Source organism: Spea bombifrons, chromosome 1 (assembly GCF_027358695.1).
Source record: "Spea bombifrons isolate aSpeBom1 chromosome 1, aSpeBom1.2.pri, whole genome shotgun sequence".
Lineage (NCBI taxonomy): Eukaryota > Metazoa > Chordata > Amphibia > Anura > Pelobatidae > Spea > Spea bombifrons.
The window spans coordinates 57886189-57947136 of record NC_071087.1 but is presented as its reverse complement, the minus strand read 5'-3'; the positions used below and the strand labels follow the sequence as shown (position 1 = coordinate 57947136).

At 39.3% G+C, this 60948-nt stretch overlaps 1 protein-coding gene and 1 long non-coding RNA gene across 2 annotated transcripts; one reads left to right on the top strand and one right to left on the bottom strand.

The window, feature by feature from the left end:
* Positions 1–5493: 5493 nt before the first annotated feature.
* On the bottom strand, positions 5494–35255 carry CDS1 (CDP-diacylglycerol synthase 1). The gene is made up of 13 exons (XM_053461735.1): positions 34870–35255; positions 23110–23237; positions 22868–22964; positions 16228–16325; positions 15069–15208; positions 14145–14203; positions 12814–12896; positions 8100–8187; positions 7287–7355; positions 6969–7121; positions 6397–6513; positions 5757–5860; positions 5494–5644 (listed from the first exon to the last, which is right to left on the bottom strand). Exons 1-13 carry the CDS (start codon positions 34924–34926, stop codon positions 5512–5514), a joined length of 1326 nt encoding a protein of 441 aa, XP_053317710.1. The 5' UTR covers positions 34927–35255; the 3' UTR covers positions 5494–5511.
* Positions 16818–19903, top strand: LOC128489354 (uncharacterized). The gene is made up of 2 exons (XR_008353907.1): positions 16818–17480; positions 19654–19903. It is a non-coding gene; the product is annotated as an uncharacterized LOC128489354 (long non-coding RNA).
* Positions 35256–60948: the final 25693 nt, after the last annotated feature.

Sequence of the window (60948 nt, the reverse complement as noted above, 5' to 3'; positions counted from 1 at the left end):
TGTATTATTTCAAGGCTCATTTGATTTAATTATAAAATATATATATAGAAGAATTGAAAAAAAAATGTATAAAAATATTTATGCAGTCGGAAGAAGCAAAAAAAAAAAAAAACATTTTTAGGAGGTATTTTTAATTTCAGCAAGTTTTGTTACTTGTTGCATGACTATTAACACAGCTGACTTTTTGTGTCAGTGCAATGTATATTTTTTGTGTCCTGTTATTAACTTGTACACCCTTATACACACAGCCTTTTATTTGTACAGCAGCAGAAATTGTTTGAGAATAATGGTTTAGCTTGGAGCGTGGACTTTTGTACTGTATTGCAGAATCATGTATCTGTTTTTTTGGTGGTTAAATGTACAAGGTCTGAGAGAATTACTATCTAGCGTGCAATCTGTAATATCTGAATGTTCATTGTATATCTGTTTCAAATGCAAAAATAGTAGAGTAACACAATTTAAAATACATTACTAAAATGCAATAGGTCAGGTACTTAAGTTATTTTTTTTCCATTACAAATAAATACCTGCTATTTACCACCAAAACAATTTGTCATGTCTTTTTTTGGTGTAAAATTGTTGCCTTTTTGTAACATATATGGTGTATCTGTATTTTTTATTTCTATGTATAATTTTTTTTATTTGGAATTGGTAAATTACACAAATGTCCAGTACTCAAAGGTGTGCATTTTCTCTAACAAATCTGGGAACTCCCTTGGGTGAGCTTCCCTGACCTCTTCCCTATCTTCTAGAGGTTTGGCTGCGATAAGATTCCTTCTTGGCCTTTAAAGCTGCATGCAGTAGAATAGACAGAAGAAATCTGTACAGAGTGTGAAGAGAGCACCCAGAGATTCTGGTTAAATCTCGACACGTTCTTAGGTATGGTGATGTGCCTGGACAGGGCCAGATTATACATTAGACATACTAAGCAAGCCCTGGGGACTCTCCTTGCTTTAGAAACTCGAGTATCTCTAAAAACTGCAGGGAACTGCGACACCATCTCCCTTTGCATTCTCACTCACCCTGATCCTCACTGTGACGACATACTTGTTTTTACTTTTCTCCTTTTCACCCCCTCCACCCCTTCACAGTCTGCATTTCACCTTCTCTTCTCTCATCCCCCGCTCAACTCATGCCGTTCTGTCCTTTCTTCAACCTTTTCCCATTGCTAACCAATCTGGAGGGAAGGCAAACCCATCCCTACAAACCTAGATGCGGTAGCTTCTGTGACCATGTGATACCCCAATGGCGTCCACCTCAGCCATGCCATTCCACACAGAGCGTTTGTGGATGTAATCAAGCTTACCTGAAGCCTTTACTCATTACAAACTCATACTCCATTATTTCCTATACCTCTGTTGTCCATCCCCCCCAAACGTATTTTGTTTAATTATTCTCCTCCCTCTCCCATAATTAACAAAAGATAGACGAGACGAGCACGTTTGCAATTCACTTAATTTTTATCAGCAATCCAACGTCAAATAGTGCAACGGTCCGTACAGGATCAAGATAATGGTTGGCAAACAAGTCCAGGCGATGCATGTTTTGTGCCTTAATCTGGCGCTTACTCATAAACCAATCATCAAATAATCTATTAGTTTGTGAGTAAGCACCAGATTAAGGCACAAAACATGCAATGCCTGGACAAAACACAAAGCTTGCACTTGTTTTCCACCAATTATCATGTCCCTGTATGGACTGTTGTGCTATTTGGTGTTGCCACTGTTGGATTGCAAATAAAAAAAATAAGTAGATTGCCACTATGTTCGTCTAATCTATCTTTTGTCAAATATATCTGAAGCGCTTCGGAAGGATGCACCAAGAGCTTTTCACCAATCCCGCTGGGTGAGCCAGAATGAACTTGCTAATATTTCTTTCAGCCTGTAGGGGCAGCACAGGATACTTTTGTTATCCCTCTCCCATCAGTCCTGTCATCTTTAGTGAGGTTTCTGATGTCCTCTTACCTCATCACTTGCCCACTTGACCCTGTTGCCTCACATATCCTACAGTCTCTGGTGTCCTTATACCAACTCTTACCAATCTCTTTAACCTCTCACGTACCACCAGTGTATTCAGATCCCTCTTCAAACATGCTATCAGTTCTCTCATTTTAAAGAAACCTTACCTTGAGCCTACATCCCTCTGAAACCCTTCTCCTCCCTGGCCTCCAAATTGCTGGTATGCTTAAAATATAATAGATTATGTAATTTTCTTTCATTCCCTCTGCTTGAACATCTACAATCTAGATTTCATCCACAGCGCTCCACCGAGAGCCCTCGCCAAAATTACTAATGATCTCTTTGCTATAAAAGAAGAGATCAATTGTCCCTGCTTATACACTTAAGACTTCCCTGCAGCCTTTGATACCGTTGACCACTCACTTCTTCTGCAAATCCTTCATTCTTCAAGTCTCTAGGGCCTTTACTCTTCTCCATTTACACTTCTTCCCTTAAATTTCATTGGTTTACAATACCACCTTTATGTGGACAATACCCTAATCTGCATTTCCTCTCCTGACCTTTCGCTATCTCTTCTAACTCGCCTCACCAGATGTCTTTCTGCAATTGCATCATGGACATCATGACATCCCATTACCTGAAGCTCACCATCATCAAGACTGAGCTCATGGTTATTCCACCACACTCTCTGTCCACAATTACTGACATCTCTGTCATTGCTCACAACTCCATCCAACAGATTTGTTTGCTGCCTTTGGTGTCACACTGAACTCTTCATCCCTCACGCCCAGTCACTCACCAAATCACTTCAAGTGAGCAACAAATCTTGAATTTGTCCTTTAACCAACATGGTAATCCGCTCCCTTGTGATATCCCATCTGAATTATTATAACGCCTTACAAAATGGACTCTCTCCACCACCTTTCCCCACTCCAATCCATCCTGAACACTGCTGCCAGACTTAATTTTCCATTCCTTCCACTCTTCGTCTGCTGCTCACAGTGCCAGTCACTCCATTGGCCCCCAATACCTCCCAGACACTCAGCATCCCCCTATTTCTCACAAGTTGCACTGCTTCTTTGGAATTCTCTACCCAGTTCTATCAGACTTTCTCCCTCTTAATCTCTAAAAACCCATCTTTTAAGGTAAGCATACAACATTCCTTCCTAATGCCCTCCAACCAGCATGCCAAAGAAACCATCTACCACGGCCACCTGCAAGATCAACAAATCTCCATATCTCTCTCTCACTGAAGCAGTACTCTCCAACTGTTCCACTTCCCTCTCAGCTACCAAGTAAGAGGTGGCTGTTCCACTTGCTCTTCTTTTTCTGTACTAGTATGCTTTAATGTCTGTAAACATAGATAAATGTAATAAAATGGTAATGCAGATGTGACATCTCCGATCCTGCCCCAGGTGCCAAGAACCCTTATTATGGCTATGAACAACTTAAAACTTATTAGTGTAATTTAATATTTTTTTTTGATGAGTAAATGATGTAATATTTTACGTGTGTTATATTTTTGCTGTGTTATCCACTATTATAAAAAAAATCAATTGTAAACAATGTCTCTTCGTTTACACAGACATCACAGCGTATTGACGTCAATAAAATTTATTTCAATATAAACTCAAATTATAATTAAAAAAAATAATAATCACTTAGCATGACATGCTAATCCGACATGGGGGTGAACAAAATAAAATAAACGTACTTCAAAATGGTTGGCATGTTTCAGTTTAAAAATATCTATTTAGATCACATTAAATACATTACTACAACAAACCGATGTGCTTTAATGTTTATTGAGCTCAAACTGAACTTGAATTCTGTTCATTTTGTCCTAGATAACATATCACTAGACATTTTTTTTTAAATTGTAAACTCAAAAATAACAACATTTCAGTATTACTTGTAGTGCTGTTTTAATTCATGGCCTTTGCCCAACATTGAACATTGCAGTTTGTTTTCTTCCAGCAGAGCTATGTTGGATATCCAAGTACTGCTAATAGGTAATAAAAAGGGATGAGGTTACTTGAGGTCAAGCTATTATTTTTAATGGCTGGCATCTGGCTAGTTAATCAATCTTTTAGTTAATGTGTACGTGACAAAAACAAGTTTGATACATTCTTCTAGCAGACATGAAAGCAAATGTGTGATATCAACTACTACCATAGTGAATATGTAATAAGCATATTGTGCCACAGGGTCAAAACATGAATGAATGAAGGACAGAGTTAAATATTCAATTTTCAATTCCATTTATAAAATGCACATATTATACTCTATACAGTCACAGTATGAGGACTAATTTATGGATGTAGGGGGTAATTTGGTGATGTTCTGCATTTAAACTTTTTCTTGTCTTGGTGAATATACCGTACTTTATTGCAATTATGTTAGTACACATTTTCTTTTATATGCATTTAATCCAATAGTTTCAACAGGTTCCTTATAAAAGTTCCAATCTATTCGCACATTACTCAAAAGCTCAAAAATGTAACTGCAAACTGATCAATAAACACACAATGCTAAAGATAATATATGTATGTATATATATATATATATATATATATATATATATATATATATATATATATATATTATTGACATACACACAATTTAATGAAGGGGAGGAATATAATGAAAAGTGCATTTGAATACAAATATCCATCCCTCAAAGGATTTTTTTTTTAACCCCCGAACAGTGATTAACTCTTAACAGGTTAATTTGTACCACTCAGAGTTCTGCCTTCGATAGTTTTGTATTTTTAATTTTACAAATTATAAATAAACTCTATCTGCATATTTGTTGCATGTTCTGTAGCTGCCTACTATTCTTCAAAAACTCCCTTTACAATTAAAATACAGATGGTGCTGTAGAAATCTATAATACAAAAGAAATTATATATATATTTATTTGCAGGTTGTGAGTGATAGCATCCAATTTCAGTTTCTGCAAACCAAACTATTCAGCAAAGTTAAAAACCACTTGGTATAGGTTGTAAGATCAGTAGCCACAAATCTATAAAAATCTTTAGGTATAAAAGAAAAAAATTACCCAAAGCCTTTTGTAAAAGAGTCCTTCTGAGTGCCAGGATCCTATTCTTTGATGGACTTACATATTACTGCATGTTTATCTATATATATTTATATATATATATTTAAAACTAATTAAAGATAATGCCTTTTCTTGGGTGTTTCTGTACAGGTGCTGTTGTAGCTCTATATTTTATATACAGCTCATTAACAAAATATTCTCTAGACATTACCCTTAGAATGGACTAATTAAAGGTTATCAAACTTCATTGACCACATCAAATAATATGATGCCAATTTAAATTAATAATAATAAAAAAAAAAAAAAAGCAATTCCCTTAAATCCATTGTGTGCGGGAAGACATAGTCAATGTAGTTCCTTCATGTAGTTGATATTCCTGCCATTCTGGAAACACGAGACTAAGGAACAAAGGATTCAAGCCTTTGGTTGCATGCTTTGGAGTCTATATGCATTATCTTTCATACAGTCTAAATATCAGTCATGTGGGTTTAGTTATAGGTCAGGAACAGCTGCTTGGATGAGCCCTTTCTCAATCAAATAAGCCTTCAAGGTCTTGTAGATGTTGATCTGTTGTTCAGGTTGTAAAACAAGTAGCTGCTGCAGAACTTTGCTTGGGTTAGGACCCCTGTGGATGGTTAAGCAAGGGAAAATAAATAAGCAGGCAACGTGGCAATTTCCATAAGTTAAACACTAATATGCATAGGTCTTACAAATGAACTCAATGTGGATTTCCTTACCTTATAAAACTTGTGATGTACACATGGACAAAGGTAGCCATTAAGTACTGACAGTCAAAACGATCCATGATACCTCCGTGCCCAGGAATAGTATCAGCAAAGTCCTAATAAATGTCATAGGGTCAATAAGTGGAATAATTTTGGGCAATGCATTTCTTGGAAAATAAGACAAGAAAAATAAAGCACATTCACAAATTGCTGTTTGCAGGAGATACCAGTTACAGGCCTCTACTACAATGTCCTACTGTAAATCCTAGGATCAAACGGCAACATTTTCCCAATGAAGAGATGTATTACTTACAATTGAGCTTCCACTAGGGTTTCACATTATTAAGCTAGTATGTATGAAACAAAAACAACTAGGGAGAGTAAATAAGTAGTTCTAAAGCTGTAGCAATGCTCAGAAAAATTACAGCGCTGCCAGATGCATCATGAGGCAAAGGGTGGACCGCTACCTGTTACTTCTATATTAGATGGATAACACTGCAAATGCTGAAAGACTGCTGAGACTTTATTAACAATGATTTTTACCTGTTTTTCTAGAAACCTGCTCTTACCAAACATACAGAAGCATACAGGATGAGGCACACAAGGTTATGTGTTTATAAATCTGTCCAAATGACAACTCTCTTAAGCTTACCTTAATTTTGAAGGCTCTCTTAAAGCCACTGGCAAAGAAGCCACCAAATGGTCCAATCAAGGATCCAAAGGTCGACAGTGCAATACTGTGAATCTGGAATGGGTACATCCTTACAGTCTAGCAAAAAAAAAACATTAACAAAGTTATGTTGGGTCCATCTAAAAATGATTCCTGTGTGAAAGAATGGTGTCAATAACTCACAGAGCCCTTCATTCATTAGCCTAAAAATATGTTTGATCAATTAAGGCCTATGTCACATAAAACCTACTGCCATGTACAGTACAGGTGTGTGCCATAACTGCAGTATTTTGAGGCTATAACAGGCACTGCATACTCAAACGGATGTTTCAAGAACTCTAATGTCACTGATCTCACTATTTTGCATTAGAGACCTCTAAACGTGGGCAGACAATGGTCCTGTAGAATGAATTCTACAATTATAAGCAGAATCAGCAAACAATATGTAATGGAATAATTACATACATTACAGAACTGCTCAGGTATGTGAGGGACAGAGGGTTTCGCATGGGTTTTATTGACAATCATTCCACCATCTAATCTAAAACGCTCACCTTTCCAAGGACAACTTGCAGAAATGGAGGAACAGAGTAACTGTGGATTCTGAAGATGTCAGACGGCTCACACTCAGCGGAGAAGCTGTTTGTTTCACCGTTATATTCCAGAGGACACACAAAATACTGAAACTGTGCCAAGATGTAGGCAAACTGCAAACAATGGAACACATTAACCAGTGGGATATATATTTAAATATTTAGTAAACCCTTCTCAATTTCTATTACCCTAGATTTTGAGATCTCATAGGTTCCGTGGACATCGTTACGAGGACTAGAATATAAGATTTCAAACAGGGTCTTAATTTGAGTACTTACAATAAATCCAAATACGACGGTCAGGAAGAAGCCTCCAATAAACCCTTCCCAGGTCTTTTTTGGAGACAACTGTTTGGAGACATAAAACGAAGCACTTTTTCAACTTCCTAAAAAATTGCATTAGATTCCACACTTTTACTTAACATAATTAGGAATTTCACCAATAAATCATTTAACCATTTCATATCCATAAGTGGTGTCGGGCACCTGATAGACTGATGTCAGCACATACAGGCTTTTTAAATAGACACACATATCTTTTTGTTTTCCTTGTCGAGTGGACATGACTGAAATAAAAGATGTCTGGCAGTAATTTGTTAGCAGAGATGATTCTTTTAGAAAGGAAACCTGTATGGTCCATCTAACCCTGATCTCAGTGATACCTAAGCACTTGTTCATTGGCAGTGTTTGTAACTATGACTTAAGCTCTGTTTTCTGCTATGTGAAGGACAGGTAAAAAGTTCAAACCCCACTCACGGTCTACCAATCAAGTAGTACCCGATACGGCAAAAAAAAGTGTTGAAGAGATCTGCTTAGCTTACATGCGACAATGCGATCATCACAACATAACTCCCTGGGCTGTATCTATGGATTCCAAGTTTCTGTACCCAGTGGCTACAAATCACTTAAACCTTATACTCTACAAGGTTCATGAATGAGATTCTTCATTGCCCACACAGTTAAACTGTGCCTTCTTAATTCATGGGACACAAATGTGGATGAGGCCCAGAAACAAAAGACCTTGTACAAGGACCTCCCTGGAACACTTGACAAGTAAGAGGGTCACCTCCTCTCATCATAACCCCTACGTACCTTAATTAATGGAGTCCTGCCAAAAAAGAACCCAAACAGGTAGGCCATTATATCATTGCAGATAACAATGCATGCTGGAACTAAAAACCTAAAAGAAATGAAGATCCATGTCAGACAGATATATATAGATTGCACATGATAGAGCATCAATTACAAGTGCTTATCTCATAGAAGATTGACAGTAGATAAAAATCCAGCCCATGTAGGCCGTCACCTTAAGACAACATTAAGAAGAAACTCTCCTAAACGCCGCACATTAGGCATTTAAATGCACTCAAGTGAAGATTGATGTACATAAATGTATTTATCTGTGCCCTTCAAACTATTCTCAATATAAATCCAACCTCTTCACAACTTAACTAAAAACTTAAAACATTTTTTGTGAAGGAAAAAGAAATACCGGTATTACTCAAGTTCTAAAATGTGAGCCCTGCTTAAAAAAATGAAAGACTCTTATGTTTCTTAGGTTGCCCAAGCTTATCTCTAGGGATTCCTGAAAATCCCATACATTTAATTGGATCCACAATACAAATAATTCTCATTAAAACACTATTTTTTTCAACTATCAAGAGAAATTGTCAAATTATCAGGAACATACAAGAAACAGCCAATTTCTTGTATACATTGTACTGCCAATACACTGTTTCTTGCTGCATGCTTACACCTGTTTGGTAGGCCTCGTATTATACATTTGTATTATTTGAGCCTGTGACTAGCTTAGCGCACCGACATTTTTTCTTTTCCCTGTTTGCACATATTTGAGTTTGTTGGCTCCTCATCAGTCTGGTTGCAGCTTGCTGTCCAGGGGTTAATAGGGAGGAGGTTTAATTGCACCTCCCCCAACACATTAATAAGGTTTTGGTAGAAGTATAAACTGCTTTGTGTGTCCACTATGTAGGAGGTGAGAGTAGGATCTCACCCTATTGAGAGTGTGCCTTGACGTGGCGGGTGAGCTTAATTATGCTTTGGCCAATTCATATAACCAAAACCTCTCATTTATATTATGTTTATATATTTGTTGCCAACTTTATTAGGGTAAGAAGCTCAAATGCTTTTGGGTAAGATCCTTTTTAAATATTATACTAGAAACGCTTTTTATACGGACTTGTCACAGACATTAAAGTTGGAGGTTAAGAAAAAAAAATACAAAGTAGAGCTTCCAATTATATTGTAAGGTTCCATAGGTAAGATTTTCAAGTTTGCAAACCGACTCCAGTGTACTTTGATCATGGGAGTGATTGCTCCTTTCTGTAGCAGCTGTAATCTATACTGAACAAAGTTTAGGTATCAGAGCAAATCAGGTTCTGTTTTGGCACCTGACATATGAAGCTGAGCTCTGTAATTGTTTTTTTTTTCTTCTTTCCACGCATGGTTGGCACAGACCTTTACCTCCTTTGTATCAAGTACACACTACTAAATGTCAAGCAATGACTGTACAATGAAATGTGAGGAGTGGTGTTGGCGGTCTGCGCTCTATAGTGATATCACCCACAATACTTTCCGGTTTATGTGGAACAGTCTCGGTTTTTAAGGCACTGCTCCACAGACCTGCCCTACTGTCCCACTGTGCTGAAAAAGTACAGATCTCAATCTCAGCTGTACATGGCCACCTTAGTCTACCAGCTCATCTGGGCTGGTGAATTAGGTGAAGGTTCCTGCTCCTACCCCCACCTCGTCACGCATTATTTATTTATATTTTTTTTGAAAATTTTATATTTCTATTGTATTTACAGTATATTCCGGTGTATAAGACTACTTTTTAACCCATGAAAATCTTCTCAAGTCGGGGGTTGTCTTATACGCCGGGTACTTACTGAGCCGGAGAATCACGATTCCCCACGAAGCCACGTATCTCTAGGGGAGGGGCGAGCGGAGAAGCCGCCTCTCCTGGGCCAGTCTTCATGGCCGCGCCGAGGTAGGTGCAATATCGTGATCTCCCCAACTAGCCCTGATCAGCGGGTGCCCGATGAGCAGGGCTGGTTGGGGAGATCACGACCTCCCTCTAACTAGCCCAACATTAGGGAGCTCGAGGTCTGGCACTTCAGACCTCGGCTTCCGTGCTCCCTAATCAGTACGCGCCGGCTATTGATACCGAGCGCAGGGATGACGTCATGTCCCGGCGCTCGGCATCAATTGCTGGCGCGTAGTGATGAGGGATCAGTAAAGCAGAGGTCTGAAATGACAGACCTCACGCTCCCACAATTGGATGGAAGATAGAAGATGAGAAAGGTAAGAGATGGGGAGAAAGTGTAAGTGCAGTGTATATATGTGTGTGTAAGGTCAGTGTATGGCCAGGTGTGTGTAAGAGCAGTGTAGGTATTTGTGTGTTTGTAAGCTGGTGTGTTATATATATATGTATGTGTGTGTGTGTGTGTGTGTGTGTGTGTGTGTTTGTGTGTGTGTGTGGTGAGGGCAGTGTATAAATGTGTATGTATGGACAGGCGTATGTTAGTATGTGTAGATATAGTATATATATGTGTGTGTGTGTGTGTATGGGCAGTGTATGTGTATGGACAGGTGTGTGTAAGGGCAGTGTATGTGTATATGTGTGTTTGTAAGCTGGTGTGTACGTGTATGTGTGTGTAAAGGAAGGGTTGTGTGAGGGCAGTGTATGTCTATACATGTGTGTGAGGACAGGTATCCATGTTAGGGAGAGCTGACCCACCCAATCCAAGCAGACGTTGTATACAACAACCAGACAATCACCGGTAAGGTACATCGCTTGCCGTGATTGGCTGGTTGTTGTATGCTGGGTAGAGGGGTAGTTTTATACGGTGAGTATAGCCCAACTGAAAAAGTTGGGGGTCATCTTATACGCCTAGTCGTCTTATACACCGGAAAACCCGGTACTTTCATACTGTGGTTGTAGACAAAGTTAAAAAAAAATAAGACTAACTTGTCAAAAGTTTCCACAGTTTAAACATATGTTACTTTTTAGTTTTTTCTAAGCTCCCACAAGCTAAGAGTGGAATTCGGATTAATCCCTTCATACATTTGCATTGGAAGAAGACAGCGATGGCTGGACTATCCCTTTAATGACTAGCATTAGCCAAGCAAGTATGAGGACAAGAAAAATGATTTTAACATATTAAAAAAAAAAAAAAGTGTTCGGCTACTAACAACAAAAAACACTAATCACTTAACACTTTCTTACAGTTTTTTTTTTACTTAAGCATTAATTCACCAAATTATACAGTCTGCAGGCAATCTGGCCTTTTTCAACTCATTGATTACCGTATTTGCTCGATTATAAGACGACCCTGATTATAAGACGACCCCCCAAAATCTGAATATTAACTTAGGAAAAAAAGAAAAAGCCTGAATATAAGACGACCCCAAAGGAAAAAAGTTTTACCAGTAAATGTTAATTCATGTAAACTATTTTTTTTAATAAAAGCTATGATTGAGAAAAAGATTTTTTTTGTTTTTATTTCTTGTATTTTCCAACCTGTCCCCCAGTTACGCACATCTGCCCCCAGGCTTGCCACTCCAATATGGCACTGTGGCCCATGATATGCCTTTTAACCCTCTATATGCCACTGTGCCCCATGGTATGCCTTTTGACCCCCCTATGTTCCACTCTGCCTCCAGAAATGCCTTATACCCCTATATCCCATTCTGGCATTTAGGGGGTTAAAATGCATATTATGGGGCAGAGTGGCATATAGGGAGGTATAAGGCATTTCAGGAGGCAGAGTGGCATTAAGGGAGTTAAAAGGCATTGTATAGAGCACTCTGCCTCCAGAAATGCCTTATACCCCTATATGCCACTCTGCCAATTAGGGGGTTAAAAGGCATATTATGGGGCAGAGTGGCATATAGGGAGGTATAAGGCATTTCAGGAGGCAGAGTGCTCTATTAAATGCCCCCTTAACGCCACTCCAGAAATGCCCTATGCCCATTTAACACACACACACACACACCCTATACCCCCATTTAACTAACTAACACACACACACACACACACACTCTCTCTCTCTCTCCCCCCCCCCTCTCTCACCCCCCTTCCCCTGCTCTCCCCCCTCTCTTACCGGTGCTTCCAGCCGGGGCAGCGGGTTGACGTCGCCTTCTGCTGCAGCCGGAAGGAGGTGTGGCTAGCAGCGGGGGTTTGTATGCGTCCGTCGCGTATACTTTCCCCGGCTGTCAGAGATCAGAGTTCCCCGCACCGGTGCGGCACCGGTGCGGGGAAGTCTGATCTCTGACAGTCGGGGAAGGTGTATGCGACGGACGCAGACAACCCCCGCTGCTAGCCACACCTCCTTCCGGCTGCAGCGGACGTTGTCTACGCGGATCGCGTAGACGTCAACCCGCTGCCCCGGCAACACATCAGGAAGCACCGGTAAGTGTGTATGATGGGGGGGGTCGGGTGAGATAGGAGGATCCAGGTCCCCTGCAGCGGTGCGGGGGATCTGGATCTTAGTCTCCTAATCAGACCTCTATTTGAGGTCTGATTAGAAGACGACCCCGATTAGAAGACGAGGGGTGTTTTTCAGAGCATTTGCTCTGAAAAAAACCTCGTCTTATAATCGAGCAAATACGGTATTTTGTGTAACAGAAAAAAAAAACCAAGTTAATTTCTTAAAACTTCCATTAAAATCCACAGTATTATTGGTCAGGCTGTACACAATTATGCATCCATAATGTTACATATACATGAATATGAATAAACGGCAAAATTCAACAAATAATCAGATTATGAGACCAGGGTCCTTACCAGATCATTCCATCAAACAGATTTTGGATGACTAGATGAGATTGAGTGACCGTGATCAGCAGAGTGACATGTGTCCATCCAAACTGTTAATGGGGCAACAATGTGACAGTCAGTGTCGTTATGAACAGACAATTTGATAACTTACTAAGGGGTAAAAAGTTCTCTTGTAAAATGTTCACTTTTTAATGTTAAAAAAAAAAGCAGCAGTAGAATCAAGTAGGTATCCATGGCAACAACCAATCACTATCTAATTCTGTGTCATTATTATTATGGGCAATTATATATAACCTGCAAAATGTTACATTTCTGGGAAGTATAAAAGGAATTACCATTACCATGCATTTTAGTATTGCTGATGCAATATCACTACACTCTATGCTCTTAATTTTATTGGCGTGTTCACATTATTGTGCACCTATTAATTCACACAAATGTATAGCAAGATCATTTTTACATTACCACAATAGCAATTTCGCTTGTTTTGTCCCTTTTTATGCCTTTTTTATGCCTGATCTAATCTAAACTGTATTCCTACCCCAAACAATATAGTATCCTTATAAAACAAACTATGAACCTTTCTTGCGTTCTATGTTGAAACACAAATGTCTTAAGTATTGCTTAATTGTTGGATAGTATTTTAATAGAATAATATTTTAAAGATGGCCCTGACCAAAATAATATTTTTTGTTAATTAGATATGAAAAAATAGGTAAGGCCTCCTGATGTACTCTATCACACAATTAACAGGTTTATTCTATAATGGCCGATAACATACATCCACATCCCTTAAAGTAACCACATGAGCAAAAAGTTCTAGATATCTCGTCTTGGCATTTAAAGGTTTTATATTTAAAATACGACGATACACTCAAATATAATAAATAAATATAAACCAGGAAAAAAGAAAACGAGCATTATGAAGGCGAGACTTTTCTTTGTCGCTAGAAGCTAAACAACATCGACAGTGGCCGAACAGTTTGAAACATTGATTAAAATATTGTCACATAGTATACAGCTAGCCACAGCAGGCAACAAATATTTAACCAAAAGTGGCAATATGTAAAATATTGTTCTTCAAACACAAACTGCGACATGATTTCAGTAAGCCATTAGAGCAGTATGATCTCCAGTACTTATTTGTTCATGAGCCTGCAACAACTGTGTAAAATCGTAATCGTGTAGACACCGACGGACGAAGAACATTGATTTGTCCACCCATGCACAATATATTTTGTCTATGCACATGAAACGTAAGCATCTTTCAATCCCACACGTACATGCAGCATTGCCATGGTTGCATTATTTAGTAATGAAAGATTATTAATACACACCATGTAAAATTGCAGGCGATATTGTTTCTTCACTAAGCTGATTACAAACATGCAGAAACCTGTATAACAAAAAGACAAAAACATGCAATGGCTTAACATTAAATGTGCTCTTAGTACAAAACACACACAGGATGCAGAAGACATTTACAGCAACTCATTCTACTAGTTACACCTAATTCTACATCAAAAACATCTCATTAGATATATATACATATATGCACACTAAGGGTCTTCCTGGGGCTAATTTGTTTGTGTAGTGAAAAAAAAAACACTTCTATCAATCATTACGTGAACTCTTAACACAAATAACCGTTTTCTAATCCAATCATTCAACACTCTATGGGTCCTAATCGTGGGATACTTGGGTTGGGGGATGAGGCTAAAGGTCGTGAGGTCAGATCCTAGTGAGGCATGGTCAGGACAGGACCACCTATCCACCATACCCAAGGAGCCACATTTAGGTGCAAGGTAGCCGTGCGGGCGCTGCAATGGAGGTCTGTGCTGCAACTCTTTATAACAATTAACAAATACACAATATTTATTGTTCTTACCCAACCATATGGTGGACAAAAAACGAATTTGGCAGAAATGCTGAATGTTAACTCACCTGTCTTGCGCTTACATCCCTTCTATCTACTTCTTAGCTGTGACAAAACAGCCTTTCAACAAAGGGATGCAAATTAACTGGAAGCAGTAGGTGGATTATCCATTAGCCTCACTGGGCACATGCCTAGGGCCCTTCAGCTCTGGAGGTGAGCTAATGGATGGCCTCTTGACATACCCCCACCGGCCGCATAGCAGGAGCTGCACTGCGCAGGTTATTGTAGCTGGGAGGCGGGCGTGTAGTTTGGTCATATTACATGTCACAGTTTCAGCAACTCTCACCATATGAGAGAAGAAAAGGAGCCACAAGCGTAATCTTACCTATAAGATATAATGCAAATGATATGAACCGATGGTAGCGAACGAGAAACTGCAGCAACTCCTCTCTCTGTACATAGGTTGCAAAGTAATCAGCCAAGGTCTCTCCATAGAAAAAGTAGTTAACACACAATAAGAAGTACCTGCGAAAAGAGCATTACATTTATGCTAACAACTTTCTCAACATTAAAAAAGTTTGCAACTTTGCATGTTCCCCCCCCCCATAGATGGTTGCTGAATACATCCTACTTCAAACATAAAAATGAACTGTAAAATACATTTCTAAAACCTTTTAGGTATGTTCTCGCTTGTCTATGTCAAGAGAAATGAGAGAATAGAAATTAAGAGCCAGAAATACTTTCCACATAATAGTGCCTTCATTGGAACTGCAGGTAGGGTTTTCCTAACTGAAAAGTAAGCAGTTTATAAGGTTGACACCTAAACTAGAGAAAAACATTACTCATATACCCCTCTCTTTCCATAAAAATTCTAATGTTCATGCACTATTGTTTAAAGTTCTGCAAACATCTTGTTTTTGACTACAGCCACTCAACTTAGCTGGTCTCCTTCATGGTCATCTTGCCTTTATACAATCCATCATGAATGCTGCTGCCAGGTTTATGTTCCTTACCCATTCCTCTACTAACACTTCCCCCCCTCTCAGGACTTTCCACTGGTTGCCGGTACACTTGATGATTCAAGATAAGATCTAAACCAACAAATAGCAGATCTCCTACCTACATCTCCCCACTTGTGTCAACATACACATCCAGACCCTCAACTCATCACTCATCTGATGATCCTCTGCTCTCAGCTTTACTTCTCAATCTTATAAACAAGACTCAAGCGTTGGCCTTATTGGATGAGTGGAAGACTTCCCCCAAATAATAATTTTTTACACTGGCAGGAAAAGCTATATTATATATACTGTATATAAAGTAACATTTTACAAGTCAAATATTTAATATGGAAATTAAATATTTGAAATATTGCAGCTGGACACCAGGATCGAGGTCCCTCCCATAACATAACGTATTCTTTAGTGGATCTCTGTATCTGTGTAGGAAAATTTTACAGTATATTTCTCATTTGTCAAGTTGAAACCATTTTTTTGGTTTTGTTTTTCTGACATGAGACCGTAGAAGTCACAAAAATCACTTACCAGCTCAGGGTCCTGAACCATGGAAGTTCATAGGATTTGTATACTCTGTGCCCAATGGAGATTATTTCATGGTAGCATTTCACTTGAATAGCAGATACCTACGTAACGAGAGAGAAAGGGAAGTTATTATAACTAATAATAATCAAATGCTTTGTTCAGTTGTATTCACAAAACAATCCCTGCCACAGTTGTGATCATAATTTTTTCACCTTAAATGAAAATGGGGGTGTGCTTCTACATTTACTATATGGTTATACAGCTCCCAGTAGTCCAGAAACCCCAGTGTCTAACCCAGCTAGTGAAACCAGCTGGCCTAATATCCAGTTAATCAGATTGCTTTTGTAAGCACAGTGTCCAACATGGCGACTGTGTATTCAGAAAATGAGTGGAGGGTGTTTCATGGACAGGGTGTGACCAGATGTCACACCATCATATTTGTTTCTTGGTGCTCGAATTATGAAAGTTGCTAAGTTTGTGGGCACACATTAGCACTCAACTTATAACAGACCAAGCGACTGATTCAAAGGATAAACGTTTCACAGAGAACACACAATAGCCTTTGTAAGAAATCATTTTTATACTCTTATTTTGTTCTGCACATTTTAGGCCTGAATGCAACTTGAGTGCTAGGAACATATGGTATCAATTAAGTGACGTAGCTTAGAGGGTCTTGGAATGCCGGTGTATCATATTACTGTTCCAATAGGATTCCGTTACGTATACCCGAACCAAATGTAAAGGGGTATAAATTGGCATGACTACAAGGACAAGCTCTCTTTCCACGCTCTCATCTTCATCTCACCAAGATACTAAGCCTACAGTACCTTTTATCAACATTTGTTCCAGCATTGGTATTGTATGAATTGATAATTTGTCATCGAATAAACCTAATTAATAGACTTTGAAGCTGTGGTCTTGATTGCTGTTTGATCACTGGAGAAGCTTAGATATTCAAGACAAAGAATATTCTAACAAATTGACGAGCCAGCCAGTCTTTAGTCAGTTTTCTACGGCGAGCCTTTACTGCACGTTTGTTTTTTACTTTTCCTCTTCCGACAAAGGGGGGATAGTGTGCAGTTGTCTGAAGAGATCAAAGAGATCCTCTGACTAAAAACAAAAAAACCTAGCAGTGTGATCAGAAGAAAGTGTAATTCGACACTACCAGACCATTACCAGACCACGTGGTGAGAAGGAAGAGCATTCCAGAACCGTGCATCGTCCTGAGAGCAGATTGAGCAAGCAACTGATCTACGGTAAGTATGGATTTTGTTAATACTTTGTCTTCCGGAAGTAAACTTGAATTTACGTTTGTTCCTTATACGGCTAGTGATTCAGCTTTGTGGCATGATTTATGGCGTCAATGTGAAGATGCAAATAAGAAGATAGACAAAAAGATATTTTCTGGGAATAAGGATAAACACAAGTTGAGGAATGTAATGAAAATGATAAAGATTTTTAATACATTACTTGCTGGTGGTGATGATCTGACTAATAATGATGTTAGTCAAAGTAATTCACAGAGTAGTGACATGGTTAAAAATGAGATGCACAATGTGTGTGCAATAGAAAGGGAATGTCCTAAATGTGATTTATTAACTGAAGAGATTTCTGATTTGTCGGATTGCTTAGAAATTAAGAATTTGTTAATTACAAAATTGCAGAAAGATTTGAAACAAGTTTGTGTAATTACAAGGGGAGATACACAAAGACACAGCTTAATTCCAGAAAATGTAGAGGATGAACCAGAGGTCAGTTCAGAACAGGAACTGCAAAGGAAGAAGCTTAGAAATAAGGCGGCAAAACTAAAATTACAGATTCAAAGCGAATTAATGAAATTACTTAAAGAAATACCGCCGTATAATTCTAATTTGGATGCATTTGGTAATGCAGATGTATTTGAATCGAATACAGAGAAGCATAATTTGAATAATGAACTAAGAAACAGATTATTTAAAATTTGGTTACCTACGTACATGAGTAGAAGGTTAGTAGCTCCAATAAGTTCTCCTATAGTGGAGGATGATAAAATCATCCATGGAACAGATAAGGATAGACTCCAACAGTTGATTAAGTTTACAACTGGAAATGAAAATCCAACACTTGACATACTAGAAAACCTGAAACCTACAATTTCAGAGGATCCATTTTCTTTCTTGTTAAGATTTGAGCAGGCTTACAGATTAGTTTTTAACATTTCTGATGATGAATGTCCTGCCTCTATGATTCAAGTTTTTGTTAAAAAGTTTAACTACCTGGATCCTACTAGCATAGCAATTGCTTCGGATATGCAAACACTTGAGGATGCTGCTGCATTTATTGATAAAATCAGGAGAGAATGCAGACATGAAGGGGTTAAAATGAATGCGTCTGTAGTTAACATGGTTAATAGCAAGGATATAGGTAGAAAGGAGAGACCACATTTAATTCACCCCCCTTCTCCCCCTCAGGAATTTAAACATACCCAGATGCAGAATCCCAGGGGACACAGGTTTTGGAATAAAGAGTCTTTTCACTGTTTCTATTGCAAGAAACTGGGACATTTTAAAAGACAATGTCGCAAATTTCTCTATAATAAAAAATTAAAAGAGCAAAGAAAATCAAATGGATTTGTTTACAGTTCAGATCCAAATGTATATACTAACAGGGCTGTAACACCTCAAAGAGATTTACTTTACACTCCAATGATCAGGCAAATCAGGGAGCTTGAAGTTAATAAAGAAGATTTACCTAATACAGGAACTACACAAGAATATGTTTGTTGTAAGTGTCGTGAGAGTTATAATACGTAGATATATGTTGATTCAGTATATAGGGAGCTAGTATAGCAATTAACTCTAATTCATACTGTATCCCTGCACTCTGTCTTCTATGAAGATGTTTTGAATAAATTAATTTATTTATAAGGAAACCTATATGAATAACATCAGATGTGTTATATGTTAACGTTTTGTGTTTTGTTTTATTCTGTAAGTTAAGATCCTGTAATGTTATATGTTGTATATGTTAAGCTGCAACTACATAGTGTCCATCATTTGCAGAAGTACAAGTTAGGGATATTTCCTTTCTTGCTTCTCAGGTTGATTCAAAACCTTAATTTAGTTCATGAGAACAGGGTTTTGCGTCATGACTAAAAAGGATTACTATGTATTGTATTGTATTGATCAAATATGTTTTTCCGTAATCAATTCAAGTATTAATTATTTAGTATTGTCCATATTCTTAAATTCATCTCATGATCCAAATTCATGTGTTATAATTTGCTATTTGGTTATTTTATAAAATGATGCAGTCTTTAATGTTAATCATTTTAAACAAGTTCTTAAGAATCATTAGAACATTACATCATGTTTTATAGTGAGGTGCTACAATAATAAAGGTTTTGTATCAGCTAAGATTTTGATGCTGCATATCTGTTGTGTTTTTTAGGTTGTATGTAAGAATCGAATGGACAATGCAAATCATTAAAAAGTCCATCATGGCAAAGATACCTGACATTCAAGAAGAGACAATCCTTTTTGTTTCTAGCAGTTCTGACGGTGACCATACTGATGATTGACGGTTCTAAGGAAGATCTACAGAGTTAAGAAGATCTACAGATTTGACAACCAATGTATAGCCAATTTAACAATACTCAAGGGTTCCCAGACATAATTAAGAAGAAAAGAGAAATTGATGATTTCAATGGTCATGTGTGTTTTGGTGTAATGAAAGGGTACTTATCAGTATGTAACATTAGAATTAACTTTACTAGACAAAGTAATGTAAGGTTAAATGTTACGATAGGGCCTAAACATTTATTTAGTTGGACTAAAGGGACTTACACACAAGATGATAAATTTGGGTTCTGGGAACATATCATAAACAGAGTAGTTTTATTGAGTATAGTAATAGGATGCAGTGATAATGTATGTGAAGGTACATGTTTAATACCTATGGCAGATAAAGAAGAAACATTATTCCCTATGAGAGTATTGGGAATACCTGTCAGTAGTACACAATTATTATTTTATAAATTAGAGTATCCTGATTTTGTTTTTTCCACAGATATGTCAGAACCGGAACAGTTAGACTTGTCTGCATGTTTACATTTTGTGTCCAAAATTATTTGTTACAGAAATTATGGTAAAATCATCTGTTGGTTCCGCTATCACCAATGTTTTGTTACATCCATTATTGTTTTATTTGTGTCTTTCATATGTATTATTTTTCCAATATGTTTATTATGGAGAATAAGAAAATCGTATTTAACTATTCAAGAAAAGATAAAGCAAGGAGAGATGATATTAAGGGAAACTTTAAGACGTAGGATGCATCAGTCTTCCACAGATTCTTTTTTATAATATTATCGTCTACATATCTTCCTGCACTCACTGAATGTGATACGAATGTGATACAAATGTTGTATGAATGGACAGCAAACATTTATTTATGGTACATAACCATAAACAGGGGGAAATGTAAGAAATCATTTTTATACTCTTATTTTGTTCTGCACATTTTAGGCCTGAATGCAACTTGAGTGCTAGGAACATATGGTATCAATTAAGTGACGTAGCTTAGAGGGTCTTGGAATGCCGGTGTATCATATTACTGTTCCAATAGGATTCCGTTACGTATACCCGAACCAAATGTAAAGGGGTATAAATTGGCATGACTACAAGGACAAGCTCTCTTTCCACGCTCTCATCTTCATCTCACCAAGATACTAAGCCTACAGTACCTTTTATCAACATTTGTTCCAGCATTGGTATTGTATGAATTGATAATTTGTCATCGAATAAACCTAATTAATAGACTTTGAAGCTGTGGTCTTGATTGCTGTTTGATCACTGGAGAAGCTTAGATATTCAAGACAAAGAATATTCTAACAGCCTTAAAGCAGGAGTCCATTCCATACAAAAGCCTGCTAACAGCAGGATTAAAAGCAATCATGATGTCGAATTTAGGGTTTACAATATCTGATAATGGTAGCTGCTCTTAAAAAAAGCCAACTTGGAGAAGGTTAATGCTAAATGACCAACCGACAGCCTGTGGTTCATGTCATATTAACACTGACCTTCTAGGGCACTCTGACACCCCGCTATAATGACAATCATAGCGTATTTTATAGGATCATAATGTGCATGTTTCATGTACAAAGGGGTTACTGTTTATTAGCAAAATGCTTACGCAGGGCAGTCAGTAGGACTGTTCCAGGTTTCACCCCTAATACCACCACCACCACCACTACTATCACTACTACTACTACTATTTACAAATATAGTCCCATGTGTCCGCTATAGGTGAACACAGCCATGGGAATAGGCTATGAAAAACTGCACAGCTCTACTTGTCAACACTGTCTTCAGGACAAACTACACGAACAAAGCACATACTGTGGAAACACATGCCATTTGTGCGCACATGAAGCAAATTAGAAATCCTGCACTGTTGGGTGTGTTTTAAGCAAAGAATCGAGGCCCTGTACTATACTTTGAACTAAATGAGAAAAACATCATCATCCATGAGCTGTGTTTCCCTACATTGCAGATTCATTTATGTGGCACTAATGAAATGTACTATTGGAAATATATAATTATATATATATATATATATATATATATATATATATATATATATATATATATATATATATATACGCGCACACACACACACGCACGTGTGAGTGCTTTTTTTGTAAAGATATATGGTATGTGCCTTTAAAAAAAGGGAAAATTGTATTTTCCTGTGGTAGTAAAAAATATGTATGTAATACTCGTCACAAAAAGTTTAAATTGTAGCTTTATAATTTTTTTCCGTTTCACACAAGTACTCAAGTTCTCAAGTTATTTGTAAAGCTAGTTCTTAAGGGCTGGAAGCCTCTCAGAGATTGCAACATACCGTACTCGGGTAAGTATGGTACCAAACCTTCTACGCAAGCCTCGTATTGTTGTCAGAACAGCAAAACATATCTGCATTTGTGACAATATTATGCCATCATCTACTGCATTTCTCATGCCGGCTTAGGATGGTATCTCCCCTAAGTGTCCGAAGGCCTGCTAGGAAAAGCATTACACAACTGTGGCGAACACTGCGTTTACGGCTTGTAATTCACACCGGAAAACCAACTAAGGTATACCAATGAAAATGTTCCTGCTTCACGTAACAAAAACCTACTTAGCATGCATTACAAGGTTACCTTCAGATATCCACAGAAAAAAAGGGAGGAAGTTCCCCTTTATTATCTTCTACTGCTTCTTGCAAAGCATGCACTTCTGATGAAACTTATCTGTGTTGCCTTAGACAACCTTTGATAATGGAGTTCTCAGGTTAATAAATGTTTGTAACACCAGCTACCATAATTAACGTATGGTCTCCATCTTTTTAAATCACCTATATATTATTTTTTCCTGATTCTCAACGCAGAGAATTTCTGTGATTTTATGTGACTTTTTTTTTATATATTACACAAGATTAAGCTTTTATGAAATCCTCGACGTGATTGCCTTTTCAATTTAGGGACAGTCTTTGTTTGCTGTGTTTCAGCTACCTAAAAACTTTTACCCCTGGAGTCACATCTCTTAGGGATGCGTTAAAATAGGGGATAACAGAAATCAGTGCCAAAGAAGATAAATACTTAAGATTACGTTTGCAAACTTACCAAAAGTATCAGCATGATTGGCCCCATGTAAATGAGCAAAAAAAACAATGATATCATCGATAAACTAAAGATCCCACGGATCCACCAGTTTTTCCACCTGCAAAATACAAAAGTCCACATACATATATATGTATAAAGAAATATGATCAAATATGATAACATAAGAACTCCAGATTTCAAGTTTACTACTTTATGATACAGAACGAGAAAACATTCTTGTGAAGATATTGCTACCAAATTACCTTGAAGACAGACCAGACAGAACCCCTTTGAGGACCTTTGGAGTGCTGTCAGATGAGGGAGGGACATCTGGGGCCTCAGATGGAGTGTTGGCCTCTCCTTCCACAAACTTGTCATCTACGACTGGTTCCTGTTGGGAAAAATGAAGAACAAGATGATATCAATAAGATCAACTAGGTGGTGGGATGTGACTCCATACCCAACATGAAGCAACAGAACATATTCAATATTTATTATAGGTAATTTTTACAGCATCTCAGTATTATTAAATAAGCGTATCAAATAATTAAGATTCTAAAGGTAAAAAGGAATCACTTTACACAAATCCTGAAAATATACATGAGATTAAATACTTGAAGATCATTAGTGTTTAGAAGATAAAAATGTGGAAGTGGACAAGAAAGCCTCCCACTGGAAAACTTTGCCCAATGACACAACGTTGCTTAGACCCATAAAAAGTGTTGATGAGGCTGTAGTAATCACATGATTTGGTAAATTAAATATAAGTGGACTAAACAAATAGGGGGGAAACAGAAGGAAGTGCTAATGAGGTAGGAAGGTAATGAACATGCTGCCAAACTGAAAATGTTAGGGGGAAGGTGAAAATTAGGGGGTATATTAACCTGTGGAGAAAGGAAATACATGGCTTGATTTTTCCCTTAAACGTTAAAAAATGTAATATTAATTATATGAACAAATAGCCCTGAGGACCACATCCTTGTACACTTGCCAACGTATTACACAGGGAAGTTACACTATGACTCTAAGCACTTGCAGCTAAAAACTAGAATTTGGCTGACTCAGTAAGTAAAAATAATAGTGTTTGCTATTGTGGGCAGGTGTTAACATGTTCCACATTTTGATTACTGGCTGGGAAATAAAGTATAAACAGGCTTACGAAATCAATACACGTTTCATCATAGCAAGTACTCTTTTACATGCTGGGAGCTCCAGGTCGTCGGGCATTACACAGTCTTATTGAATTTCCTGTTGGATCATGTGCAAATATCAAACCTGATACTGATGGCACAGATCAAGAGTAAATGTTACCTTAGTCAGTAGTTTCCTTGTAAAGGTTAGTGAGGCTTAAAGGCAAATTTTACCCAAAATACAGAAAAATCAACTATATAAAGGCTTTGGCTTTTTTTTTTTTTTTTTTTTTTTTAAATTCATTTAAAACAGCACGATACATACTTTTTAGCAATTTTTGAAGGTTTCATTACAATTATTAATGCTGTAGGTTTACGTACTACTCTGCCATGCTGGCACTACAACTCATTGCCGATTTGTCTCTACACTAGCGTAACAGATAGGAATAGAATGGGGATTCAGGGGGAGGGATGGTTGGGGGTAGGCTCCCCCATAGGACTTTTTAACTCCTCATCACCATTAGAAGGGGGTATAAAGAGGCATATAACCCCCAGGATTATTTAATCCTGACATTTGTCAGACCCCCTATTTTAATGTGAGGGGGCTCGCAAGTCACCTTACAATTTTTTTGTAGCCTTTTGAGGCTCACAAGCATCGATTAGTGAATTTGGGAGTTGCCTTCTTTCTTCAGCTCACAAGCACCCGTATCTCCTGCATGCCAATGTTTTTGCAACTCTTAAGCACTTTCGTGAACACATCTGCCTGTGGTATAGCAGAAAACAACCATATTCTGATTGTATTCATTCTAACACGATATGAAGACTGCAAGAACACACACGTCTATATATGTATGTCTCTAGATGGTAAGCTTGCGAGGAGGGCTCTCTCCACCGAATGTACCGGTCTGTCAATTCTTGTCTTGTCATACCCCTTGAATTTATGTATTGTATTAAGCGCTGTGTAAACTGTTGGCGCTACATAAATAAAAGATAATAATAATAATTATGCATTATATAATTTCAAACTTAAACTGGTAAGTCCTACTTTAATAGTCCTACTTTTAACAGAAGAAATAGAAAGCACTATTGGTCTTAAGAACTTTTCATTTGCCCGTTTACCATCCAATTACAGCTGCTACACAGCTAAAGTTTACTTTGAAAAATCTTTTCATTGCTTTCATTATTGATGATTCGCACGCTGCTCAGTCCACACTTCCACTCCTTCGTTTACCTAGGGCACAAAGCCATGTGTGCAAACATTCCTTCTGCATAATTACCTTTAACAGAATCCCTTCCTAATCCACTTAACAGCTACTGCATTTAAAATATATCTTGCATATTAAAACATGATACTTCTCCAACTTACTACATATAGTTAGGATCTTGGTAAAGCAAAAAAAAATAAAACCGTAATTAACCAGAAATGCTCACAAAGATGTAGATAAATATTGTGCAAGGGAAATAGGTTTTAATTCTTACCGAACTCCTCACCAAAAATGGGACCTTTTACTTTATAGGTATAAAAATAAAACAACAAGAAACTAGTATTGCGATTGAAAGATTTAATATAGTGTGTATAGTTGAGGCCGAAAGTTTACATAAACCTAGGCTAAAGATATTCAAATTTAAGTTTTCAAAACTCCACACATTTCATGTAACCATTAATTTCTTTAGGCAGGTCAATTAAGGCATCTACTCTTTTCACGTCAAAAGTAATCTAATTCACTATATTAGAATTCCAGTGGGTCAAAAGTTTACACCAAGCTAACTGTGCCTTTACACAGCCTGGAAGATTTTAGAAATTGATGTAATGACTTTTAAGGATCTTCTGCTTGGCCAATTGTCATAATTAGGAGTTAAGTTGAACCATCCTTCTTTTCCATATTTGATGTACCCACCGAAATTATATATCGTTTTGTTATTTTAAAAAAAACTATACTAAAATAAGGGGGAAATCATGCTTAGAATTTTCTTCTACACAGTAGGTGCAAATGATGAACAATGATCCAATGGCACCCCATGCTTTCCTGCATGAGCGTGGTGTAGCGGGTGGCCTGAGGCTCCCAGCGGGGCCACGTAATCTACGGAACACTACACCATGTCCCCACAGGAAAGCATAGGGCAGGGGCGTCCAACATGTGGCCCGCGGGCCAAATGCAGCCTGCCGGACCTTGAGGTGCGGCCCGCATGAGATCCACAGGCAGGGCAACTGGGATTGCAGAATCGCAAGGTCCCTGTTGCTTTCCTGCGAGTCTCTTTTGTACCGCACAGAGGAAGCAGAACCCAGCGGAGTCACGTGAATTTGTCATATCACATGACTCCGCTCCCTTCCTGCTTCTGCTGTTCGACACAAGAGAAGTTGCTCGCGAGCTACACAGGGAGAAACAGCAGCCCCTGCGTAAGTCTGCGAGTTAGAGATCTGCAGTGCAGGTAAGAGGGTGGGGGTGGGGTTGTATGCGTGATTGAGGGAATAAATCTGTGAATGAATGAGTATATGAATGAGTGTATGTGTGATGGCATGGATGTGTAAGTGGGGGGCATGGCACAGTTAGTCTGTAAGTGACCCCATACACAAAAGGGGCAGCTACCCAGGTTTCAGCATGTATTGGCTGACTTGGAATGATAGGAGTGTGATTGCTAACAGCAATCACACTCCTATCATGCCCAGGTTCCAGCATTTACTGGTTGCCTTGGCGTGATAGGAGTGTGATTGCTGTTAGCAATTATAGTTGTATTAATATTGTTATTGTATTTTATTGTCCAATTTTGGTGATAACACCATACTTTTATTAAAAGTAAGTAACACCAAAATTGTACAAAAAATATCAATATATATATATATGATTGTTAACAGTAATCACACTCCTATCAGGCCAAGGCAACCAGTACATGCTAGCATTTGTGTGTGCTGTTATATATATATATATATAAAATATTATTATTTAATTTGTTTTTACAATTTTGGTGTGTTACTTTTATTAAAAGTGTGTTTTTTTTAATTTTTAAAGATGGGGGGTCATTTTCTGTTTCGGTTTCGATCCAGAATTTTCATTTTGGTGCATCCCTAGAATAAATAGAACTATTTAATTTTTACGTATCCAGAGATAAAACGCCCTCCTGAATTTGTAGTCACGTCAGAGGACAAAACCTTCTAGGCCCAGAAATCAGTGAGAGGCATTGTAAAGGAGTTTGTGTAATTTACTTTATTTCGATCTGCATGTCCTATTAAAGGCTGTTTTTTCTCTCAGTGAAAAATGAGTGCGGCCCCCGAACATATACATTTCTGATGAAGTGGCCCGCTGCAGGAAAAACCTGGACACCCTTGGCATAGGGTGACGGATTCAGGATGGCAGAAGATCGGTAGTGGCGTGGCAGGTCTCCATGAAGTGAGAGGAGAAGGGCAATAGTGTATGTGAGTGTATATATACTATAGTGTTGCTCAGTGTGTGTGTCTATATGGTGTAGTGCTATAATCAGTATGTGTATTCTACAGTGTCAGAGTCGGTGTGTATATGTATAGTGCTGGATTCAGTCTGTGTGTCTGTGTATACTGCAGTGTCAGTGCGCATGTGTGTAAACGTATAGTGCTATAGTCAGTGTGTGTAGGTGTATACTGCAGTATCAGAGTAAGTGTGTATATGTATAGTGCTGGAGTCAGTGTGTATGTGCCCATAGTGTTAGAGTGTATAATTTTATATATGTATAGTGTTAGCCAGTGTGTTTGTATGCATGTGTATAAGAGTGTACTGCTAGCGTGTATGGTGTTGTTTATGTTAGTATGACATTAGCATGAGTTTGTATGGCAGCAAACAGTGTTACGAGTGTGTGTATTAGTGTATGGTGTTAGCAAGTGTGTACGTGAGCGTAGAATGTTAGTGTGTGTTACTGTAAGGTGTTAGTGTGTGTCTGTTACTGTATGGTCCTAGCGTTTGTAAACGTATGTTACTGTATGCCAAGTCTTGACAAACCCCGGTGCCAGGAAAAGAAAAACATGATTGGGGAAGAAGTAAAAAAGGTGGCTCCTAACTTTTTTGGCTTGCTCTAAGGGAAGCAAACAGGTTACACAGTATTCGTGAAGTAACAACCCTTACTCAGTGATACAATTACAGATGATAAAATTCTGAAATTGGAGGTTATGTATATAAAGTGATTCTGGTGCAAACCAAAACAATGGAAAAAAAAACGTACCAGGAAAAGCAGTATACAGTATAAATACACTTCCAGGGGGTGTAAGGAAACCCTCTGTGCAGAATGTTCTCTCATTGATTTCACTAGTAACTTTACTGATCAGGATATAGTGGTTAAATGTTTGCTGTCAAAGTTAAAAAAACAGTAAAAGTTAGATTAAAATATAAATAAACGTGGCAAAGTGCATGGTTTGTCTTGACTTTTCAACACTTTCTGGTTCTAATTTTCTATTAATTCAGACATACAATATATGTGTTACTTGTTTATATTTAAAAAAAACAGCTTAAAATAATGGCTCCAAGCAAACACAATATCCACTTGTCATATATTTTAACAGAAATCTTTGAAAAAACAAAACAAATGGAAAAGGGAAAAATCTAAATAAATATCACAAGAAACAAAAATGTAAAAATATAAAAAACAAATTCATAAATCCAAAAAGTTGAAAAAATAAAATCATTCCATTTCATGGTTACTGGAATGATCAACTGAATGATTATTTGAGTAAGATGTCTGTATTGGTTTACCCAAAATCAGGGCAACACAACTTCAGTCCTTGAGGACTACAACCATGCCTGGAATTTTGCGTACGTTTATCTGTGTACAATTAGTTTAATAATTTTTTCATTGAGATCCTCGTGCTTAAACAATTGCGGCTCAAGTACCAGAGCTGTGCACCTCTAACTTAGAATCAAGGTTTTTTCCTATTCTGAACATGTGGTATTTCAGCTATTGGAGATCATGTTAAAGGTTGCAGGTTTTCAATATTCCTGAACACAAAAGAACATTCCTTTGATTATTCAAAATATGAATATGGATGGCTGTTTGGTGCAAAGAAAAAAAAAAAACACCAGAAAAGTATAATAAATCGAAAACACTATTTTGGTTATTTTAATAGAGAAGTCCCTGGAGATCTGGAAAAGATTGATGGACTTCCCAACATATACAACCCTAAACTAATCCAGGATTGCTAAATTTAGCAAGAACAGCTAAACCAAAAGGGATTCTCCATGCACGACTAGATGAAAATAAGGTTTACTAATGTCCTATAAATAACACTGCAGTGTTTATGAATGCCTGGCTCTGTCTCAGATGTCTCTTGATAAATGTATCGCAGAGGGGGTCAGTCATTGGTTGGCATGGCTGGAATGCACCACAGTTATGTATTGTAGTGCCTGTATTTATATGCAGACATAGTAAACATGGATGCCATGACTACGTACTGCTAGCCCCTAAAAGACTGAACTGTTTTGAACATAACCATACGGATTATAGCACATACCACAGACCAAAGTGAAACTCACTTAAAGCTGCTATTAGCACATCTTCACTTTTCTACTGTTGTGTCAACTTTATTCTGAACTTGGATAGCGGAGTGATGCTGATCTTAGATTATGTTGGTAGGAACCTGGTGCTCACCAAGTCAACTCCCTACAATACTTATTTCTGTAGATTTTGGCAGGGCTATTACATAACTTGGCGAACAGTAAATGGACGATTTGTCAAAAGGTTCTAGTGGCTAAGTAAGCTAACTTAATAAGTGAATAAACCCACTAATTAACCCAATCTGTGGATGACACAAAGAAAGAAAAAAAAAAAAGTACACTCCAGGTTTACCATAGTTATCAGAGTTTTCTATAGGTCTCTTTGTTCAACTGGGTAGAATGAAATGGTGTAGATGGTCTTTTCTTGGTAAGAGTCACCTACTGTATGCCGGTCCCTAACATGAAATGTTACAGTTATACTGACTACTTTACTGCAGCATATGGTTTATAAAGCTGCAAATACCATTTTTAAATCCCTGAACATTCTTTAAAATGAACAAGTTCTATTTGTCATTTTATCCCTTCTTTCATTAGAAGATACATTCCTGCCAATTAAGATTAATGCCACAGGTCCTATGGATTTAAAGTCAACTTTAACCAAGCATCATAAGTCATTTCCAGAAAGCCTAAGGTGTTCTGTTTCCTCCTGTCATGTGAAGTATAGGCATCCATGCTCCCAAGTGCCAAAAAGGAAGGCCATAGTGGAAACAAGGTCCTTCCTCTTCAGGAACCACACCATCCCCATTACATATGTAGTCTATTCCTACACCCACTCCCACAGAGGGGCCAAAAAGGCAGATCCACTTCCCCCACCATAAACTGAATCTTCCTCACCATAAACTGAACCCAGCTCCACCGCAGCCTTTCTAGCAATTAAAAACATATCTGAATAAAAACATTTAAAAATAACACTTGCCTAAAACAAGAAAAGTACTTGAAAAAAGAAAATGGCCTCAGCGGATGCCAAAGTCTGAGCTTAAGCAGCTCTGTAAGAATAAAAAATGGTTATGGCTATGAAAGGAGGCTCAACCAGTTATTAAATCCAAAAAGATTCACTTACTTTTTCCACCAGCACTGTGAGTGCTTATTGGGCGTGTTCAATAAAGAAATGAAAGATTATCATTGTTTGTGTGTTATTAGCTTAAGCATATTATGTTGGTCTATACTCGTGACTTAGATGTAGATCAGATCACAGTTTAAGTCATTCCAAAGGGTTCATTTACTTTTTCTAAATATATAATATAGATTCGTTATTTTAATCTATAGACACTTATTTAGCATAGGTTTATTTAATGCATAGAATTTCAAAATGTAGGGTTCGGGAACAATTATAAAACAACTTTAATATTTAACCAATTATGATGCTTACAGTCCTAAGGACGCATAACCGTGGTGGTATTCAACTATTTTACTTTTAGGACTGCCATCAACTTCCTTAATACTAGCAGCATGGAGTGATTCAGACAGGTCATTGATATGGGAGTTAAGTATGCAAGTTATATTCCTTATCTGCACGTTACAATAAACGTGTTACATGCAAGAAATAGCATAGCAGTATTATATTAGATGTTGCTAGATTAGTTTCACTGTACTTTTCTGTGCCCGATTCTTATTAGACCTTAGCACCTGCAAACCCACGAAACTAAGGGATTATTTCCACCTTGCCTACTGTTATAGCTATTCTTCCTGTAAACACTTGTAATCCAGATACATTTTGAAGATCATGTTTATGGAATTACATTGTCTTTATAAAGTAGTAATAAAAATACACTACAATTAATTATTAAAAATTAACGTTTTGTTTTGAATAGGTTGGGAGACATGTGGTTTAATTGCTTTGTCCCCAATAATGTACCTGGTACTTTATCTGTAACAAACGGTCCCACTTGGTAGAGTCATCACAGCAGCTGAGCACTCCATGACCAAAGTCTAAAGCAGATCCCATGTAATGTGATAGATGCTACACCATGGATACAGGTAAATGATAAAGAAGTGCTTGTAAGCACTGCCCGGCATCCTCATTCCAGCTATGCCTGAAAGGGCTGTCAACTAATTAGTGAAATAAGGGCCCACCACAAGTGTTTATATGGTCAGCAGCAACTTGAGAAGTTGCCCAGGCGGCAGGGACGGACTGGCCTACAGACATACCGGCAAATTCCCGGGAGACCATGTCACTTGGGACTGATCTTAAGTCCCTCCACCCGAATATGTGTGATGGCGGTCGTACCTATAAAAGTGATCTGTGCCAATCGAGGAACATATCTCCCGTCCACTGCGTGTCTGCCAGTCAGCGTCGCGCTGGATATGACAAATATTGCATTACAGGTTTAGATCAACTGAGAAACGTTTGGCGTTATGTTCAGTTGATCTCTGTTTCCATGTAGTTCTATACCGGCAATGCGTGCGTAAGCACTGCATCCTTTATTTGTAATTGTTACATTTCTCTTTTGTTCTGAAAAATATCATGCCGATTACCCAAATAAAATGTATTCATTCATAAAACTTTTTTTCCTCTGGTCCGTGAAAAACGTGTAAGATATAAGAGCTGGCCCTCATACTGAAAAGTTTGGAGACCCTTGGGCTAGAGGAATTAAGAAAAATTCAGTGATTAGTATCTAAAATAGATGTCCATGTTATTAAAAAATGTGTTCCTAAACTATTTACATTACTTGGCAATGCATTATTTTGGAAAGGGATATATTATCTAAGGCAATAACACCTTTTTTGGAACGCCTACAGCCATATAGACAAGAATGAAGCAACAATGTTAAGCCAGAAAAACAGACTATTATTGTTTGAAAATTAATTAACGCTTATTCTTTGCTTCTGGCATAATTGTGCTTCTAAGTGAAATTAGGAAGCACATTTTGATCAATTTAGAAATTGTTATTAAAATTATATGCAGTTTCTAAGCCTTTTGACTTCATGGAAATTATGCTCTACAGCAATGAGTGGCAAAACTAGCATATCGATTACCTGTGATCATCTAAAAGGGAAATTCCAGCCCTTGCATGCAATTTAATGCATATGATAGATAATTGATCCTTTGAAATGTTCATTTGATCCCACCGGTAAATGCATGATGGGATAATGCAGAATAATTCCCCCAGGTATGTGGCTTGCCGGATGTGCGTTCAGCTGAACACATTTCCGGCTGCCTGCACCCATGTGATTAGCATTCTCCCTTAGTGCTTATATTTAGGGATAAACTCAAATGCCCCTGTTGATTAGGCCAATCTGCAAGTGCATTAAGAGTGGTGTTCTTAACAGATCTGTATAGTGTTTCTACAAGAAAACACTCTGTGTGGGTCATGGAGACAGAAAGGACTGCCCTACTTTATGCACAGTACCGCGTACGCAGGGACCGTGGGATTGCGGTACCAGATAACGCTGTTCCAAAAATTGGGACAAAGGTAGAGCTCTGTGGGATAGAGTGGCAGAATCGGGACTGTCCCCCACAAAGCAGGACAGTTGGGGAGCATGCAAACTGCAGCAACATGAATATTTCCTTAACCGTGGCACAGCCTTCCTACTGTTGGTCCAGAGACAAAGGAATGCAACATTTCAAGAAGAGCAAACAAGCACTCAACCATGATGTTTATAGAATTGTAAGCTCGCAAGAGCTAGATTACTAGATTGTAAACTCGCAAGAGCAGGGCCCTCTTCTCCTTCGCACCAGTTTGTTATTGTATGTGTTATTGTATGTGTTTATAAATTGTTCTAATGAATGTAACAGCGCTGCGGAATCGGCCGGTGCTTTATAAATAAATGTAATGTATGTAGTAGAATCTAGGAAAGTCTATTGACCTAAACCTAGGGATGAAGTTGCCAAAGAATAGTTGATGATAATCGGAGGGTATTTTTATGGCATTATTCTAGGGGAATGAGGAGCGAAGTTGGCAGATATAATACAAATGAGACCTTCAGCTGAGGACAAATCACAGCCAGCTGGGGCAATGCAGTAAAAAGTAGCCTATTTTAAAATTATAATAAGATTAATTGAATGTATATTTTCACAGTTTCAAAAAATTCACAAAATTTTTTATGTGTAAATAATTTAATACTAAAGCACTTGGCTTATTCTTTAAGTTTCCTCACCGAAAAAGGATGCTTATAATTGACAAGTAGGTCTGGACCAGTCCAAAGAAACCAGCACATTTTTTGGATGCTGTTTTTGTGTGATTTAATTGCACACGTGGAAGCGCAAGTAAATCACACAAAAACAGCATCCGAAAAACGTGTGATCTATGGCTGCTGGTTTCTTGGGATTCTCACAAGGAACCTAAACTGAGAGGTCCCTTTAAATTTCCATAGTGTCCCCTTGCAAATGTATTGGAGGACTACTTGGACAGACACATGGGATCGCACCAAAGGATCCATCTCGATGACCTATTCATTTCACCTAGGCAAATACTAGGCATACTCTATCCTTAGCAGACACACACTTTCTGGTTCTTCTTCATGGGCCCACCTGAACCCAGGTCCCAATCTGACTGGCCCACAACCAATGGATTTCCCAATACTGGCCTGGTAATATATGATGCTTCTACTTGAGCATGTGTATGATGATCAATCACATGTACATCTGTAGGGTGAGCGCAACCTATCCTGCATAACCAGTTTTTTCATTAACCTGTAGTTGTCACGGAGATCATACACAATGTAGAAGGCAAGGCCTGTTGTATAATCCGTTGCTGGCACAGCTTTCATACACTCTTTCATTCTTAGGTTTAAATCATGATTTTAATATTATTTCATAAAGTATTGCTACTGATTGCTACTGATTCTTTGGGAAGAAGCAGCTTTATAATATAAGAAGTTGCCAAATTTTGTAAATATTTGTTTTCTATCCTTATGTTGCCACCTCTGTTCTTGTAAATATTGTAGTAGAAAAATACACAAGTCTTGTTGCTAAGTAATATTCAACGCAAAAACAGGTTCACCAACATAAAGTCATGATAAAGGGATCTGTTAAATTTGGACACCGCAATGGAAAAAAATATCCGTGGAGGTAATACTTTGCAGCTCGTTCAACCTACCTGAAAACAGCTAACCCTAATTGTCACATACCTCAGTGTAAGTATGTGTATGTGTGTGTGTAGACATAAACATACGTACACACATTTTTAAACATAAACACACAAACAGGCATATCAAGGGACCACTGCAGTCAAAATTCATAACCAAGATGTCTGAGAGCACAAAACATGAATCCCAAGGAGGTCATAGTGCACGGCCACATCCACTAAGAAGTAAACAGGTGAGATAAGGATTAAGGCAGCTGGTGGCAACATGGACACTTAAGGACAGCACGCAAGCAGCACTAACACTCATCAATAAGCAAGGGGGTGCGTGGCTGGCAGGGGTGAGGGACACTTACTTTGTCACTGTAGTCCTGTTCAGGTTCCTCGGCTCCTCTCCTCCTGAGCCCATCCATGGCAGGGCTGTAAGCAGGGCACGGGCAGGGGTATTAGCACGGCCAGGTGCAGGTGAGAGGGGGATAAGAGATCGCAGTGATCGGCTGAGACAAGAGGCGGATCACACGCCACCCGGAAGCTGGAGAGACGAACTCCTGTTACTATTATTATGTTCTCATTATGACTCCTCGCTAACACTCCGTTGTTCCTCCCCTGTGCCGTCTTCTGGGTTTACTCCAAGAGGTGCGGAGGTATCATGAAGGCTGCACCCTGTTTGCAGTCGCCGGGAGGGAGCGGTTGGTATCACGCTGTCCTGTGCCCTCCTGGAGGTGACTATCTGTGCAGTGCAGCTCTCCTCCCCCTCGTGACGAGTAGAGGAGGAGGAGGAGGAGAGCTGTGGTGAGAAAGAGAAACAAGGCGAAAGACGCTGTCAAAGTTAGAGGCAAAGAAAAACAAAACATTCATCATCTTCCAGGATTCAGACCTGCCCTAAAAACCAGGAAGGGGGTAGGAGGGATGGATCATGGGTGGGAAGATGCCATAAACATGAAGGGCTTTTATGACTAAAAATAGGGATTTGTGGGACTTTTTGACTATTACTTTACTTGCTGTTAATAAAAAGAAGATGGAAGGTGCCAACTGGCTCTTTGAGACTAAAACGTAACAGTCACTAGTTATACTTTATACAATAATGATCAACAAGTATGATCAACCCTGAGCTCCCACTGTCTCTGGGTGAAGACATTGATTGCCTTGGACCATCAGAGACTGACCACAAACAGCCCTCCAGCTCCATTGTAAACAAACAACAGGGGTGCAAGATATTTCAGGTCTTCTACTGCCATGGTATGCATGGATTTAAAAGCCTTTGTGTTTGGCAGGTTGGCACCAAGAGCAGGTTCCAAGTTTTATAGATGAGCCAGTTCTACATGTCCGATTGTAAATTGTTTTAGTAAAGTTATGGTGGGCCTGATTTGATTTCCCTCTAAATCCAAAGGAAAGAGTGTTTAAAAAAAATCACATTGCATGAAAGCACAGTATTTGTGATTTACATTTTTATGGAGTGGCATTGTGTGTAGGGCAATTTTGTTGGGTAGATATAAAAATATATGAGGTGGAAAAGAGGCAGGTAAACACAGAATAAAGAGGGTGGAAATTATGTGATTAATAACAAAACAATATGTAACTATATGTAATTATCTGCATTTGCAATTATGAGAGTGATGAGCTGCCCATTATTTTATAAAATGTTTTCCTTTGCCTCTTTGCAGCAGGACTGATAACTTCTGCAACCTGAGTGTCTGACAGAGCTTCACGTATACCCTGGGATCTGATACTCATCTCTATGGAATAAGAGTCCTTGGGTATACAGAAGTGTCTTCTAGAAGACTTGGAGCTTTGCATGCCAAAAATCTTATTAGTGCTTAGTGCAGCAAAGGATATCAAAGTGCTTTTCATTGTTCATGACCAAGAGACTTGGGGTGCTGGTGCCTCTGCAAAGGGTATCAATACTCTTTCTGTTTTTGTTGTTCAACATTCTTTCTGTTGTGTTTGTGCTAGCTAAGGAGGCCCTATTCCATTAGAGCTACAATTAGAGTACTACTTGTTGGAGACTGGTGCCTGCGCAAAGGGTATCAAGATCCCCTCTGTTGTTGTTGGCCTTGGGATTTTGTATGTTAGCTAATGAGGGTCTCATTGATTAGAGAAGCAACTTGTGTATCGTTTGTTGGAGACTAGTGTCACTTATGTTGTTCCTGATCTTGAGGTTTGGAGGTCTAGCTAAAGAGGTTCTAACTGATTAGAGCACCATCAAGATCCTTTCCATTTTTGCTGCAACATGTGTACTAGTAAAAAAGTTGGTAAAGAATGGTGCCTCCACAGATGGTATCAATGTCCAAATGTTTTTGGTGACCTTTAGATTTAGGGTGCTAACTAAAGATATTCTTTGGAGAAACAACTAGATTACCATTTATTGGTGACTGGTGCCTCTTGCATGTGGCATGAAGATCACTTCTGTTGTTGCTGATCTCGGGGTTCCAGCTAAGGAGGTTCTAATTGATTAGAGCACCATCAAGATCCTTTCCATTGTTGCTGTCCTAGACATTTTGGATGCTAGCTAATGCAAGTCTAATTGATTATAGAAGCAGCTCATTCATCATTTGTTGGAGAGAAGAGCCTCTGCATGTGGCAGATCTTGAGATTTGTGGCGCTAGCTAAGGAGGTTTTAATTGTTTAGAGCAGCAACTCGAGTAACATTTGTTGCAGACTGGTGCCTCTGCAAAGGGTATCAAACTTCTTTTTCTTCTTGCTGTCTTTGAGATGTGGGATGCTAGCTATTGATTAGAAAAGTAACTTGTGTATCATTTGTTAGTGAATGGCGTGTCTGCAGAGGGTGCTAGTTAAAGAGGTTCTAATTGATTAGAGAAACAACAAGAGTAAAGTTTGTTGGCAACTGGTGCCACACAAAGGGTATCAAGATGCTTTCTGTTATTGCTATCCTCAAGATTTTGGATAATAGCTAATAAGAGTCTAATTGAGAAGCAACTCATGTGTCAACTTTTAAAAACTGATGCTTCTTTCTTTAGTAAATAACGTTGAAAAAAGACCTAAGTCCATCAAGTTCAGCCTTTCTACCTAACCTTCTTACTCTTGATCCAAAAGAAGGATACTTCATATTCTGTAATCAGGGGAGAAATTCCTTCTTGACTTCAAAACGCAATCGGATTTCCCCTATTTATAGCCCCATATGTCATGCCTTGCTAAAAATATCCAGACCCCTTTTGAAGGCATCTAGTGTATTTGATAACTCCACCTCCCTTGGCAGTGAATTCCATACCTGGCAGTGAATTCCATACCTTTGTTATCCTTCGTGTAAAGAATCTCTTCCTTTGTCGTCTATGAAACCTGCGCTCTTCCAGTCTCATAGGGTGACCTCTTGTTCTTTGTACATTTCTGTTAATGAACAAGTCACTGAAGAGCTCTTTATATTGGCCCTGCATATATTTACATAATGTTATCATTGTTATCATGCATGTGGTATGAAGACACTTCTGTTGTTGCTGACTGAGATTTTGTATGCTGGCTAAGGAGAGTCTAATTGATTAGAGCAGCAACTCATGTACCATTTGCTAGAGACTGTTGAAGTCTCTACAAGGGGTATCAAGATCTTTTCTGTTGTTGCTGACCTTGAGATTTGAAGGTTCTTTCTAAAGAGTTTCTAATTGATTTAGAGCAGCAAGGTGTGTAGTACTATTGTTGGAGACTGGTGCCTCAACAAAGGGTATCAAGTTCTCTTCCATTGTCACTGTCCTTGAGATATTGAATACAAGCTAAAGAGCGTCTGATTGATTAGATAAGCAACTCAAGTATCATTGTTAGAGACTGGTGCCTCTATTTGTGGCATGAAGATCACTTCTGCTGTGGCTGACCCCAAGATTTGGGGGTTGTATCTAAATGTGTGTCATTTCTTGGAGACTTGTGCTTCTGCATGTTTCATGAAGATCAGTTCTATTTCTTCTGACCTTGCGTTTTTAAAAACTGATGCCTCTGCATGTGGTATGAAGTAGAGGACTGCGTTGGGAGGCGGGTGCCGCGGGATACCTGCCAAAAAACCTGCGGGTGCGGGCGGTCTTTCTGGAGCTGCGGGCGGGAGCGGGCGGTCAGGCACTGTACCTGCGGGTCCCGGTAATCCTGTGCAGTCCCGCAAGGATGCCTTCTCGCTGCTCCATTACAGTGACACCACTTCCTGTGACTCCGCCTTGTTCCTGGGCGGAGCAAGAGAAGAGACGCTGTGAGGGAACATCTCGAGGACAGCCTTGCGGGACTGCGCGGGAAATCAGGTAAGGAGGCGGGCGTGATTGGCCACAAATGTGGCGGGAGCGGGTGGGATTGGCCACAAATGTGGCGGGAGCGGGCGGGAGCGGGCGGGAGCGGAACACCGACATTGCGGGAGCGGGATTCAAAACAGCGGGAGCTTGTATGAAGATCACTTCTGTTGTTGCTGACTTTGACATTTGGGGGTCTAGCTATGGATGTCCTATTTGATTAGAGCCGCAACTAGTGTACCAGTGGTTGGAGAAATGGTACCTCCTGAAATAGTACAGACACATGCTAATATCTTACGCTCATGTACACACATGCTAACACCATATATTAACACACACACTATATGCTGATATACACACTCATGCTATTGCCATACTGTAACATAAACAACACCATACACACTAGCGCCACATTCTTATACACATGCACACACGCACTGGCTTACACTATACATATATAAAATTATACACTCTAATGTTATGGACACATACACACTAACTCTGGCACTACAATACAGTAGACATACGGACTCTGGTACTATATCTTATATTATTATTTTATTATCTTTTATTTATATAGCGACAACAGTTTACGCAGCGCTTAATACAATACATAAATTTAAGGGGTATGACAAGACAAGAATTGACAGACTAAGACAAACCGATACATCAGATGGAGAGAGCCCTGCTCACAAGCTTACAATCTTGAGGGAATGGGGTGACAAACATAAGGCACAGAGAAAGAGTGAGAGGTAGTGTGGTGGTTGTATCAATGACAAGCAGCTAAGATGGTATGCTTCTCTGAAGAAGTGGGTTTTGAGATGTTTCTTGAATGTTGGGAGGGAGGGTGAATGCTGAAGGTTCCTTTGGAGTAGATTCCAAAAATATGGGGCAGCTCGAGTGAAATCTTGTAGACGGGAAAAGGAAGAGGTGATAAGTGAGGAGAGTATTTGCTTATGAGGGCAGAAATGTATGGAGGAACAGTATTATGGATGGCCTTATATGTCAGTACCAGGATTTTAAATTGAATTCTAAGGATAATTGGGAGCCAGTGGAGGGTTTCACAGAGTGGGGAAGCAGAAGAGGAGCGACGTGCAAGGAAGATAAGCCTAGCAGCGGCATTTAGGACAGACTGTGGAGGAGAGAGTCGAGACAGTGGAATGCCAACCAGAAGAGTGTTGCAGTAGTTAAGACGGGAAATGATAAGTGAATGAACCAGAGTTTTTGTGGATTCTTGGGTGAGGAATGGGCAGATACGAGAGATGTTTTTTAGGTGCAAGCGGCAGGATCTGGCGAGGGACTGAATGTGAGGGATGAAGGAAAGGTTAGAGTCAAGGATGACCCCAAGGCATCGGGCCTGGTTAGTAGGAGAGAAAATCGTGTTGTTAATGGTGATTTCAGATTTGGAGAATTCAGGTAGTGGAGTGGAGATGGAGGTAGGGAAGATAATGAGTTCAGTTTTAGAAAGAGTAAGTTTCAGGTAGCGTTGTGACATCCATGAAGAAATAGCAGACAAGCAATTGGTAATACGGGACATGTAGATTTGGGTATCATCTGCATATAGATGATACTGGGGGCCAAATGAAGTATAAAGAGAGAACAGCAGAGGGCCAAGGACTGAACCTTGGGGGACACCAACCGAAAGTGGAAGGGGCAATGATGTCTTGCCAGAGAAGTTGACAGAGAAGGAACATACTGACTCTAGCGCTATACATATACACATGTACACACATCCTACAGTATAGACACACACTCACAGACTATACTATACATATACACACACACTGACACTACAGTACTCTAGCACTATACGTATACAAACAAAACACACTGACTCTGACACTACAGTATACATATACTGACTCTAGTACTATACATATACACACGTACACACTGACACTATAGTATACACACACTCGCATACACTACTACCCCTCCCTTCCCCTCTCACCTCATGAAAACCAGCCACGCCGCAGCCTATTTTCTGCCTCCATGAAGATTATCAAGATTTTTTCTGTTGTTGCTGACCTTGAAGTTTGTGGTTGTTTCGAAAGAGGTTCAAATTAATTAGAGCACCATTTTGGGAGACTGATGCCTTTGCAAAGAGTACCAATATCCTATACGGTGTTACTGGCCTATTTTTTATGCAAGCTAGTTAAGGTCTATTTGATTAGAGAAGCAACTCTTGTATTGTTTGTTGGAGACCTTGTGTCATGCTCTACCCAGGCTACAGAGCTGCATGTCTTTTGTTTCCCTGTTTTGCTGTGGTCCATTTCTGGATTTATGTATGTTCTGTCCTGAACCTCTGATTCCTTGATTCCAGTTTTGCTCTTTGCTTCAGCTCTGTTTCCTTTATAAGGTGTGCCCCACCCGTGTGTTCTGTTTGTCTCAGTCTGCAGTCTACAGGTATGTCTCTCTGATATGCTTATAAATTCAATGTTCAGTTTATTTCGTACCTCTGTAAGCAGGCTTTAGTGTTAGGACCCACCGTCATTGGAGTACTTTGGCGTAGTGGTGGGCTAAGCATACTATGGCCATAAGATGTGACAGAATCTCCAATAGTTATCATACAGTCCTAGGCCAGTTCCTGTATTTATGTGTGTCAGTCTGTGATGTCTTGTATCCCTGGTAGAGGGGTGTCCTGTCTTGAATCCCTGTAGAATGGTGTCCTGTCGTGTATCCCTGGTAGAGGGGTGTCCTGTATTATGTATGTCTTGTCTGGTTATGTTTCTTGCTTGGTCTCTCTGTTGCTCGCTCTGTCCCCCTTGCTTGTTATGTTTCTTGCTTGGTCTCTCTGTCTCTTGCTCGCTCTGTTCCCCTTGCTTGTTATGTTTCTGCTATATCCTTTGCTTAGCTTCCATACTCCTAGCCTGCAGCATCCTGCACGTGATTCTAGTGATATGTTTCATACCTGCTCCAGGGTGCCTGCAGGATATCACTTTGTTTCATTTTTGACTACATCCGCTGCTATGTCAGGGCGCTGGTATGTGGCTGCACAACCCTAGGTGCTCAACACCCGGGTGAGTGCAGTCGCCCTGCACCAGGCCCTGTCCAACTCCGCTACTGCACCATAACTCCTGCACACAATCTTTGGGCGCTCTGGGTCAATACAGTCATCTGTATGGACCTGGTTCGTGACACTTTGTTGTTGACGCTACATGTGGCATGAAGATCACTTTTGTTGTTGCTTACTTTGAGATTTTGGGATCTAGCTAAGGAAGCTATAATTGATTAGACCAGCAACTTGAGTACCATTTGTTGGCAAGTGGTGGTCCCACAAAGCTTATCAGGATCCTTTCTATTGTTGCTGATCTTGAAATTATGGATGCTAGCTAATGAGTGTCTAGTCGATTAGAGAAGCAGCTTGTGTATCATTAGTTGGAGACTGCTGCCTCCCTAAATGGTATCAAGATCTTTTCCATTGTTGCTTACCTTTTTGCTGCTGTGACTGGGGCCGGAGATGGGATGGGAAGGTAACAAGAACTTGGCAAACAATAACCATTCTGCTTAAATTTGCAACAACAACTCTGTTAAACATTTTCATGATTCAAGTATCAAAGATGTTTTCTTACATTGGCCTTGTAAAGCTCAGAGGGAAGGGCAGTCCTTCAAGTCATGGTTCCCCAGAGGTTTCCTTCAGTTTGGGGTTTTTCCTCTTATGAGTACTGAATGATGACTCTTTGTGAGTACAGGGGTAGCCCTTATGTGTGTGTGTCTAGTTATGTTAGTGTATGTTTTTAGGTATGTTAGCTTTTGTGTATGTTAGTTTGTGTGTGGGTATGTTAGTTTGTGTGTGAATGCCTGTGTACATGTGTATTAGTGTGAGTGTCTGGTTGTGTTGGTGTGATTGTCTGTGTCCATGTGTGTTAGGCAGAGTGGCTGTGTTAGTGTGAGTATCTGGATGTGTTAGCATCTGGGCATATTAGTGAATGTTTGTGTGAGTTAGTGTTGAATGTCTGATCGCCAGGGAGTGATTGGATGTGTGTGTGTGTGAGTGTTTAGAGAATGTCAGTGAGTGTGTCTGGGTGCATGTGAGTATGTGTACATGTTTGTTAGTGTTGAGTGGTTAGTGTGTATGTTTGGTTGAGTTAATGTGAATATCTGGCAGTGTGAGCGTCTTAGTGTGTTTGTGTTACTATGCGTTAGTTTTGAATGTCTACCATAAGTGTCTGGATCTGTGTGTTAGCATGAGTATCTGAGTATGTCAGTGTATGTGTCTAGGTGTGTAAGTGTGAGTGGACGTGAGTGTGCCTGGGTGTAAGTGTGAGTGTTTGGGTCCATGTGTTAGTGTAACAGGTTCTGGATCCGTCCGTGATTTTGCCAGTCTTTCTGATCAAGTCTTTAAGAATGCCAACCCATCAGCTTAGCCCTTAACTTTCTAATTTTCCTATCCAGGCACTGCAAAAATATTCTAATTCTGTGTAATTGTCCTAATAAATGAAAAAAATACAAAATATAAATTATCTAATGTTGGTATTATTTCCCTCATTCCCTGATTTTATTTGTATTAAAAAAAGGAGATAGTAACATAGTTATATAGGCCGAAAAAAGTAATGCGTCCATCAAGTCCATTTGTTACTGTTGATCCAAAAGAAGGCAAAAAAAACCCAGTTTGGCTCTTTCCAATGTTCCACTAACCAGTGAAAAAACTCCTTCCCGACGCCAAAATGGCAGTCAGATTTCTCCTTGGATCAATAAGCTGTTTCCCCATAATTAAAGATTATATCCCCAAATATTATGTTTTTCCAAGTATCCATCCAGTTGCTGTTTAAACGTCTGTACAGACGATAAAACTACCTCTGCAGGCAGAGAATTCCACATCCTTATTGTCCTTACTGTAAAAAACCCTTTCCTCAAAAATACATATGTCAAATTCTGGTGACTTTGTTCATAATGGGATTTCATTCATAGTAAACAAATGAAGCTGGAGATGGATGAAAAAATGAATTAAACATTTTTAAGGAATAAATGCATGAGCAAAGTGTCTCCTGATGCACAGATGACCATAGGCATGCTTCTCTTCTCTAAAGATGCTGACTAAACTCTTGGAAATCATACTTCCACAACAGCTGAAGAACTACTGTTGTCTGTGCCAGTTTGGATATTCTATGTCCAATCTATGTCTGTGCCAATTTGTGTGTTTTTAAAATAATTCGCTGCTCACACAGACTATTCAAATTAACAATGAAAGAAATTAGGGGGCAGTTATTCTTGCACCTGGTCCTAGGTTTCTGATACATTCTACTTTGGTTATTAGCTCCTTGATGACTATTGACATGCCTGGCACATCATGGAATGCATCCCCTCAACAACAATTGACGTGCCTGACACATCATGGTTTTGTACTGGTTTAGAAAGTGATCAAAGATCTATTTCTTCTCCCAAATGGTGTTGCTGTAATGCCTCAATATCGAGGCATTCAATAAAGCCAAACATGTGCTGCAGGGGCCACGTTTAATGGCTTCTTAGAATGACAACATGCTCCATATACTATATGGCGGCATTCCACCTGCTTAAAAGAGGTGATCGAGTTCCCAAGAGGGTCTGTCCAAGGGAACTATCCAGTTCCAACAAAAGAAATAAAAAAAGGGCCAAAATATCAAAAAGGGAAAGTTTCTTTCTATGAGCAAATCCTAAAATTACTGCTGTACCTTCATAAAAATCCCATCATGGAAATAATTAAAACATTAGCATCTGAAATACCCATGGGGCATCTAGTCATCATAAATGTTTGGTTTCATGGGGTAAATTGAATTGGCGAAATAGGACATGGGTTCAGAGTGACCAGATGTCAAAATTACAAAAAATGCACACCTCCCAATTGTGCCCTTTAGCCACCAAACAACTGAACGAGCATATGTATGAGTGGTATTACTGTACTCAGGAGATGTTGCTGAAGACATATTGGGGTATTTGTCAGTAACACATACCAGGAACTGTAAATTCATACCCGAAGTACAATGTGTGTGGACAAAAATACACAAAAAATAAACAAAGGTTGGTGGTAGAATTAGTGCATGGAGAGAGTTAAAATAACAACATTTGAAATACCTCGAGGTGTCTAGCTTTAAAAAACATATATGGTTTCATGGATTAAACTGGCGACTTCAAAGATGGAGGAAGAATGACCAGATGTCAATATTCTAAGTTGAAAAACTAAAATGTGTATGTCACAAATGTGGCCTTTTAACCACAAACAACCCAACAAACCTATGCATGAGTAGTAGCACTGTACTCAGGAGATGTTGCGGAACACATATTGGGGTGTTGTTTACATACCAGGAGATGTAAACATCCCAATTAACCCCTTAACGACAATCCCCGTACATGTACGGGGTTGCCGTGCAACGGGTTAACGACAATGCCCGTACATGTACGGGCTGCCGTTAAATAGCTGCATCGCCGCGATCGCGGCGTTTTCGCCGCGATCGGCGGCTTTGCAGCATCCACGGAAGCCTCACAAGTGAGGCTGACCGTGGATCCGGGGAGGGCAGCCCTCCCCGGAAGAAAAATGGCCGCCGCCGCACCGATCATCAAAGATCGCGGCGGCGCCCGGCTAAAACAGCTTAGGAAGCGATCTGAATCGCTTCCTAAGCATAAATGGTGTTACTGACATGCCTCGATATCGAGGCATGTCAGTAACACTACCCCCCTACCCCGATCACCTTGTGATTGCTCCGAGGAGCAACCACAAGTGCCATCCTGTAAATGACGTTGCCGTCATTCACAGGATGGCATTAACAATAAATATGAGTTTATAGAGGGTCTATCCAGACCCTCTTGTGAACTCTCGAGCTCCTCCTGCAGGTTGAATGCAGGTACTGCATCCAACCATGCAAGGTCAATGGAGCCCAGCTCACTAATGAGTGATTAGTAAAAAAAAATTTAAAAAAAATTTAAAAAAAAAATTAAAAAAATGTTTAAAAAAAATAAAAATAATATGGTAACATATAAAAATCCCCACTGTCACCAAAAAAAAAAAAAAAAATTAATAAGCAAGTCCTAAAATTCTTTATCTTTACAAAAATTCCAGCATGGAAAGAGTTAAAATATTGGCATTACAAATGCCCATAGGGTGTCTCGTATTAAAAAATGCATGAGTGGATGGGATAAATTGAATTGGCCGGGTTCAAAGATGTCCCAAATATGGGACATGGGGGCAGTAGGATCAGATGTCTAAATGGCCAAAAAATACACACCTCACAAAGGCGGCCTTTTACCTCCCAAATAACCCAACAAACCCATGCATGTGGGGTATCACTGCGCTCAGGAGATGTTACTGAACACATATTGGGGTGTTGTTTGACAGGGACATATACCAGGAGCGATACATTTATACCTGAAGTACAACGTGTGTGAAAAAAATACAAAAAAATGTACTACCATAAAGTTTCACAAAGGCTGGTGGTAAAATTAGTGCATGGAAAGGGTTAAATTACCAGCATGTGAAATACCTTGGGGTGTCTAGTTTTTAAAAATATATGACTTGATGGGGTAAATTGCATTGGCCGGCTTCAAAGATACCCGAAATGGCACATGGGGGGAAGAATTACCAGATTTGGAAAAAAAGGTTTTGAAATAGCAAAACGCTACCTGTACTTATTGCCCCATAACGTGCAGAAAAAAGCAAAAAAACATAAAAACATTGGGTATTTCTAAACTCAGGACAAATAGTAGAATCTATTTAGCAGGTTTTTTCATTCGTTTTTGCAGATGAGTAAAAGTTTTTTGTTTAAAAAGTGAGAAAAAGTAATTTTTTAACAAAAAATCCCCATATTTTATCATTTTTTTTATAGTAAATTAGATGATATGATAAAATTAATGGTATCTAAAGAAAGCCCTGTTTATCCTGAAAAAAACAATATATAATATGTGTGGGAGCACGAAATGAGAAAGAAGAAAATCACAGCTAAACAGCAACACCGAAAAATGTTAAAATAGCCATTGTCCCACAATATACTACGAGTAAAAACCCCTATTGTCCTTAAGGGGTTAAATGAAATATTTTATTTGTGTAATAATTCCTTTTTAGTCTAGATTGCATAGATTAGCAAAAAACTATTCAGCGTTACCAGAGTTTCTTTTAACATTTCTTTATTATGGTATCTTTACTCAAAAATTGTACTACACTTTTGCACAAATATTACATCTAAATATATGCAAAATAGAAAGAGAACAGTTTACATGGCTACCGCTGGATACTTAAATCAGAAATTGTAAATAGATATCTTTACATCTACTGGGAAACTAGTTCCTTCATGTGGATGAGAAACATGGACGATGGAGTTCAGATTTACCTGCAGACCTGCCTGTCGACTACATCTATTAGATGTAGATTACTAAACTATTTCACACCATTTCACTCTATTCTTTTTTTGAATGTGTATCAGACAAATATATAATGGATATTGTCTGCCCCATGTACAAACTTTGCACTAAAGGATGAAAACCATACATAATTCTCTATCAGAGGTGTACTGCCTCTCTAGTGTGAAAGAAATTGAATACATAGGTTAACATTTGTCAGTAGTAGAGAAAAATAGAGCTGACCCACATAGGTCTTGACCTAAAATACCCCCTAAAAAGAACATTTTTTTCTCTTCCACCTTTCCATTTTTACCTATTATGTATTGTGTTTTTGAAGACACCTTTACTGCCTGGCCCAGATTTGCCATCTGGCACACCAGTAAGATGGCATACTTACCCATACTGCTGTTCCAGTGGTAGATAGGGTGCTGCTGTGTGCAATGTGTGATTGCATGCTACGAAAGCATACTGCTGGCTTTAAAGTTCATCCCTAGTCAAGCCCTGTTAACAGTTCTGTAGTCTTCCTACGCCACCCGCTATATGCTGTAATGGATTCCAGATGGTATGAAATAGTGTGTGTGTTTTTACTTCATACTTTACATGTGTAGTTACAGCAGGGGCATGCCAGCAAGCTGCACATGTGCACAGAAATTACATGCAAGCCAGTTGTACTTGTGCTCCAGACTCACAGAACATTTGAGCCTGTTGTACATGTGCTTCATCTGCAATTACTTGCAAGACTGCTTTTTTTTTTAAACCTTCTTCTACTGTGGTCCACTAAAAGCTATCAGGTAGCCACAGCTATATCCATTGGCCTAATTAAATCCAGAAACTCAATTTCCTATACCTATATTGTATTACCATTATGCATCTTTATCATTATTATTAACACCATTACTGCTATTTATATCTGTTAAATATAAAGTTGAGTTTGAAAGTCTGCTATAGGTTATCTTTGTTATCTACAAAAGAGCTATTAAGAGGACCAGGGGTACATCTCCTCTTAAGCTCCTGTGATTCAGAGATTTAGAGGACACAACAAATAATAGCATTTATACCAGTACTCAATTCATTTTGGTGTTTCAGAGAAGATGAGCTGTGCATGTGACATTTTGTCTGCCATACGTATTATGAGCAATTTTATTATGCGTGCATTTGCCTGGACTTGTCCCCTAGGCTGGAAGCTGCCAGCCCCTATGTCATGATTAACACATATGATGCAGTGGATGCATGGAAGGCTAACCCAGCAGAGGGGGTTAGTTTCTTTGTGTAAGCATTCAATGGGTTAATCTGGTGTTGGTTTAATTCAGTTTCTTTGTACATTCCCTCTGTATCTGTCCTGGCTGGAAGTGTCGTCTTCCCAGAGGACCCCTGTGGTTATTCATGGCCCAACTGATAAGGATCCTGAGTTATAGGAATTCCATCCTTAGCTTAAGTGGAGGGTTTTCCATCACCTTTACCCTACCATAACTTCTTGGCAGATCAAAGATGTGAACCAATTCTTGGAAAAGGTGTTGAAACGATTGGATGAGGAGGACCCCGGATGGCGGAGTGAGCCAGGCAAACAGGAACCAGAAGTAGCCAGGAGAGCTGGAATCAGGTCTGGTAACCGGTAAAGCATGAAGCCAAATCAAATCCAGAAGAGTAGTCAAACAAGCCGAGTCAATACCAACAATCAGAGAACAGGAGCCAAATCAGAAAACAGGAGCAAAGTCAGCAAGGCGGGTCAAACGAACAAATAGTCACAGCAAGCGGCACAGGAAAACCACAGAATACACCAACCAAGGGTGACCCAGAAGAGGAAGTCCAGGTTTAAATAGGGACAGGTGGAGGTGTGTCCTGCCTTAAGGAGGTCACCCGAGGTTATAACATGTAATATTATGTTTTGACCACACGGTGGCGTGTTGTGCTACCTGTTTGGCTCGTGGTCGACCACGCGGTGAAGATGCCAATCGGGTAGCGGTGGTACTCGCTGCCCGGGAAGCCGGCCGAGGAGGAAGCGTCGCGGGACCAGCCACGGCGCGGGTATGGAGAGGCAGGTAAGTCCTTACAGGTGTCATATAATTGGTCATGTGGCCAGAGGGGTGTTTTCTTGCAAAAGAGTCTGATTTAGGGGCAATGCAGTGACCTCAAAGGAGAACTCCACGATATACTCTGATTGGAATATCATCATAAGAAAACATCTGGATTTAAGGAGTTTCCACAGGCCTGCTTATTGAAGAAATGCGTGAGTGAGGGTCCTGTGTTTAAGCCCCATTGTTTTTAAGAACTGTTTGCTTGTTTCGTTTTTGTTTTTTATGTCTTGTGGCGCTGTGTAGCATTTGTCTTTTTATTATTAAAATATTCATAATCCAAATCTGTATCTAGTATTGATATCCACAAACCCTCAGATTGTTATTATCTAATTTCTAGATTATATATATATATATATATATATATGTTGTTTGCGCAGGGTGGGTTGATATATATATATATATATATAGAGATAGATATTTTAATTCGGGTATCTCACGAATCCTGCATCAAAATCGTGAGTGGTGGCAGACTACCTGGGGGGGATACAGGCAGGATTTGGGGGTTAATTTGGTATAACTTATGTCTTGTTAAGGGGTGAAGTTAGTAAATCTAGAGGTGTGGTGCTATTAACCTCTTCATGCCCATGCCCTCCACACAGTCACAGAAAAAAAGGTTGGAATACAGCACTCAGAGTGAGATGGTGCACGAGCCAGGGTACCACCAAGTCCTTCAATAAATCCAAAATAAAGAAACAGAGGCTCAGCACTCAAATAATAAGGTGAGTTTATTTCACGCAAGCAACGTTTCTACACACAGGTCTTTCTCAAGCGAAACGTTGCCTGCGTGAAATAAACTCACCTTATCATTTGAGTGCTGAGCCTCTGTTTCTCCACCCAGTCACGGCTTGGCAAGTAGTCCTGACCGTGACACCTTATCTGTCTGCTAATAAGTTAAATGTTCAATATTGTTCTATACATGAGTTTCGCCAGACACTTCCCTATAATGTCACCAGGGCTGGATTAAGAGCATCATGGACCTGGCGCTGAGGATTTTGCTGGGCCTTTTTATGAAAATGAATAAAATAGACAGAGTCTTAACTCCTCGGCATCCATGTGTACAGGAGAAAGATTACATCAGTGCTAGGCAGTATAGGATATAATCTTACATAAAGAAATTAGGAGAACATCAGTACACTAAAAAAAGTCATCATGCATAGGATGCCTGAAGCCACAATTTAGTGTGACTAATCATTTTAAATATGATGTGCAGATTTAAATAGAGTGAATAACACAATACCTTTACTTTTCCACTCACTGATTTCTGGCCTAGAAAGTTTTGTCCTCTGAAGTTGTCTACAAATTCAGGAGGGCGTTTTATCTCTGGATAAGTAAAAAATAAATAGTTAAATGTATTCCTTCAGTTAGTAAAGTGCCAGGAAACAAAAAATCAAACACACAGACACGAGGACAGGCTCTGCCACACGGACACCCACACACCAGGACAGGCTCTTCCACACCAACACCCAATCACACACACCAGGACAGGCTCTGCCACACCGACACCCAAACACTCACACACTAGGACAGGCTGTGCCACACAGACATCCAAACACACACACCAGGACAGGCTCTGCCACACAGACACCCAAACACACACACACCAGGACAGGCTCTGCCACACCGACACCCAAACACACACACACCAGGACAGGCTCTGCCACACCCACACCCAAACACACGCCAGGACAGACTCTGCCACAACAACATCCAAACACACACACACACCAGGACAGGTACTGTGACACTTACACCCAAACACACACACCAGGACAGGCTCTGCCACACCGACACCTAAACACACACCAGGGCAGGCTCTGCCTCACAGACAACCAAACACACACCGACACCCACTCACATACACAGCAGGACAGGCTCTGACACACCGATACCCAAAACACACCCAAACACACCCAAATGCACTTGTGTGCATTCAAAGACTTTCCAGACTCTGAACTGCAAGCTATTGTGCGGACGCACATAGGTGCAGGACACAAGTCACCCAACGCTCTCACATGACCCCTCCGCTAAGGAACATCTATATGAAGTGTGTGCTGCATAATACAGCATGGTCTCCCACAATCTTTTGCTTCTCTTCTCAAGTTGTGGAGTGGAGTTGGTTCATATAGGGGCAAATATTAAGGTTGACTGAGCATCGTGGGATATGCTGTTTCTAAAGATATGCTACTCATTTGCGAGCCACTGATTGATAGGCCTGTTAGTATACAAAACTTTGTACACATGAAATATGGATTAAATTACCACCTCACATTGCTACCCCCAGACTACTGTACATAAATATGTGTATGAGTGAGTGTCAGAGTGTAAGTGTGTATATGAGTGAGTGTCAGGGATAATCTGTTTTTGAGGTGTTATAAATAAATGTTTTATGGCTGGTGTGTCCCTTTAACTGATGGCAAAATTAATTTGTTATAATTGGCTCCATTTAAGAGCATAGGATAAAACACCGATATTCTGCTATTACATTCTGCTGAATCCAAAGAGTGGTCTTAATATGAATAAACTAAACATATTTAGTGAAGCACTTTGCTTCAAAAAGACATAGTAACACATTTTAAATTAATATCTACTTTGAGATATACCATAGCAATGTTAGGTTTAAATTAAACCTACAAATCCCCTGAATAACATCCCAAAAGTAATGAGAAAATACTAGTTTCTTAATTTATCTCTGTGAGTATGCTACCCTCTAGTGGCCAACGACTGTAGCACAACCACTGTTAAAACGTTATTAATCTATTGTGGTTTAAGAAAGATTAATAAATCAACAGTGTCACATTTGATCCTTGAGGGTGATGATACTACCAGAGACTTTTGTAAGAAATATACAAAAAACATGTAATAGAAGAATGAATATCGGGTATTCTTGAGCTTTTGTGAAACATAGCATATGTTTTACATTTACAAATGTAGAGTGGTAAGCTATACATGATGCTCAAAGGGTTAAACCAGTTCTCTTCTTTACATATTTTTGTTATGAATTGTATATAATATGCTCTCCACTAATATTGGCAACTGTGGTAAAAATGAGCAAAGAAGGTTGTGAAAATTTGTCTTTATTGTTTAACCTTTTGATCTTTTCTTAAAAAAATACACAGAAATCATTTCATGGATATCAAACAATTGCAAACACAGCACAGGTTTATCCAAAGCAAAAAAATAGTTTTTTCTAATCAATATTTCACATTTTTTGCAGATCTCACCTAGAGTATTGTCTACAGTTCTGGAGATCCCATCTGCAGATGGATATTGACATGAAAGGGGGACAGAGTATTTGAGACATATTTATGACTTTGTGGAGGGACATTTAGAGGATAAATGATATATATTACTCATACGAATTTACAAAATGTAGTTTACATATCCATATTATTGTGACATTAGGGCAGGAAGCTGAACATGCTTCTCATTAAACTCATTTAACTTTATAGCGTTTATAATAGTTTATGAATACAGAAATATAATTTCATATACTGCAACACAGTCAACAAAAATTAACCCCTTAAGGACAATGGGCGGTCCCTAAACCCATTGAAAACAATGCATTTTGAGCCCGTACATGTATGGGCTTTGTCATTAAGGGGTTAAATATAATCACAGATGCTCGTCACTTTACAATGGATCAACTGGCGCGATAGCAATGCACATTCAGTACATTTACTTGATTGCCCAGGGATAATGTAGTACATATAGTGATATGTTAATTCAACTTTCACTATATTCAACTTACGGTGGGTTCATCGGAATGTACTGTTCTTGTGCACTTGCATTGTGCTGATGAGCCTATGAATGAATATCCCATATATCAACTAATACTTAATATTTTGGTTACCATATGCCAATATAAATATATAACCCACTTATCTCAAGTTTCCAGAATTTAATAGACATTGGCAAATACGTCACTTTAATGTGATGCCATAACTGAATCATTACCTTAGCCACTAAAGTGGTATTTCATCTTTGAGCTAATTGATCTCTTGTTAATAAATTTAAATTTCACAGCTAGATGTAAACTTATAACGGTGATGTATATTTCTTACACTTTAGGGACTGAGGGGAGCAGAAAGAGTGGGGGGGAAATTACTCTCTGAGACCCTTCCCACAAATACAGGCTGAAAAGAGCCTTTACATATATTTATTTATACAGTAGATATATTTTTTTTAATTTTCATAGACCAGGTACAGTTTTAAGGGCCATGTTGGGCTGGCCCTACTTGAAGTATTTCCCTGGTTGAAGAATTTGAATTGAAGATAGGTAGTATATAGCTATTCACATCATGCTATCTATCTATGCTATGTTTTTAGTGCAGAATAGGAAAGATCTGACCCACTTTCTACTGAAATTAATTTATTCAGTTTATTGTAAAATGATACATTTTCTTGATAAACAGAACAATTCACAAGGAAAATTATTTTCAGGGAAATTTCAGTTCTTGGTTTCGGAAAGTGGCTAGCACATACGGTAGCTTGTGATGTTACAGAAAGGCTACACAAGAACAAAGAGAGAGAGAGAGAGACAAAGTTATTTTAGGTAAAAAGGGGCAGAATTATAGCTTATAGGAGGCCAAAAGTGGGAAAACTTCAAAAGGTGAATACCAACATTTGGCCAAAACGAAACAACTTCCCCAAAATACCTATTTGGTACACATACAGGAAAACATTGCTGTAATGATGTAATTGATTGTGGATTTATGTAGAAGTTGGTCATATTGTTCATATAGAGCAAGCAAGTCATCTTTTGATTTCCTCTCACAGATATGCAGATGCCTCCAATCCCTGGATTCAATTTGATATAGTGGACAAAGAGCTCAATAGAACAAACTAAAAGAAGAGATGGGCAGCCAGAGAGAACAAAAATGTTGTTAGCCTTATACTAGCACAGCGCTGCCAAGATCAATGCACATAAGGTTAACTTAAGAACAAAACACCTCCCCAACGCAATGCAAGTGGAGTCCATCGTAACGCCCAGGTGGTCTTTGATTTTGTGGCCTTGTGTACTGGAGGTCAAGTCCATATGAACAATGTTTAGATTGTCTGTGTGTTGGCAGGGATCTCAGTCCACATTTAAGAGAGGGGTCGGATGACAATTTTTAAGGTCAGATCTCTTCCTGTCAGCAACCCTGCCGACCGACCCACAGCCACTCACCGGAATACCCGCGGGTCGGCCCTCTGCTGTGTCCACGCCGCATAGAGCCGGCACAGACGCAGGTCTATCCTCAGCCGCGTCCACGCCGCATCTAGCCGGCGCGCTGATCCCCGCCTCCTTTTTCTCTGCTTCAGGAAGGAGGAGGCCGCGTGCGCTCCTGATGATGTCACCAGCCTGGGAACATTCAAAACCCAGCTGCTCCTGCTGCTGGGCACTTGGTATATTTTCTCTCTGAGTGTTTCCAGATTTTGCTGAGCTATAATTTGTTATGACCCTGCTTGTTTAAAGGGACTTTGATGATTTTCTGGATACCCTGACCCTGGTTTGTTTAACGGACTCTGCTTATTTTCTGATACCACAACCCTGGCTTGTTTAACGGACTCTGCTTTTTTTCTGGATACCCTGACCCTGGCTTGCGTACCGGACTCCACCAAATACTTACCTCACACTTCCCTATTAAAATTTGGATCGTTCTCTTTTTTTATTCCCCATCATATCTCCCCAACATTCATGCAGGTCTAGGCCAATGAGATCCAACAGTGTTTTATATAACTTGACTGGGAGACCATTAATGCCTGGAGTCCTATCTTTCCTTGAAAATTGGGTGACAGTGCCTTCAGCATCAAGAACATCTCCATTGCTGCATTACGTATGCGATCAGTGATAAATGTTAGGAACTAGAGTAGATGTATTTGTTGTAGTCAGTGACCACCTTCTTGACTTCTACTTTCCCCTGTGCTACCACACCATGGCTCTCTCACAGCTCTGTCATGGGTATGTGGGTGGGGTGGCTTTTCTTGAAAATGTTTACCCGTTCAACCTTCTACACGTACTTCACCTTTGAAAAGCAGACAATTTTTATTATTCCTTTGCTGCTGTGTTTCTTCTTTTTTTTAGCCTTTCGGGGTTCTCCAGAGAGTTAACTAGAGAAGATGAAAAAGAGTCTTGGAAGAGGCCTGCAGCAGCGAGGGAGAGGGTGCTACTGTGTGGAGGTAAACACTGTGGATTGGAAACAACAGTAGGGAGAGGGATTTTTGTCCTCTGAGGGAGGGTGAAAAATTGAGCCTTGGCAGATAAACCTTGTGCTGCCTATGTCCAAGGATAAAATGCTGCCCCCCCCCAAAACCACTACAACCAAATCCATCCCCACATTAATTACACTATATAATGATTAATACTTTTACTCTCTCACACAGGACTGTCATCAGGTGGGTGCATCTATTACAGTTATAAGGGGCCCAGTTGTCATGTGGGGCCTGCTCGGAGAGTGGATGTCACCACAAGCAACACCATACTGCCCTGAGTTCAAGTGAGGACGAAATGAAGGCACTTGTAGTGACACTGTTTTCCCAAAGTCTCATTTCTAATAATTTTGTTTTTGAAAGATAACAATCATACCCTCTGAACGTGAATGTGTAAAGACAGATATTATTGAAATGAAGTCACATTTATTTATGCAATGGGAATTTTGCATGCAACATCATTGCTGCAGTGTTCTGAATTAAAACAGGTTTCCAGATACTGAGGGAAGACGCCAAACCGTGCCAGAGGATCATGGGTAGGTGAGTATTCTGATAAAGCTACAGAAAACTAAAATAAAAGATGTAAAATGACTTAAAATAATAAGATTTTGCATTACATACTTATGGTTTTATTAAAGAAAAATTTGGGGCAAGGTATATGAGGTTTCCTGTTAAATATATGTATGGGGGACAGTCACTACCCGGGGTTCTACCATTCCTAAAGGATTTAACAGTGTAACCTGTAGGGGACATCCAGGTTTACTTGGCCTGTAGGGTCAACAGTTTTAGATACCCCATCCAGGAATGCAGCTGACTTTTTCTGTTGTTTTAAATGTACTTTAATGCATATGATAGATGTGTACCCGGGGTTCTACCATTCCTAAAGGATTAAACAGTGTAACCTGTAGGGGACATCCAGGTTTACTTGGCCTGTAGGGTCAACAGTTTTAGATACCCCATCCAGGAATGCAGCTGACTTTTTCTGTTGTTTTAAATGTACTTTAATGCATATGATAGATGTGTGACCTTATAAAATGTCGCCCCTTTTGCAAAGGCATGTGGGGATTCTGCTGAATTCATTCCTGTGCATTTGCCCCTTCCCCTCCCCCAGCTTATTTCCATGGATATATTTACCTCCAGTCAGCTCTATTGCTGTATTAGAAACCCTTGATGGCGGTGTTAGAAGCGCTTGATGTGATGTCACATCCGATATTTCTGCACCAGAATCGCTGCCCCTCTCACAAAAGAATGTAGTCAAGTTGGGAGAAAGACGTGGCAGGGGCTGTGCATGGAAAGAAGTTAAAATACCAGCATTTGAAATACCCTGGGTTGTCTAGTTTTCAAAAATAAATCATTTGATGGGGTACATTGAATTGGCCGGCTTCAAAGATGTCCGAAATAACACATGGGGCAGGATGACCACATGTCAAAATTCCAATTTGAAAAACTAAATTACGCATACTCCAAATGTGGCCTTTTACCCCCAACAAACGTGGCAAACCCATGCATGGGAATTATCACTATATTTAGGAGATGTTGCTGGACACATATTGGGGTGTTCTTTGGCTGTGACATATACCAGAAGCTGTAAATACATACCTAAAGTAGAATGTGTATAGAAATAAAAATACAATTTTTTTTTTCTGGAAACTGACAAAGGCCACTGGTAAAATGTTTGCATTTGAAATACCACGAGGTGTATAGTTTTCAAATATATATGGTTTGATGGGGCTTTAATCGAACTGACAGGCTTCAAAGAGATCCCAAATAGGACAATCGAGCAGTATGACCAGATATGAAAATCAATGGTTTTGCAATAGCAATATGCTACTTGTACTTATTGCCCTATAACTTATATAAATTGTAGGCAAAGGCATGTACATAAGTACACAAGGGGCTCAGTTTAACGACCTGACAAACCCTTAATTGTAAAAAAAAAACACAATAAGCAATTCATCTGTCTGACTGTACCTTATAGATTGATCAAACTGCTACATTGAAACTTTAGTAAACACTGCCCTGTCGATTCAATGAGGTGTGTAGAGCGTATGAGCACCTAAAATGCATATGTATGTTTGCCTATACATTGCAATCAAATCTTTCATCTAACCTTCCTATATATAAAGCACCTGCATGTCACAAACAACCATGTTTTCCAGTGAAGTTGACAATGTGGATTCTGATCCAGTAGGTGAGCAACATTACAAAGCTCATTATGTACCACCAGTGCCCATTCTGACATTTCAACAAAATATCATAGGTGGTATGCGGCCTGCGGACCAATCAACACCTGCACAGTCTGGTCGACAGGGATGCACATGTTGCCTCACCTGGCTGGCTCTGAGGGCACACACAACCAGATATTAACACTAACATAACCAAACATTCACACTATCGCAACCAGACACACTATCACATATACACACAACCAGACAATAACACTAATATAACCAGACACTCAACAAAACACACAAACTAACATACTTACACACTTACACACACATCCAGACGCTCACACTAGCATTCAAAATAGACATTCAACACCTACACACAAACTAACTCCTGCAAACCCAGACATTCACTCTAACCAGACATTCAACACGAACATACAAAGACTCACACTAACATAAAGATCTCGACACTAACGCGACTAGACACACTAAACACACATGTACACATACACTCACTAACTAGACACTTACATTAACGCACATACTCACAGACACTCACACTACACACACATTAACATACCCAGTCATAAAAACACACTTACCCAGACACTCACTGACACACACATACCCCGATCCACACACACTAGCATTCCTAAACCCACACATACAAAGGCTAACATACCCAGATGCACACACAAACACTAACTTACCAAGACACACATATACATACACTAACTAACCAGACAAACAACAGACTAACATACCCAGACACACACATGCTAACATACCCAGACATACACACACTAACATACAGTCGTGTGAAAAAGAAAGTACACCCTCTTTGAATTCTATGGTTTTACATATCAGGACGTATTAACAATCATGACATATGACACTGTGTCATGATTTATCCAACAAATATAAAGCCAAAATGTAGAAGCCATGTTTAAAACTAAGTACACCCTTACAGCCTCCATAGGAATTAAAATTCACCCCAAGGTCAAACCGGGCAATGTTCAGAGAAATTGCAAATGCCCCCAAACCTCAATGAACAGAAGCAACGTTATAAAGAAGAGTGGGTCAAAATTCAAATAGAGGTCTGACTACAAGACTAAGATCCAGATCACCCGCAGCGCTGCAGGGGACCTGGATCCTCCTCTTTGGCAGCCGGCGGACATATGCGTGCAGGCAACCTCCGCTGTCCCTGCGGAAGTCCCAGGGAGCCTGGAGCATGGGGGACAAGTCTAGGAATGCATCGGTAAGTTGGGGGGCATCTAGGGATATAAGTCATATCTGGGGGCAGAGTGGTAAATAGGGGGTATAAGCCATATTAGGGAGGCAGAGTGGCATATCAGGGAGGCAGAGTGGCATATAGGGGTATAAGGCATATCTTGGGCAGGGTGGCATATAGGGGGTATAAGGCATATCAGGAGGGCAGATTGGCATATCGGGGAGGCAGAATGGCATATAGGGGTATAAGGCAAATCTGGGGGCAGGGTGGCATATAGGGGTATAAGGCATATCAGGGAGGCAGAGTGGGAAATAGGGGGTATAAGGCATATCAGGGGGGCAGAGTGGCATACCAGGGGGCAGAGTAGGATATCAGGGAGGCAGAGTGGCATATAGGGGGTATAAGGCATGTCAGGGGGGCAGAGTGACATATAAGGGAGGCAGAGTGGCATATAGGGGGTATAAGGCATATCAGGGGGGCAGAGTGGCATATCAGGGGCAGAGTGGGATATCAGGGAGGCAGAGTGGCATATAGGGGGTATAAGGCATATCAGGGGGGCAGAGTGACATATCAGGGAGGCAGAGTGGCATTTAGGGGGTATAAGGCATATCTGGGGAGCAGAGTGGCAGATAGGGGAGTATAAGGCATATCAGGGGGGCAGAGTAGCCTGGATGTATGGGAGTATGGTTGGATAACTGGGAGTATGGTAGGATACCAGAAAGTAACTGCTGGGATGAGATCATAGTTTCTCTCATAGAAGGCATACCATAAGATCCACATGTCGTGAAAGGTTTGAAGTGTATTTGTTGTCATGTGCAACATAGTGGTGTCACTTTTTTGCTTATATTAAACATACTGACTCTGCCTTACAGTGAAACGTTTCATTTTCCTATATTGACCACTAGATGGCACTGAAGAACCATCATTGTGAATGTAGTATGCACATACCTCCTACTTCAAAAACAAAATAAAAAACAGTTATAAATGTATTTGCCCCAGTTTCATTCTTGATTCACGATACAAAAAAAGTATCACTGAGATTTACCTTTTAAATGAGCTTTGTTAGTAATGTAATAAGCTGCATAAGTAAGACTGCAAAAGATTGAGAATATGACACATCTCAAACCCTCAAATCTCAAATATGGGGTTATCAATAGTGTTACTAGATTCACTCAAGATGTGGGTGCTCATCACCAATTAAAACCACATACATACAGTATGTACTGTATAACTTCAGGCCCACACCGACCATCTGTGGTTTCTTAGTGTGTGGCCACCAGCTAGATACATGTGACCACTTGCTGTGAGAATGTAGGACCATAGCATGCTTTTACATGAAACCAACAGACTCTCACATGCACATCATTTATCAGCCACTGGCCTTAAATTGCTAGAGCCAATTTTATCCCCAGTCCGGCCATGCACAACATATAGGCACACCTATTTACACACCTTATGCGCACACTAATCTTCCTTTCTACAGGTTGCACATTCCTTCTTCACACATTGTACTGCTGAGTGTGGGTATTTGTTTACCTGATAAATATAGTTGTATTAGCCCAACCTACAAAATTAAGTTTTTAGTTGATACACCATGGCTAACAATGACATGCCTAAGGAAATGAATATTACATCAAGACCCTGACCTGAAGGCAAAGGGTATGAATTTTTTTTAAAACACAAAATATACACGGTAACAACCTTTAACCAAAATTAATAATTAAATACCAATGTCCATGTTTTTCAATAACATTTTATTTACAAGGGAACGAAGAGAACGACAATACACAGGCAATGCTGGTACATTATATTAATAAAATGCCATGTTGCAGGAACTGTTAGGTTTTGTACTTCAACAGCAGCAGCAGCAGCATTGCTTAAGTTCCTTGATTTTTACTTGTATGATACCTCTTGCTTCCTTACCGACAATATTGTATGGTCTTAACCAAACATTATTATTAAAATTTATGAAAATGAGACTAACCAGTTTGTGCACACTCTCCTATACAGTTTTCTTCTTGTAGATGAAGTCTTTTGTTGGCAGGTGATAGCTTTTACTGGGCCAACACAGAAAAAAAATATAGTCACATAAGCTTGCAAATCTCAGAGGTCCCTTCTTCTGATAGAATAATTCACATTTATTTTCCATTTTGCTCTATAAAAAGGTATTACCTACAAGCCACTCTGTGTCTATATGTCATTTTCCTTGTTAAGATGAACCACTTCAATTGTTAACACATTAATG

What these genes read in the sequence shown, in the direction of transcription:
- CDS1 (XM_053461735.1), bottom strand. Translation starts at nt 34,926, where the DNA reads ATGGATGGGCTCAGGAGGAGAGGAGCCGAGGAACCTGAACAGGACTAC. An exon ending in CAATCATGCTGATACTTTTG is followed by an intron (nt 16,326 to 22,867) that starts GTAAGTTTGCAA and finishes CTCGTTACGTAG; the next exon opens with GTATCTGCTATTCAAGTGAA. An exon ending in TGCAAGTTGTCCTTGGAAAG is followed by an intron (nt 6,514 to 6,968) that starts GTGAGCGTTTTA and finishes TTTTTTTGCTAG; the next exon opens with ACTGTAAGGATGTACCCATT.